Genomic DNA, 72089 nt, shown 5'->3' with positions numbered 1-72089 from the left:
GTGTGAGTGTAAAGGTGTATAGGTCTGTGAGAGGATGCATGTGTGACCATGGGAATGTGTGTATGTCTGTAGGAGTGTGTGTGAGTGTTTGTGTCTGTGTCTATGTGTAGGTGTGTCTGTGTGTGTATAGGAGTGTGCCTGTGTGTGCAAAGGAGTTTGTATGTGTCTGGGGTGTCTGTGAGAGAGAGTGTGTGTGTGAATGTAAAGTGGTCTAAGTCTGTGAGAGGGTGCATGTGTGAGTGTGGGAGTGTCTCCGTGCATGTTTGTATATAGTGCAATGGTGGTCACCTGTAGTGTGCCATGAACCCAAGTTCCCGGTTGAGTCCCTAGGGCTGAGAAGTGGCAGGTGGAGTTTAATTTAGATAAATGCGAGGTGCTGCATTTTGGGAAAGTAAATCTTAGCAGGACTTATACACTTAATGGTAAGGTCCTAGGAAGTGTTGCTGAACAAAGAGACCTTGGAGTGCAGGTTCATAGTTCCTTGAAAATGGAGTTGCAGGTAGATAGGATAGTGAAGAAGGCACTTGGTATGCTTTCCTGTATTAATCAGAGTATTGAGTACAGGAATTGGGGGATCATGTTGTGGCTGTACAGGACATTGGTTAGGCCCGCTGTTGGAATATTGCATGCAATTGTGGTCTCCTTCCTATCAGAAAGATATTGTGAAACTTGAAAGGGTTCAGAATAGATTTACAGGGATGCTGCCAGGGTTGGAGGATTTGAGCTATAGGGAGAGGCTGAACAGGCGGGGCTGTTTTCCCTGGAGCGTTGGAGGCTGACGGGTGACCTTATAGAGGTTTACAAAATCATGAGGGGCATGGATAGGGTAAATAGACAAAGTCTTTTCCCTGGGTTGGGGGAGTCCAGAACTAGAGGGCATAGATTTAGGGTGAGAGGGCAAAGATGTAAAAGAGACCTAAGGGGCAACTTTTTCACACAGAGGGTATATATGTATGGAATGAGCTGTCAGAGGAAGTGGTGAAGGCTGGTACAATTGCAACATTTAAGAGGCATTTGGATGGGTATATGAATAGGAAGAGTTTGGAGGGATATGGGTCAGGTGCTGGCAGGTGGGACTAGATTGGGTTGGGATATCTGGTCAGCATGGATGGGTTGTACTGAAGGGTCTGTTTCTGCACTGTACATCTCTATGAGTCTGCTTGGCCACTTTTCACTGCTGCCTGTCCCGAAGTCCGCCTTAGAGGACGGTTACCCTAAGGTCCGAGGCCCAATGTCCTGGACCACTGAAGTGTTCTCCAACTGGGAGGGAACACTCCTGTCTGCTGATTGTTGTGCGGTGCCCATTCATCCATTGCCCTGGCCTCTACTTGGTCTCACCAATGTAAAATGCCTCAGGGCATCCTTCCCTGCAGCATATGAGATAGACAACATTGGCTGAGTTGCATGAGTACCTGCCCATACATGGTGGAAGGTGTCCCCACACGACATGGTGGGAGGTGTCCCCATGCGACATGGTGGGAGTTGTCCCCACATGTAATGGTGGTATCTGTATCTGTATCGACTCCTATAGACACACACACTCATGCAGACGTTCTCCCATACACACACACATACACTCTCTCACAGATGTATATCCTTTTACACTCACACACACATACACACATAATCTCTCAAAGACACTCCTAACCCATTCCCCCCACCACACACACACACACACACGCATACACATGCACCCGCGCACACATGCACGTATACGTTTGTGGGGTGAATTTGTACTTGCAGAATTGCATTTTACTTTGCTTAAAAACTGCATGAATCCATATAAGATTCTGTAAATCCAGTTTTTAAATTCGAATCAGTCTGACCATTGTGGCACAGACAGCCTCACACAGGGAAGCTCACACCTTCAATATATTATCTGATGCCAATTGTTAACGTTCACTTGAGAATGTAGCTGTTAAAAAAATGTTTTGCGATTTACATATGAAAGAACTGAAACCAACATAGTCATTCTAAAAGATGAGAGACTTAACAAACAATCCAGGTCTTTTTCAATATATAATTTCAGTTACATCACACTGTAAACTTTTGCTATAAATTCTGTGTCTTACAATCTTATTTTCCACAACCACCTGATGAAGGAACTCTGAAAGCTAGTGCTTCCAAATAAACCTGTTGGACTATAACCTGGTGTCATGTGGTTTTTAACTGTGTGCACCTCAGTCCAACACCGGAATCTCCAAATCATGTCTGTACCTAGCTACTCTTGTACGTAAAAAGCTGCTGAGAGGAAACATTACAAAGTTTTCACTGCACTCATTCAAGTGCATGTGACAATGAAGGCGATTCTATCATGATTAGCCATGATCATAATGAATGGTGGAGCAGGCTTGAATGACCAAGTGGCCTACTCCTTGCTCCTATTTTTTATGTTTCGATATCCCAATAACTGCTGAACCTCATCAAACAGCATGTCCTATTGATTATACACAGCAGGCAGCAAGTGTCAGAAAAGTATATCCACCATTAGTAGTGATTTGGCTATTGGTAATTGTTTTTATTAAATAATTCACACTGCGCTGAGTTTTTAGAGACCAACTTCAGGCCATTGCTTGAAATTGCAGTGTGATGTATTTGCATATGCTAGAAACTACATATAGAAATTCTTAGTATGCTAGTTTATGCAGGCAAAAGGAATTTGTACAAACATACACCTTTATCATTAAATAAGGGTCATGGAGATAGCCAAACTCTGCTCCATCCCCATGGTGATACACTGAGCAATCAGAGTTTACCTGCCTTGTCTGGGAATGAAGATTGACAGGTAACGATTTGAACTGCATTTTGATGTCAATAGTTGCTCAACTAATCAACAACCTCTTGTCAGACTGTATTGTCCATTTTCTTAAGTCTATTTCTTGTCTTATACTTTTGATGAGCTTGGGTTGCAAAGCTTTGCATTCTTGTCTCCTTGTAGCAATGCCAAAGAAACCCCTGACCTATACATTCTTGAGTATGGGATCAATGGATTTTGATCAGGAGTGGGAACCCCATCCTTTCCCATAGTGTCGCACAATTATCAATTTGGTGGCAGCCAGAGCACTTCTTGTAATTTTTTTTAACTCCACCTTACAGCCATATTACAGAAGATTCAACAAATCCAATCTTGATTAGATTCTCTATGGTGTGGAAACAGACCCTTTAGCCCAACAATTCCACATCAACCCTCCGAAGAGAAACCCACCCAGACTCATTTCCCTACATTTACTCCTGACTAATGCACCTGACACTATGGGCAATTTAACTTAGCCAATTAACCTAACCTAATTCATCTTGATTCATTCTATTCCTCATCTCAGTACTACTTTTGTCTAAAATCTCTGTAGTCCTTGAGGTATATTGGGGGTTGTTGGAGAAGTGTTGTAGCAATAAGTGAGTTTCCACTTGTATGCTCTATGTCTCAGTGCCTGTTCTGAGGAACCCCTCATAACTTGATCAGCAAAAAGCACAGCGAGCAATGCGATTCCTCAACTTTAGGGGCCAAAGGAGAAGTTGCCAAATGAAAAATGTTTCTGCCAGCTGCAGTGCTACTCTGGGCCAGCTGTCAGCTCTCTCCAGTTGTCTTTCCACCTTCTGGCAAGAATTATCTTTGAGACGCTGTTGGCAAGAAAGACAGCTGAAATTAGGCAGTTAGGTCCTTACATTGGGTAAGCTGCCATTCCAGGTTTCACTCAAATATATTGTTCTAAATGGACCAAAACCAATTTTACTTCTCACATTTTGTTTAACTTGTCCTCTAGATTTTTTGGACATGAGCGTTTCAATGCACAACTGAGTGGCCCTCCCACCTTTTACTTGTTTACACTTGAATTCATGTGAATCTCTGCTGCTCCGTTCTTGACTCTACCATCATGCCTGTGCTCACTTATCTTTTTTGATTCCAGGTCCAGCAACTACTTTGATTTGAATCCTTGTTTTCAACTCACTGCTCCCTATTGCCTTAACATCCTCTAGCCGTACAGCTCCCCATTGTCGCTGAGCTCTTCTGATGCTGGCTTCTTGCCATTGTTTCTCCATTCTTTCAGCTCAATTGGACCAAGGTTCTGGAAGAAACCTCTACAGTCCCACCTCCCACTTCTTCCTCGAAGGTGCTTCATAAAAACCTAATTCTTTGAACATGTTTCTGTCACCTGTCTCTTTTGTGGTAACTGTTCAAATTGTTTTAATTATGCTCTTAAAAAGTGTTTTGGGATATTTTAATGTACAACAATGCTATCAAAATGAAAGTAGCTTTCCACAATTTGTTATTACTTCATGGAGCTCCTCATTACTTTAATAATTCAAATACAATCTTTATTCCTCATGTTAACAATGAAAAACATTTTTGGGGCTTTCCATTGTTTAATATAATTCCTACCACTGTGGCCACACTTTAAAATTAGCCATTGGCCTAAAGAGCTTTGGGATGCCCAGAAGTGGCCCTGAAGGTGCTATGTAAATGCAAGCTGTCTTATCTTTCTAAGACTTGGAGGTGCTAGTGTTGGTCTGGGGTGGACAAAGTTAAAAATCACACAACACCAGGTTATAGACCAACAGGTTTATTTGGAAGCACTAGCTTTCGGAGCGTCGCTCCTTCATCAGGTAGCTAGTGGATTATCAGTGTCTTTGTTTCACTCTGTTAAATCTACTTCATTGTTGCTACTTTGTTTGCAGCTGTCCTGTTTTGTACCTTGTGATGGAGCTTGGTTCCACACTGTTTTAATTCATTAGAAAACCAGTGTTGCCATTCTTTCCTTTTTTTTGTATCTATGCTCAATATTGTAACAATTTGTAATGATTTCTGTCAGGAAGAGATTTCTGTTGTTTCTGTGTGTGTGAGCCTCTGTGAGGTGGGGGGCAGCGGAGGTGAAAGGGTTGAGCAAATACGTCTCCACTAATCTTTGAGCTGTACCTTTGAAATTTTAAATGTTTTATCTTTTGAATGGACAATGGTTTTCCTGGGTCCTTTTAATTATATTTGAGGAAAGGGGAATGACTTTGAACTACGTTGCAGGAATGTTTTCTCACTCTATTGTTCACAACATGATGTCGGACACTGAGTCGGAAGAGTAGGCCAGGTACTTTGATCTGCAAGTCAGCCAGCTGCTTCCAGTTCTAATCCAATTATGCCTCTACAAGACATTAATATGGTATGCAAGCATTGAATGAAGTGTGAACTGGTATCCAATTAAGTTGAATCCTCAGCCAAGATATTCCAGTGAACTTTTGGCATATGGTAGCTGTTGAATCAGCTGCCTTGGCCTTAAACTCTGGAATTCCCTCCTGTGGTGTATCCAGATCTCTACGTCTCTCTCTCTTTGAAGTTGGCACTCCATGAAACATACCTTTTATATGAAACTTTATCCTTTCTTTTATTCATTCATGGGATGTGGGCATCACTGCCTGGGCCAGCACGTATTGTCCATTCCTAGTTGCCCTTGAGGAGGTGGTTCAGCTGCCATCTTGTACAACTTCAGACTCTTTATGTAGCTGGGGATTGAATTACATTAAACGCTTTGGACGTTTTACTATGTATGTTTTAACTCGCTCAACACTCAGTTGGCCATTTCTGAACTGGGACATTATCCAGAGCCGCAGGTCATCCTTTCCTTCTGTTTTTTTTTCTTTTTTTCTCTTTTTTTGCTTTTTTTTCTTTTTATTTCCTGTCCTCGGGCAGCATGGATGATGCCTGGGATGAAAGCCAGTGCAGATTCCTGGCCTCAGTGTGGACTCAAACCTCTGGTCTCAGTGAGGTTTCACTCTCCCGGCCTTAGCATGGACTTGGACTCTTGCCCTCAGTGTGGACCTGAACCCCCAGCCTCAGCATGGACTCAAACTCTTGCCCTCAGGGTGGATGCAAACCTCAGTGAGGTCTTAGATTCCCAGCCTCAGTGTGGACTCGAAATCTCACTCTCAGTGTGGACTTAACTCCCAGCCTCAGTGAGGTCTCAAATTTCTGGCCCCAGGGAGGTCTTGGACCCCAGCCTCAGCGAGGTCTTGGACTCTGGCCTCAGCAAGGTCTCGGACTCCCAACCTCAGCGAGGTCTCAGACCTCAGTTCTCAGCCTGGACTCAAACTCCCGGCAATCCCGGCCTTGAGCTGAAGACCGGTGCAGTCTGGTTTGGAATAACTGTTATTCTAAACTCCAATATCTCTATTTTTCTAACCTATTACTAGATTTTATATTTCTTTATTTTTCTGCATTTTTCCCCCAAAGAATATGTACTTCAGCATCTGTACCTAGGTATCGAAGATTGTGCTGTAAGTGGCAATTTGTAGAATATTCACTGTACTCATGTGAGTTAATGTGACAATAAAGCTAATTCTAATTCTAATTCCTCACTGACCTATTTTGTCTTCTGATCCTGCAACGTATCAATTTGAAGAAAACTATCACTTTTATTTTCAAATGCTTCCGTGGCTTCAACCTTCCTCATAACTGTAAACTGCTTCATTCTTAAAATACATGTGTTCTTTCAATTCTGGCCTTTTGAGCATTCTGGTTTATAGAACTTTTTTAATGTACTTTGGGATATGAGTGTTGTTGGTATCACCAGTGCCCTTATTGCCCATCCCTAATTGCTCTCTGAATGCCAGGCCATTTCAGAGTGCTCTCCCTCCCACTATTCCAAGGACATGCAAATCTTGGGCCTCCTCCAACACCAAATCCAAGCGACCTGATGACTAGAGGAAGAATGCCTCACCTTCTGCCTTGATACTCTTCAACCACATAGCATCAACATTGACATCACTAGTTTCCTAATCTCCCCTCCCCACACCTCATCCTAGATCCAACCCTCCAACTCGGCACTGTTCTCTTCCCACCTGTCTACTCTACCTTCCCCTTTGACTTATTACCATCACCCCCCACCTTCATCTACCTACCACCTTCCCAGTACCTCAGCCCCACCTCCACTCTCCTACTTACCTCACAGCCCCTTTTCCACATGCTCCCCTCTCCCCAGATTCCTGATGAAGGGCTCATACCCAAAACGTTGACTGTCCTGCTCCTCGAATGCTGCCTGACCTGATGTGCTTTTCCAGTGCCAAACATTTCGACTCTAGAGAGCAGTCATTGCTATCGGTTGGAAGTAATGTTGGCCAGACAAGGTAAGAAAAAAGTGAGGACAGCAGATGTTGGAGATCAGTGATTCCTGAAGAAAGGCTTTTGCCCAAAATGTTGATTCTCCTGTTCATTTGATGCTGCCTGACCTGCTGTGCTTTTCCAGACCAGGTAAGAACATTAGATTTCCTTTCCTACAGGAGAAGGTAAACCAGATGGGCTTTGAGAATAATCTGGTGGTTTCAGCATTATCAAGTTCTGGTCACCCAGTTACAGGAAGTATTTTATTAAGCTGGAGAGGGCTCAAGAGATTTACTAGGATGCTGCCAGGTATGGAAGGTTGGAGATTTAAAGAAAGGTTGGGACTTTTTTCACTGGAGGTAGAAGGTTGAGCGGTGACCTTATAGAAGTTAACAAAATAATGAGGGGTATAAATAGAATTAATGGTAATCAACTTTTCCATAGGATGGGGCATTTCAAGACTTAAAGGTGCATTTTTAATGTGAGGGGAGAGATATTTAAAGAGGACGAGTGACAAAATGTTTAGAGGATGGTTTGTGTGTGGTATGAACTTTCTGAGGGTGTGGTACAAATAACAATTGTTGGAAGGATGGTTGAATAATACATAAATAGGAAAGGTTTGGAGGGATATGGGACAGGAGCAGGCAGGAGGAACTAATTTAGTTTGGGATCATGTGCAGCATGGACTGGTTGGACCAAAGATGCCATAAAGGAGGCTAGCATTTTATTTCAGATTTATTAACTAATTCAGTTTACTTGGTGGCTGATGAAGGAATTTGAACACATATTTGCTAACCATTATCTTGGAATAATTAGCCCAGCAACCTTCCCACTACACTACCTACCCTTTCAATCATTAGGGAGAATGTCTCAAACTTATCCCTGAAGATTCACTGCCCAAACATCTCAACCGCTAGATGTTTCCTAGGAGAAAGTGAGGACTGCAGCTGCTGGAGATCAGAGCTGAAAAATGTGTTGCTGGAAAAGCGCAGCAGGTCAGGCAGCATCCAAGAAGCAGAAGAATCGATGTTTCGGGCATAAGCCTTTCTTCAGGAATCAGCTGTTTCCCTCTTTTATATAGGCACTTAGAGTCATACAGCACAAAAACAGACCCTTCAGTCCAACTCGTTCGCACTGACTAGACATCCCAATCTGACTTAGTCCCATTTGCCAGCATTTGACCTATATCCCTCTAAACCTTTTTAAATGTTGGAGTTGTACCAGCCTCCAACACTTCCTCTTGCATGAAAAAGTTAACCCTCACGTCCTTTTTAAATTTTACCCCTCTCTTCCTAAACCTATGCTCTCTAGTTTTGGACATGCTCCCCCAACCCTAGTCAAAAGACCTTGGTTATTCAATCTATCCATACCCTGCCATGGGGTAAAGACTCACATGATCCACCTTGTCTATGCCTCCCATAACACCTCATACCTCAATCAGATCTCTCTTCTCGCCGAAGAAAAACAAACTCAGCCTATCCAGAGTCGATAGATGTGAAACTGGAAAAGCACAGCAAGTCAGACAGCATCTGAAGAGCAGGAAAGTCACGGTTTGGGCCAGTATCTGCAGTCCTTACTGTCTCCAAGTCAGCCTATCCAGTCTCTCTTCTAAAATGGCCTAGCCCTAGCAAACAGTTCAGTTCCAAATAATTGGGAACGGACAATAAGTTTTCACCTTACCACCAATATTCATGTCCCATGAATGAATAAGTAAGAAAGTAGTTCCAAAAAGTATCTACAGGAAGAGCATCAAGCTGAAATGTTAACTCTATCTTGCCCTCTCCACAGATGTTAATGTAACCTGTTGCTGGTCTTTATTTCAGATTTTCAACAACTCCCTGTTATATACTGCAATTGTTGCCTGAGTTAGATTTAGGTTTAGATTTAGATTTTTACTATCACTTGTACTCGGGTACAGGAATACAGGAGAACAGTGTCACAAAGCTAGTCCCTTTTTTTTACTAAATCATGTTCCTTGGCTCAAGAGACTCTGTCCTTGATTTTCTTTCATCGGGGTAATAAACCAGGCCAGGCTCCAATCAGACTGGTTTGACACAGAGATGAAAAGGATCTTGAGAGGCCTTTTGTTGAGATATAAACAGATGAGACTTCACACCAATATTGTCATGTTTTAGAAGTGGCCTGTGTAATGAAAGGGGAGTGGTCAGCTCTCTAGCTGAGCAGTTTAGTTCAGTCCTGAACTGGTTGGGAGTTCAACAGTGAGCTGTGTGGAAACTCTCTCTCTGCTCTTCTAACTTCAAGCTGTCAACATCTGACCCTTTTTTATGCTGTGTTTTAAAGGGGGTTTGCTTACTGGGACTGTTGTGTATAGTCAGAATATCATACTTAAGTCTAGTTTGGATAGACTGAGTTCTGTAGGGGTTCTTTATTTGGTTCTTTGTGTTTCATTGTGTAATTTTGTGAATAATTTTTTTGTCTGTTTTAAACCTGGTAGTCAACCACATGACCTTAATCCAGATAATTTTCCCTGTACACTTACCGAAACAAATTGCAAAGTTATGGCTGCCTGCTTAAGAATGTTTTGAGTGGTCTGGCCCAGTCCATAACAACAGTGAAAGGTGTACAAAATCACCATTCTATGACACCATCTTAGTTTACAAAAAAACAGGAATAAAAACAGAAGCAGAAATAAAAGGAACAGCCAACAGGAAAGGAAATGTTCGGATGACTCTCACACCTCCACCTTGAGTCCTCACTGTCAGAGAAACAAAGGCATAAGTTCCATCCCTTAAGTGCCCACACGCTGTTGCAGCTGTAACACCACCCCTGATGTCAGCACCCGCACCTAGCCATATCCTGGAGCCACACTGCTACATCTGGAACCGTGTGTCATTTTGCTTGCACCAACGTCTTCACCGCGGTGAGTCTGCATTGGGCTAATCTGGCAATGCAGCCATCGTTGAAGCTGCTAGGTCCCAAACTGGGCTCAAACTCCACGGTGAGCCCACCACACCAAAACAGCCAGTGCTTTGTTCTGGCTTATGTCACTGCGCTACTACCTCACGGGGCCGCCATTCCAGCAAAGGGATCCACCGCTGCTGACCCCCTAGGAAGGCCCTGCTCCCACCACTGCTGCCATCTTGGATAGTACAGACTTCAAAACCTAATGTGTCCCATGTAGTTTCATGTCAAAAAATAATCAGCATAATGTACATAAATTCTCTGGTACTCAAGTGTTCATCATTTTGATATTGCTTTTCAGTTTTAAGGATTACCTGACAAGCTGATTGACCCAAATATTACACTATCCATGTCATAGTTTGTCTGAAGTTAAAAATCACACAACACCAGGTTATAACCCAACAGGTTTAATTGGACACACACTAGCTTTTGGAGTGATGCTCTTTCGTCAGGTGGTGGTGGAGGGCTCAATCCTAACACACAGAATTTATAGCAAACGTTTACAGTGTGATATCACTGAAATTATACATTGAAAAATTGATTGTCTGTTAAGCCTTTCATCTGTTAGAATACAGTGATAGTTTCACTTCTTTCATGTGTAAATCACAAAACCTTTTTTAAAAAAAGTTGCATTCTCGGGTTAGCTGTTAACAATGGTGATAGCTAGACAACATGTTGAAGGTGTTGGCCCCCTGTGTTCTCTGTCTATGCCATGATTGATTCTAATCTTAAAAAGTGAGATAATTGAGTTTTACATAAATTCATGCAGTTTTTGAGCTCAGAGTTCGACATGAATGCATGCAGTTTTTGAGCAAAGTACAATGTAACCCTGCAAGTACAAATTCACCCCACAAAATATATGTGTGCATGTGGGTCTTTGTCTGTGTGTGTGTGTCTGTCTGTCTGTCTGCGGTGGGGGTCGTGAGTGTGAGAAAGTGTATGTGTGTGTGTAGTGAGTGCAGAGCATCTTAAGCCTGTGAGAGGTTGCATGTGTGACTGTAGGAGTGTGCGTGTTTGTAAGGGTGTGTGTGGGTGTGTGTGTGCATGTCTGTGTGTATGTGTGTCCGTGTGTATGTGTGTATAGGAGTGCCTGTGTGTGTGAGAGAGTGTGTGTGTATAGTGCAATGGTGGTCACCTGTAATGTGACATGAACCTAAGGCCATGGTTGAGGCCCTCCCTATGGGTACCGAACTTAGCTATCAACCTCTGCTCGGCCACGTTTCTCTGCTGCCTGTCCTGAAGTCCACCTTAGAGGATGGTCACGCGAAGGTCCGAGGCTGAATGTCCTGGACCACTGAAGTGTTCCCCAATTGGACAACGTTGGCTGAATCACATGAGTACCTGCCATTATGATTGGGAGGTGGCCCCACACGTAATGGTGGTATCTATGTCCACACATGTGTGGACACCCCCCCACCTTGTACATGGCAGGTACTCATGTGACTCACCCAACGTTGTCTATCTTATACGTTGCAGGCAAGGATGCCCTGAGGCACGGTACATTGGGGAAACCAAGCAAAGGCTACAACAACAGATGAATGGGCACCACACAACAACCAACAGACAGGAGGGTTCCCTCCCAGTTGGGGAACACTTCAGTGGTCCAGTACATTCAGCCTCGGACCTTCGGGTGACCTTCCTCCAAGGTGGACTTCGGGACAGGCAGCAGAGAAAAGTGGCCGAGCAGAGGCTGATAGCTAAGTTCGGTACCCACAGGGAGGGCCTCAACCTTGGGTTCATGTCACATTACAGGTGACCACCATTGCACTATACACACACACTCTCTCATACACACAGGCACTCCTATACACACATACACATGGACACACATACACACAGACACACATACACACAGACACACATACACACAGACACACATACACACAGCCATGCACACAGACACCCACACACCCTTACAAACACGCACACTCCTACATTCACACATGCACCCCCTCACAGGCTTAAGACACTCCACACTCACTACACACACACATACACTTTCTCACACTCATGACCCCCAGATAGATAGACACACACAGACAGACAAAGATCCACATGCACACATATATTTTGTGGGGTGAATTTGTACTCGCAGGGTTACATTGTACTTGACTCAAAAACTGCATGCATTCATGTCGAACTCTGAGCTCAAAAACTGCATTAATTTATGTAAAACTCTGTTATCTCACTTTTTAGATTAGAATCAATCTAAACATCATAGTATGGACAGAGAACACAGGGGGCCAACACCTTCAACATATTGTCTAGCTATCACCATTGTTAACAGCTAACCCGAGAATGCAATTTTTAAAAAAAGTTTTGTGATTTACACTTGAGGGAAGTGAAACTATCGTTGTATTCTAACAGATGAAAGGCTTAACAGACAATCAATGTTTCAATGTATAATTTTAGTTATATCACACTGCAAACTTTTGCTATAAATTCTGTGTGTTAGGATTGAGCCCTCCATTACCACCTAATGAAGGAGCGTCGCTACGAAAGCTAGTGTGCTTCCAATTAAACCTGTTGGACTATAACCTGATGTTGTGTGATTTTTAACATTGTATACCGCAGTCCAACGCCTGCATCACCAAATCATAGTTTGTCTGGTGTGTATAAGCAGGTTGGATTGGGTCTACCATTGTTTGAAACAGATAGGTTGAAAATGATTAGCAAAGTTGTTCATGTTTTGGCGGCACCCTGTCTGTATACAGGGCATACTCTCCACTACCTAACTCACAAGATGTAACCCTCCTTTGTCACTTCCCACCTGAACACCAGTCATTAGACTCGCACATCCTATTCCAACCCAATCTGGGTCTGGATGTCATCGTAGTCTTCACCTGGGGTCCAGTTGGAGTCCCAGTAGCATCCACTTCTTAGGTCTGATGCCAATGAGACTCCGAGAGCAGCTGGCAAAAGTGTTTAGATAACAGCTTTCAAAGTAGCACTTCTTCGCAATGAAGGATAGAAATCCAGCTCTTGCCTTGTTAAGGCCATTCATGGTATCCCGTGGATGTTTTTAGATTAGATTCCCTACAGTGTGGAAACAGGCCCTTCAGCCCAAAAGGCTCACACCCACCCAGACCCATTTCCTTACACTTAGTTTTGAATAATGCACCCAACACTATGGACAATTTAGCATGGCCAATCTACCTGACCTGCACATCTTTGAACTGTGGGAGGAAACCAGTGCGTCTGGAGGAAATCCACACAGACATGGAAAGAATGTGCAAACTCCACACAGACAGTCACCCAAGGCTGGAATTGAACCCAGGTCCCTGGCGCTGTGAGGTAGCAGTGCTAACCACTGAGCCACTGTGGACAACCTTTCCCCAGCTCCTTAAAAATGGTTATGGAAATCCTAGTTGAGGATCCAAGTGATGTAATTTACATTTTGAGCTTGATGTATCCCAGTTCCAAGAAGATTGGATTGCTATCATTAGTTGACTAATAGCTATAGCAAGTTAGAGACAAATTGAGAATTAGTTCCGTGTGGCATTCATTTTTTTTATAAAGTGTTGAGAAAACAATGTAACACAATGCAATAACAGTTATGAGCTTCTGTAGATTGCTTTGCTGTGACTATGAATGTTTCAAGATGAGGAATAATAATTCACTGCTACTAAAGGTATTCGTAGATTGTGATACAGAATTTAAAGTTTGATAAAATCACAGGCACAATCACAGCGATTGCATTTACATGGCATCAGTTCTGCTGTAAAGTGCCTGAGTATGTACTATAGGAGCATATTCAAACAGAATTAGACTTGGCCATGGGAATAATGGAAGGCATTTGGTCAAATGGATAGGTTTAAAGAGTGAGAGATTGGAGCAGAGACGGCTATATAGAGTAAGTTTCAAAAAGTAAATTCTTAAAAAAAAGATGAAAGACTTCTATTTATGTAGTCCCTTTCATGATCACCAAATGCTTCAAAATATATTCCAGCCAATGAAATACTTTAAGAGTGTAATCACTGTTGTAATGGAGGAATTGTCATAGGCAATGTGTAAATAGCAAATTTCTAAAAACAGCAATGTGATCAGACAAGCTGTTTTTGTGATGTCAATTGAGGTGCAAATGTGGATGACGACACTGGAGATAACTCTGCACCTCCTCCTCAAAATAGTGCAACAGGATCTTCTACATGCAGGGGAGTGAGCAGGAGGTACCTGGGTGCAATTCAGCAGTCCCTCCCTCCTAGATTGGAATGTCAGTCTTCATTTTTGTAATCAAACCCTTGAGCAGGATTTGAACCCAGAAACAATGTTTCAGGCATGAGAATTCTACCCAGTGAGCCAAATTGATGCAAAATCACAGCCTCAATCAGCAACTAAAATATCACCAAATATAGTGGCTGAGCAAAAGGAAAGCGAAGATGCCCAAGAGGTCAGACTTGGAGGAGTGCAGAGACCTTTGGGGGGCTATATGGCTGGGGAGGTTACAGTTGAAGATAGGGAATGTGAAACGTTGGCAGAATTTGAAAATTTTGATATCTGATAAATTTTATAGGCCAATTAGGTTTTGTGCACAACCAAGACCAAATATTAACATAACACAAAATCATTGCATCCTGTACTTACTTTGCCTTTTAACTCATTGTGCTACTCTTTCAATATTCTGCATTGCTGTAAAAATATAGGAATTAGGGGCTAGAGTGGACCATATGGCACATTAAGACTGCCCCACCATTCAGTAAGATCATGTCTGATCTTCAACCTCAACTCTCAACCTGGCCCCATATTCTTGAATTACAAACATCTCTGGTTTGAATTTGCTTAATGATTGAATATGAGGCTCTGTGAGGAACAGAATTTCAAAGATTTGTACACCTCAGAGTGAATAAATCCTGAAAACACAATCACGAGTTCTCGGCTCTCTAACCCAGGGAAACCAGCTTCTCAGCATCTTTCTTGTTTTTCTTAAAATGACTCTCCATGCCTCCATCCAGGTTCGTAAGTAGCTCAATGACATTTGCTCCACTCCCATGGATTTCTCTAAAGTCATGCAGCTTTACGTTTGGCAACTTGCCAACTCAGTGACCTGGAACCATTTGCTGAAGCATTCAGGCATATTCCAAGGTCATTTTCTTGGAGGCGTCATAAGCCTTTTTCAGAATATATATGAGTTACAAGCGAAGTTCCCCGATAGTCAGATTAGAGAGAACAAAACAGGTGACTGTGAACCAGATGTGCTTTTTTCAAGACCCGGATCCATCCCAACCCATCTTAAGCGAAGAACATGGAAAAGGCAAGCTTTTATTGTTGTCATGAAAAATGAGTTTTAAGTCAGAATAGTTCTGACAGGATTTCAAAAGATATCAAGCTTTGAAGGAGAATGATCACTCACGATAGCATATATTTTTTCCTATTATTTTTGTTAACTTTATTCCAATTAAATTTCAAGATAGAACTTATTTTTGTAATGTCTTTTGTAGTGACCTCTGGAGAATCAGTGAAGTACATTTGAAACGTATTCATGTTGTACTCTGGGCATGCAGCAATCCAATTTGCATGCTGTAAATACAATAAACAACAACGTGATAATGACCTTTTTCTTTAGTTAGGTGCCAGTGGAGGGATAAATGTTGACCAGGATGTTGAGGATGCGTGACCTTTTCTGTTCAAAGACAGAGCTAAGAGGACCGAACTTTCCTAGACTTCGAGCAATGCGAGTAACTTTGAGAATTTGGCAGAATATGGCAAAAATAGAAAAGAATCCGACACTTCAGGAAAAAGAAATTCTGGTTTGCCCCTTACGGTTCCAGTGGCTAGATGAGAATCTTAATAGTAATCCATGAGGACCTGTTTTACTATTGCATCTTATTATTCACCGATCTCACCTAATTTCCCTTCAGCAAGTATTTTTCCCATATACTGGTGAGAATCTGTATGGTACCAATTCTTGATTTGAAAGCCAGATGGATGCAGCTCACAAGTTGCTTCTCAACAATTCCATGTTAATCACCATTCACCAACATCTTCCAGCTCCCTGGGCAGTGATCAACCTCCACTCTTTACCACAGAAGTTGGCATTGGCAAAACACCAGCCTGTTATATTAAGCTGGCCACTCTCAGGATAACTTAGAAGACAATTTACCACTCCACTCTGGAACTACTAACTTGCAATGCTCCTACCAAGTAGACATGTGCATTTACCTCATGCATCTGCACTGGATGCACCCCAAAGCTCTTAGCTTGCTTTCTTAGAGCTCACTCACTTTACTTTTATTGATCTCTCACTGCATCTCTGCTTTGCCCTGCCTTTTAGGCTTAGAATGTAGCGATTCACTGCATCTGTGGCTTGCCTTGCCTTGCTATTTAGCAGAAACAGAATACTAGGCTATTTGTAATGCTTCCTAACACCGACCAGTTAAGGGAGCAGATATGTGGCACTATGCTACATCAATCTCTCACCAACAGTGCACGCCAGCAGCTTGTTTGGCAAACACACTGCATACGTTTCAATCAAATACTCATGTCTCAAAGTGTAAACAGGCCAGGCCTTGGTTGAGTGAAGAACCGTGGTCAGTTAGGGGGTGCAGTCACACTCTGTCAAGAGCATTATCCAAATTCAATCCAAACATTCATCACGTATATCCGAGTGCTTGAGGTGAACAGGGTCCAGGGAACCGTGTCCTTCCAATTCTAGGTTTGGGACATGGCAATGGGAGATCAGCACAGCACAGTACAATCAAGTTTAACTGGTTACTTCAAAATGGAGGGCCTGGCCTCCGCACATGAGCTGTCTTGTTCCTATCCAGCCGATTTGAGTGTCTCCTCATAGAGTGAGGACATGAATGTTGGCCGCCCCTCCACCTTGTCTTGGCCCTCTCTGCCTTGTTGTGTGACATTTTCTTCCCGGACTGAGACAAAATGAGGAGTTATATGAAATATAAGGGTTCTTAGTAGTTATGCAGAAGCAAGCAAGGTGGTATAGTAGGAGAAAGTGAGGAGTGCAGATGCTGGAGATCAGAGTCGAAGAGTGCAGTGCTGGAAAGGCACAGCCAGTCAGGCAGCATCCAAGGGGCTGGTGTAATATCCCAAGTAATTGATTGGGAAGTACAGAGGGCAGGAAAAGTTAACAATTTGGGAGGAAGAGGTGAGTCATAACAATTGAGGGAAGATGCTGCCTGAAACAATGCAATAATTGACCAATCATCATTTTGGGAGGTATATCCATTGGCAGATTTCAAATTAGCATGAAGCAGGAAAGATGAAGTGGTGGCACGTGCTAAGTGCAGAGTATCTTGTTTCTAAATTGCTGGTGTTTCTTCTCATCCAGGACATTGCACTGACCTGAGTGGCTACATCCATTTAAATTGGCACTGTCTGGAGTTGTGGTCTCCTTTCGCATTCCTCAGGCTAAAGAACTATCCTCCTATTCACCATCCCGTCCTACCAAGACCTCCACTATGCTTCTAAATATTTTCGAGAAAGTGACAAGAAGGATATTTAAAGGGAACTGATAGATGAAATATATTTGGATTTCAATAAGGCACTGCACTTAACCAATGTTGTGGATAGTATATTGATATACCAAGATGATTGGTAACTAATAGATGATAGAGAGCTGGAATAAAAGATGTGGATGTGCCGGTGTTGGACTGAGGTGGACAAAATTGAAAATCACACAACACCAGGTTATAGTCCAACGGGTTTATTTGGAGAGTGCTGCTCCTTCATCAGGTAGCTGTGGACAGCATCATCAGACATAGAATTTATAGCAAAAGGTCACAGTGTCATGCAACTGAAACAATATATAGAATACCAAGCACTAATTGCCAGATGGAGGTGCTCCCTCCCAGTCGGGGAACACTTCAGCAGTGAGGGACATTTGGCATCAGATTTTTGGGTGACCATCCAAGAAGGCAGACTCTGGGTTACAAAACAACGCAATGTAACCAAGCAGAGGCTGATAGCCAAGTTCAGTACACATGAGGATGCCTTCAACCGGGATCTTGGGTTCATGTCACACTACAGGTGACCCCACTACACTGTCTGTCTGTCTCTCTCTCACACACACACACACACACACACCCTCACACTCACATCCATGCACACACCCTCTCACAGGAATATACTCCATCACACTCACACACACACTCGACCAAACACACACACTCTCACGCACACTCATACTCACATGCATGCTCACACTCTCTCTCTCACTCCCTCACCTGTATGCACAAGCATAGAAAAGTCTATGGGGGTGAATCTGCAAATGCAGAACTGTATTTGCTCAAAAAGTACACAATCAGCAGGCAGTCAATGCAGGCAGTCAAAACATGTAATATTTTATAAATTCCTACTTTGGAAATAGAACCAGTCTGACTCAAGATTGGGATACGGATGGACTCTAACCTCACATCTTTAATACATTGTTTGAGCTGAGATAGAACATGAAACATGACAGCGCCGTACAGGTCCTGTGGCCCTCAATGTTGTGCTGACCTATGGAAACAATCTGAAGCCCATCTAACCTACACTGTTCCATTCTTGCCCATATGCCTATCCAATGACTATTTAAATGCTCTTAAACGTGGCGAATCTACTAATTTGCAGGCAGTGCCTTCCATGCCCCCATTACTCTCTGAGTAAAGAAACTACCTCTGACATCTGTCCTATATCTATCACCCCTCAATTTAAAGCTGTGTCCCCTTGTGCTAGCCATCGCCATCCAAGGAAAAAGGCTCTCACTGTCCAAGTAAAGTAACTCTCTGATTTTCTTTCTGTCTAACTTAAGTCGCCTCTCAACCTTCTTCTCTCTAACGAAAACAGCCTCAAGTCTCTCAGCCTTACCTCGTAAGACCTTCCCTCCATACCAGTCAACATCCTAGCAAATCTCCAAAGCTTCCACATCATTCGTATAATGCAGTGACCAGAACTGTATGCAACACTCTAAATGTGGCTGCACCAGACCTTTGTACAGCTGCAGCATGATCTCATGGTTCTGAAACTCAATCCCTCTACCAATAAAAGCTAACACACTGTATGCCTTCTTAATACCCTAGCAACCTGGGTGGCAACTTTCAAGGATCTATGTACCTAGACACTGAGATCTCTCTGCTCATCTAAACTTCCAAGATTCTTACCATTAGCCCAGTACTCTTCATTCCTATTATTCCTTCCTAAGTGAATCACCTCACACTTTTCCACATTAAATTCCATTTGCCACTTCTCAGCCCAGCTTTGCAGCTTATCTATGTCTCTCTGTAACCTACAACATCCTTCATCACTATTCACAACTCTACATCCACAAATTTACTAATCCTTCCTTCTATGCCCTCATCCAGGTCATTTGTATAAATGACAAACAGCAGTGAACTCAAAACAGATCCTTGCGGTACAGCAGTAGTAACTGAATTCCAGGATGAATATTTCCCATCAACCACCACCGTCTGTCTTCTTTCAGCTAGCTAGTTTCTGATTCAAACCACTAAGTCACCCTCAAGCCCTTGCCTCTGTATTTTGTGCAATAGCCTAAATGGGGAACTTTATCAAACACTTTACTGAAATCCATATACAACACATCAACTGCATGTCACCTTTTTAAATAAAACCTTAAGTTATCTCGAGAATGTGACTTTAAAGAAGTTCTGGGATTTACATATTAATGAACCAAAATCTGCAACCCATTCTAAAAGATGAAAGACTTGACAGCAATGTGGGTCTGTTCAATACCTCATTTCAGTTGCATAACACTGATCTTTTGCTTTAAACTCTGTGTCTTATGATTGTGTCCACAACTACCTGAGGAAGGAGCAGTGCTCCAAATCTAGTATTTCCAAATAAATCTGTCGGACTATAACCTGATGTTGTGTGATTTTTAACTTACAATAAATGAGGCATTTCCAGGATAGTAACTAGTGAAGTGCTGTGGAGATCAATGCTGGCATCACAATTATTTACAACGTGAATTAATGAGTTGGAAGGCAGAAGTGCATATACTTTCCCCAAGTCTGCAGATGGGAAATAAATGGGAAGGTAAGTAGTGAGTCAGTCAGTCCAGAGGATATTCACAAGGCTGATGCTGACGACGGAAGGATTGTCTTAACGTGACAGATTGAGTAGGTGGCGCCTGTATTCATAGGATTTGAGGACAGTAAGAGAAGACCTTATTGAAACAATTCTGAGGGAATTTGACAGGGTAGATGCAGGGGGTTTGTTTCCACTTGTGAGTGAATCTAGGAATAGAGGGCATAACATCAGAGTAATGGGGTCACCCATTTAAAAGAGATGAGGAGGAATTTCTTCTCTGAAGGCATTGAATTTGTGAAATTCTTTATCGCAGAGGATTTTTCAGTTGTGTTGTTAAGTATATTCAAGGCTGAGATAGGCTGATTTTTAAATCAGTGGAACTGAACTCTATTAGATTAGCCGTGATCTTATTAAATGGTCAAGCAGTTTTGCTCGCCAAATGACCTACACTTCTCCTGTGTTTTATGATGCCAAAGTCACTTCATTATAACCTATCCTGCCCCTTTGGCAACACTCTCATTCAAGGTTAGTGCAATTCCACGACTCAACATATACAGAAGAGGTCATAACACCAGGATACCCCAAATTGGGCAAACTTTAAAAGGCCTCCGTGTACCTGGACAAACACTGTCAGTCAGGAGCTGACCTTCACAGTGAATAACTCTTGACCAAAGAAAAGGGGAAAATGGTGTCTTACTTTGTGGATAGGTACCTGGAGATCCTGGTTGTCAGGCTGATGCAGAACAAGGCCACTCCCTTTCCCCCAGGATTGGCAGTGGGGCCATGGCACCAGACCATGCTATGCCTGGACTGATGTTGTCACCCAGGTCAGTGCAGTCTTAGCCAGCTGTGTGAATGTACAGCACAGCAGGAAGAAGGTCAATGACTTTCCTTGCTCTTTCATATTAAGTGCCACCACTTTCTCTCTGATACCTCACACTCACTCTAACTCTGCTGACGCACACACACCACAGGTTTATTCTCAACGACTCTCTCTACTACCAACAGCATTTTCCATTGCTCAGTGTCACCTATACCAACACCACCAACACAACATGCCCAATGCTCTACGTATTCACTCACATGGGACAACGCATCATTTTCTCCTAACCTGCCACAGCCCTAATAGTTGTGCTGCCCACTCTCATCTCACGTCTATCTTCCTTTCTCCCATTCCAGGTGGAAACAATCCACAACAGGGTAAAGAGAGCTAAAACAGATGGCATGATGGGTGAAAGACATGACAAGGCAAGGCAGGGATGCTATGAACATCCAGGTAGGCTGAAGGTGAGTGAGCACTAAGAAAGCAAGTGAATGGTCCTGCAATGCAGCCTGGTGCAGTGTATGAGCTGGGTGCCTGTCCCTGCTTGCAGAGCATCCTTGCAGCTGCATTACAATGCTACTTGCTGACATACTTTGAAGTGCAGCTTTAAAAAGCAGAAGTGTCCTTCAAGTAGATTGGAAAGGTACCATGAGGGTCCTGAGAGGTTCGCAGTGTCAGATGCCAGCATCCGTGGACATGGGGCATGTATGGCTGGTGCCCTGAGATGATGTTGTCAGGAGGAGCAAGTGTTGCATTGAAGTTGCCCCAGGTAACCCACTCTGATTTTCAGGCCAGGAATTGTTGCTGTTTAGTTTAATCACAGCAGGTGGCAGGATAGAAAGCAACTGAAAATGTGTCTTCCTGATGAAGGGCTCATGCCCGAAATGTTGATTCTCCTGTCCCTTGGATGCTGCCTGACCTGCTGCGCTTTTCCAGCAACACATTTTCAGCTCTGATTTCCAGCATCTGCAGTGCTCACTTTCTCCTAGAGGATAGGAAGCAGCCTATTAATGAGGTGAGATTTGCAGTTAATGAGGCTGACAATATACAATAATTCCCATTAATAGGCAACTCGCTGGCAAGAACATTGTTGCATGCCTGGATCTCTGTTGGAAACATCAACAAAATGCTCCCAGCATTGAATAAGGCCTTGCCTGAATTGCTATGTGAATGTGAATCTCCAGGCCCCTCTAAGATTCTCTCCTAGTTGATGCTCAAGTTGAAAACCTGACATTTCTTAACCAAATATTTGGCCAATTGCCAAATGCCTCTGTTAGAATAATCCATTTGCCATGTATGTTAACAAAACACACGTATTAAATTTATGCATCAAAGAAAATACAGTCCAAAGATGTGCGGGTCAGGTGAATTGGCCATGCTAAATTGCCCGTAGTGTTAGGTAAGGGGTATATGTAGGGGTATGGGTGGGTTGCGCTTCGGCGGGTCGGTGTGGGCTTGTTGGGCCGAAGGGCCTGTTTCCACACTGTAAGTAATCTAAAACAAAAGTCAATTTTAAAATAGTCCTGAGTTGAGAGTCTTAAAAAAAACTATTATTTTGACCAGTAAAGTCATCTTTACCTGTGATGTGCAGAATTTGAACAATTGTTTTAGCTATTTATTTCAGTAATTAAAAATGTAACTTCAGATATTATTATTAGAATAATTCATTCTCTCAACTTTATAAGAAACAATTGTGATCACAATCATTAAAATCATTTCCTCAAACCAAGAACATTATCTCCAATAATGAGGTAGCTATACTACCAAGACAGGTTTATTCAGAACATAAAGAGCAACATGATGGTTAGCATTGCATTCCTGCAATTAAAAACATAGCTCAGACTAGCCTTAAGGTTTTTCCTTGTTAAAATGATCCAACAAAAAAAAAGGGAGTTGCAAACAAAATGAGCGTGAGATTACATGTCCCTGAATTATAACACTCAGATAGTGGTCATGAAGTTGAATTAGATGTAAATTATTAATTTTTTTATTCCATGACTTAATACTTGGGACTTTTTTTCAACTAAAACTTGTTTAAATGACCCGGATATTGTGTTTTGGAATGGCTATGGAAGTCATCTGGCGTACAAGCTGGTCAAGCTCCACAGGAGAAATAAAAGGAAAAGTCACCATGGCCCTGTAAGAATACAGGAGAAATTCTCATTAGAAAGAAATGACTGGTGGTGGTTTCATCTGAGGGTCATCATGCCTTGGGTAAGGGGAGGAGTTAGAAGGAGAGTCATTCATGGTAATTTCAGTTGGTGCAGGAATTGAATTTGCACTATTGGAGTCACCCTGCATTGCGAGTTCAGCCAACTAGCTAATTGACCTCATTTTAAAGTTGTCATACTCCCAGAATATAAGGCTCCTTTCTAAATATGCAGAGAGAGGATTGGTGGTGGGTTTAACCTGAAGATCACTACACCTCAGGCAAGGGGCACAGTTGAGAAGGCAAGACATTCCTGGTGTCTTCAGCCAGTGTGGAAATTGGTGTTGTGTGCATCACAAGCCAGCTATCCAGCTAACTGACTCCCAACAGGGAAGTACAGTGTGGATACATAGGCATCATTGTTAAGATACAAACCTGTATTATATCGATTTAACTGAAGTAAACAGCAGACCTTGTGTCAGCAGGAATGGCCAATGACAAAGAAGGTCTACCAACATTATTATGCAAAGAAGGGGCATCTGTTTCAATGGCATCTTGAAAGCTTTGACAATGTATAAACAAAGCCCCCTTGTTAATGTAGGTTGACACAGTTCTGTTCCAACAGACTACTATCATATGATTAAATCTCCACATAGGCAGAACTAATATTATAAACTCGAGGTTGTTACAGAAATGCAGGAACATCAAGAAAGCCTGCACGATGGAATAACTGTTTGGTTAGTCGTTCTCAAGTTTTTTTCAAGTTTGAACCCTATCTCTGTTCTAAGCTGAAATACACCTCAGAGATACGGAATTTAAACTTCAAATTCCATAGCACACACGTTGTAAATGGACTATTGCAGATTAAAAGATATTATTTTCCAGAAGAACAATCAATTTACATTAACCACAACATTATCAGACTTCCAGGCTACTAAATGAATGCCTGAACCTCTGATTGTGTTTTACTAATGGACAATAACGTTTTTAGAAATTCCATCTGCTCCAAACATATAATTTATTTTTTTCCTAGCACACTAATATGCATGGATGTTGTGGGATTCAGGATGGGGGTTATTGTATAATAGTTATACTTCTAATTGAGTGAACATGTTAAATAATAAAACAAACTATTTTACTTGCTATCTCAAGAGAAATGCTTGTTTGTTTCGTACACATAGGAAAAAATTGAATTTGTAAAAGCACATTTTTTAAAAATTCAAACATTGTTATATCAACCTCAGGAATGAAAAGAAGAACAGAGATCTAGATACCCCTCTATACTTCCCAGTTCAGCACTCTTTTGGTCAGCCTGGACTATGTTCTCAATGTTCTGAAAGGAGACTTGAATCAGAATGTGCAGTGAATTGTAATAACATCAGTGAACATACTGTCTGGATCAAGTTATTGAAGTTTACATTCCATGACTTGAATTATCAAATTAAGGTGAAATAATCAAATGGTGAAGAAACTAAGATTATAAATAGTGCATAAAGCCATCCTACTGTCAGTAATATCTTGGGTTATTTTTATCTTCATTGTGTGCATTTCTATGTTGATCTAGTATTAAAGTTATTTTCGATTACCCCGGTGCTAAATCACAGTCAACACTTTGAATTAATAACAGACTGAATCTGTAATAATAACAAACCTTTAATTATGAAGGAACAAAACTGAATAAAATAAAATCATTTCTCCACCACTTAAATAAAATCATTTCTTCCACCACTTCTTCTGATTCCGTAATAGTAACAAACCTTTAATTATGAAGGAACAAACTGAATAAAATAAAATCATTTCTCCACCACTTAAATAAAATCATTTCTTCCACCATTTCTTCTGATTGAGTTTGGGAGCTTGCAGTGCAGAGAATTGAGACTTATGATTAGTATTTTAGGACCAGCAACTCATTCCCCAACAACCTTTGATAGAGAACTCCACCGTCATCAAACATCACAGCCTACTTAGCTGGCCGAGACATTGCAAGAAATTGGAACTGTGTTGAATTGAACTGAACGCAATCGCATTGAAATTGGGATTGAAAATCAAACCTTCAAAGCTGTAGTAACCGTACATGTAGTAAGTTCCTCTAACTGTTTCTCTAGTTATAAATCTGCAGATGAAGGCAACTTGTGATGCGCCCTGAATAAAACCAATTCTTTGAGTGGAATGACCACAAATGTTTATGTGCGACATGGTTTATTGTGGAGTGAAATAGTGCCTTTGCCTTCATTTGCCTTATGTGAATCTTGGGGAATTTTAAAATCTTTTCCACTCTTTATAGGACAATGGAGAAAGGGCAGGAGACTTGGAAATCTCTGTCAATGAGCCGAATGAATTGCCTCCTACAGACTGACGCTTCCATTTCATTCTTCTAAAGCTCACCCGTTTGCCGGATCACTGATGTCCCAGTCAGCCTTTTATTATGTATTGTATTAAAAAGCACTAAATCAAAAAGAAACAAGAGATATTATATTTGAAGAGAGTTTATTGCAAAAACAGTGCATCCCATTTTTTTGGCGAAATTCTGCAGTAATTAATTTTCCAAAGTTGGAATTGAAATCCATTTAACCAGAGCTTTTTCAATTAAAATGTGTCTGAAAATGGGGCTATGTGAAAGTTGACTTACATATCATTAGTTTAATGATTAAATCACTAAACTTGATATAAATAATCATAATCAGCAAGTGTATATTTTATCTTCAGTGGAGACAGGTAAATCGATAGATATAAAAGCAAGCCATTGTTTTTGCTCCATGGCTTCACCTCTCCTTTTCTCTAAAATCAGTCCAGCCCCACCATGTGCCGACATACCTGCATTACTCAAATCTGATCGCTTGTCTACACCGATTTTAATTTCTCCACCATTGGTGGCCTTTCCTTCAGCTGCTTGAGCATTAAGCTCTAGAATTTCTTTCCTGCACCTCTCCAGCTCTTTATCTCACTTTTCTCTTTTCTGCTACTCCTCTAAATGTACCTCTGACAAAGGATTTGGTCATCTCCTTAAGCGGCTCAGTCATGCTTTGCTTTACAACGCTGCCATGAAAGTCATGGAACTTCTCTTTTATTATGTTTAAGATGCTATATGAGTTGTTGTTCTTGATTTTTACTTTCACTAAAATGGCTGTTTTTGTTGGAGTCAATCAAAAGTCGATTCTTGTAAACAATCTGATTTATCGTGTCAATCATACATAACCTTTTCTCTGGATCCAAATTGAACAACCTTATTTAGAATCCTTGCCTAATATATTCCTGAGCCCACAGCTTTAAGGTGCATCTATGCGCAGGTTGTCCTGACGATAGGATTTCCACCTTGATTCTCTGGAGGGAAACAATGCTAGCCTCTGCACTCTGCATCTTCCACGCTTGCTGAAATTTAGCGAAGAGGGAGTGTTTAGCTGTGCCAGTTTTGCAAGTTTAATGAGGATAATTGGTGCTCTGAATGAATGAATGTGTGTAAATTTGATGATTCATGAAGTTGTTGCTTGTTTAATAAATGAGTCTAGTGTTTGTTTTTAATGCCTTCATGTGAATTTTATTATTGACAACATATGGTATTTTCAGTTTGGCTGACGAGAAAATTAACTCAGTTGTGGAAAAATTGTTACTAAGATTTTACTAAGTAGCTTCACAGATTATCTTATTGTTCACCAAAGAAATGATAAAAACAAAAACTGAGCTCTTGATTTCCATTGAGTCTGCTGAACATTGCTAATTCTTACAAGGTGCTCTTCATAGTATTTAGAGATAATTCTTTGTACATTCTCCAATTCTATCACTTCTTGATTAGAAAGCCAAGGATTAGTGTTTGGATTTTTTTATTTGTTAGTGACTCATGAACATCATTAGCTAGGTCAACATTCATTGCCCATCCCTCATTGCCCAGAGGGCAGTTAAGAAGCAATCACATTGCTGTGTCACATATAAGCCAGACAACATAATGATGGTTGATTTATTTTCCTAAAGGGCATCAGTGAACCAAACAGATTTTCATAACAATTGATGGTGGTTACATAGTAACCAGATTTTTATTGAATTAAAATTGCCACCATCTGCAATGGTGAGATTTGAACCTATGCCCCCAGGCCATTAACTTGGGATTGTGGATTACTAGTTTATTGACATTACCACTTCACCACCACCTTCTCTCAAAATTCCTTTGGCAGTTTCTTTTCAACTGTTCCCTCCGCCAGACCTGTAAGACTCTACTTAAATACAGTCATTTTGACCAAGCATTTGATCACCGCGTGGCCAAGGGTCAAATTTTAATTTGATTACATTCCTTTGAAGCTAATGACATTTTAGTACTCAAGGCATTGATGTATACAGATTGTCTTGGTATAAAGCTTTCAGAGTCCAATAGATAGTGTGATGTAGGAGATTGTTTCAGTTGCATAGTTATTAGCCTCTCTATAAAATGGTCCCTTAATCCACTTATATTAATTGAATCTAAATATACAATAAATGATTATTTTTAATCTATTTCCTTGTAGGATATGAGCTTCATTGGCAAGGCCAGCATTTATTAACCACCTCTAATTATCTTTCAAATGTGATGGTGAGTTGGTTTCTTGAACCACTGCAATCAAATGTTGTATGTACGACCCGCAGTGCTGTGAGGAAGGGAGTTCCTGGAATAGTAATAAATTTCCTAAGCAAGATGTTGTAGGACTTGAAAGGAACCTGCAGGTACCTGTTTTCCTTGTGTTTCTAGTTGGTCAAGGTTGACTTTGAAAAGTGATGTTGATGAAGGCTTGGTGGGTTGCTGCAGGGCGTCCTGAAAATGATCCAAACATCAGCTACATCATATTCACTGTGAATGTTTAAAGGTTGTAGAGGAGTTGATTTTTCTTCCCCCACAACTCAGATCATCTGAAAATGTTTCAGCTTACCAAAGCTATGAGTTCACATAATCAGAAATCTGAAATTGCTCTCTTGCTTCATTTGGCATCATAGCAGAATATTCAAAATTCAAATCCATAAATGTGTTTTATCGTACATAATTCCCAACCACATCCACGGAAGGCTGATCAATTAAATACATAGAAATTGTAATATGTAATTTGTATTATTCTTTCTTCATTGCAAATCCTTACAACAATAAGTTCACTTTCACTGTTCTGTGAAGCATTTACAAATACAAGCTCATTAAAGCACATTTACACAGTTCTGCATAAAATCTGTGTGGTATTTAATGGAAATAAATAATGCCCAATCACAAGTCATACTCTGAAGTTTTAACAGGATTTTTCCATTTGTCCTGAAATTCCATCCATGGCACAGTCTGCACTCCAAAAAAAAGGATTAATTTATTGCCTTGCACTTTAGGTTAAAAAAATCAAGCAATTTTCTTAAGAGTAAATGTCAGACTTGATGGGAATGACATTTGGGGTGAGGGACAACCTAATATGAATAATCATGACTGCATTCCTTAAATAGCAGCAACAAGGAAAAGAAGACAAGTAACATTCTGTGATGGTCCAATTTTCAGTTGTTTTTTCCAGTACCTGGAACTTTGGAGCAGGTTTCATGGAAGTAGTGGTGAATGTACCACTGGAATGTTCCAATAGCAGGGTGTGGAAACAAGTTGTCTTTTCAACATATTAAAACTGAAGCACCAATTTGAGATGGCTTGATGCCAATTCTTGTTTGTCAATGCTTCTGTGAAATCTTTGACTATTTTACTACAAAGTTGTTGCTTATATGCAAGCTGTTGCATTGGGTACCACCTGTTTTGCTAGAAACTCATGCAGCACTATTGGTGTTGCATTGAAGTTAGGTGCTTGCATGTTTCAGGTGGGAGCCAGGGCCTTACTAATTTTGGAAATGGAGGGATGCACAAGAGAATGAAATCAGAGGAAAGTAGCACTCTTGGGTCGTGGAGTGGGTCAAAGTTGTGGGGCTGGGTGATAGCTCTTATGTCTGGTATCAAATATTTCATATACCTTTAGGGGACAGGCTCATGATATTATCATCATCATGTCACAGCATGAGACGTAATTGCAAAAGCTCTGTCTCCCTCTTACTGAGCTCTGTTCTCTTGAAACATGGCTTCATGATGGGAGCATACTACAGTAATTCTGATTTGCTTAGATTGAGCCCAGACATAGAAGCGTTTGTGATTGTAATGTTGATGTCAGGTGCTGGAATAAAAGTTTATTGAGCTCTTTAACATGATGTGGCCCATGTCTCATCCTTATGGTACAGGAATTAACATAAGTATTGCATAAATATTGATTATAGCAGATGATTAATATATCATGCCTCATCACATCTTGGTTCATATCATGTTAAAAGTATTAAGGAGTTTAAAAAGATAGGGAGGCCAGATTACAAAGTATTTGAAAGCCCCATAAAAATATTTCTATGACCAGTCCATCACATCCTGGCTGCCCCCTTAAATTAGAAATTCCTTGACAGTCTCTGTTGGGGAGTTATTTGACATTCCCCTCCAATCACTGAAATGTCAGTCAGCATAGATGCATTTCAGTGTAAGTTAGATAAGTTCCAAGAGACAAATAGGAATGCACGGACATGCTGATAGAATTAGATGACATACATATGGAGAATAAATACCAACAGACTAGTACAGCCAAAGGTTTCTGTGCGATATAGTTCTACGTATGTAGTAATCTTACCCATGTCCAAATCACTAAAAGAATTATTACTAGCAGAAAGTTAAGGGTTATTTCTGCCCATCTTCCTAACTAGGATAAAAGAGGACAAATAAAGAAAAAGGGAACAATATAGAAGACCTTCAAGTGAATTATGACTGCATAATCTAAAGCATAAAAATCTCCTGGATGGTCAAGAGTCTTCTGAAATATTAGAGTTAAATCTGATGTTTGACATGCTAACAACACAATATACATCATCACAGGCCGTGATGCAGTTCCGCACAGTATAATCATGATCTTGCTCTTACATTCAGACCTGAAGGCCAAGTGAAACCATTGAAAGATAATTCTTCAAGAACATTTTTAATACATTCCTTACCACAGCGGACTCTGCAAATATTATTTAGCAGCACTAGAAGACCAGTGGACTTCAAAACCACATCTTGCAGAGAACCAATATTCTCTTTAACAATCCCACCTATTCATGTGCTGAATTTTCCTTGATCACTGCAGTTAGCCTCTATGTTGCTGCCATTGATCCTGATGGGATCATAGTCAATTGTTCTGTGTTTGATTACAAGCATTTGTTGGCTGATCCATGTTCACTGTGCTCCATTGGTTGAAGCTGGGAATCGACTTGGGGAAAGTAAACAAACCTTAGAAAGAACTAAAAGCCAGAACAGGTATTCCAAAGCACTTTGAGGTATTCTAAAGCACTTTGAGTCTAATCAGTTATGCATATATTTGCATAGATCAAGGTATAAAACATACAATATATCTTACATGACTAATGATGCTCTGACCCAGAAAAGCAAGTTAGGTTTCATGGTGGAGTAACCAGAAGCCACTTTCTGGCAGGAAGAAGATTGCACATTAACCACAGAGCACATATAGAGAGGAAAGACTTCTATTTATGTAGTTTCTTTCACAACCTCAGGATCTTCCAAACACTCAGCAGGCATTGCAAGCACATTTGAGATATAGGACTGAATTCAATGGCTGTGGGAGTTGGTCTGACCTCTAGCTGAAATGTTATTAAGAAGTGCTGGGCCATTTCTGGGAGCCCCAGTAGGATAAAATTCCAAGAAAAAAAGCATTTACTTGTCCTTTCCCTGGCTGTTCAGGATGAAAACCGTGACTTCAAGACCTGCCGCACAGTCAGATAGCTGATGACCCTTCAAACCCAACAGTGCTACTGGGAGCACAGTTTAAAAGGCTCAGGAGTACAATGTAGGTTTACAGGAATGATACCTCGACTTTTGTTTCAATTCTCTTCTGAAACGTGGGGGTCGCTGGCTGGCTAGCATTTATTGCCCATGCCTAGATGCTCTTGTGCTAGCCTTTTGACCTGCTGCAGTTTATGGTAGACTCATAACATCCTTTGGGAGGCAATGCCAGGATTTTGACCCTATGACAGTGAAAGAACGACAATATATTTCCAAGTCAGGATGTTGAGTGAGAAGAATTTGCAGGTATTGGTGTTCCCATGTATTTGTTGCCTTGTCCTTCTCAATGGAAGTGGTCACAGGCTTGGCAGTCACTGACAATGGATCTTTGGTGAATTTCTGCAGTACACCTTGTAGACAATACACTCTGCTACGACTGAGCATTGGTAATGGTAGATACCAGTGCATGTGGTGCCAAGTGGTTTGCTTTAGTTCTCGAGTGTTGTTAGAGGTGAAACCATCCAGGCAAGGGGAGTATTCCAACTCATCCTGATACACGCCTTGTAGATGATGGGCAGATTTGGAGAGTCAGAAGGTGACTTACCCATTCAGTTTTCCTAGCCTCTGACCTGCTTTTGTAGCCCCTGTGTTTATGTGGTGAGTCTAGTTCAGTTTCTGATCAATGCAACCTTGATGTCTAGAGCAGTCGCTCTGACCTCACCTCTGGAATTCAGCTCTTTTGTTCATGTTTAAATCAAGGCTGTAATGAGGCCAGGAGCTGAATTGCCCTGATGGAATCCAAGCTGGGCATCACTGAACAGGTAATTGCTGAGCAGATGTTGCTTGTTAGCATTATTGATGACACCTTCCATCACTTTACTGATAATTGAGAGTAGACCGATAGATAGGTAATTGGCTGGGATGAATTTGACCTGCTTTTTGTGACATGACATACATGGGCTATGTTCTACATCGTGGAGTGAATGCCAGTGTTTAACTGTGCTGGAACAGCTTGGCTAGGCACGTTTTGGAGCACAGATCTTCAGTACTATAACTGGAATGTTGTCAAGACCTAGAACCTTTGCACTATCCATCAACCGATCTAAATATCACATCAAGGGAATCAAATTGACTGATGACTAGTATCTGTGATGCTGGAGACCTTTGGGGGAGGCCAAGATGAATTATCCACTGGGCCCTTCTAGCTGAAGATTGTTGTGAATGTTTCAATTTTGCCTTTTACACTGATGTGCAGTGCTCTTCTATCATTGAAGATGGACATATTTGTGGAGCCACAGAGTTGTTTAATTGTCCAGCACCATTCATGGTTGGATGTGGCAGGACTGCAGAGCCTAGAACTGATCCTTTGCAGAATCATTTAACGCTGTCTATCACTTGCTACTTATTCTGTTTAGCATGCAAGTCATCCTGTTTCATAGCTTCACCATGGTAATAGCTCATCTTCAAGTATGCTGCTCCTGACATGCCCTCCTGCACCCTCCATTGAACCGGGGTTGATTCCTTGGCTTGTTGATCAGGCTTGAGTGAAGCATATGCCAGGCCATGAGATTACAGATTGTGCTGGAGTACAATTCTGATGCTGCTGATGGTCCACAGTGCCACATGGATGCCCAGTTTTGGAGTTGCTAGATCTGTTTGAAGTTTGTCCCATTTAGCATGGTGATTGTGCCACACAGCATGATGGAGGGTAGCTTAATGCGAAAGCGAGACCTTGACTTCACAAGGACAGTGAGGTGGTCACTCTTACCAATTCTGTCATGGACAGATTAATCTATAGCTGGTAGATTGATATAGATGAGGCCAAGTATGTTTTTCCTCGTTGTTGGTTCTCTCATCACCTGCCGCAGACCCAGTCTCACAGGGACCTGACCTTTCGGACCTGACCAACTCGATCAGTAGTACTGCTGCTGAGCCAGCCTTGGTGGTAGACATTGAAATCCTCCACCTCTAGTACATTTTGCACCCTTGCCACCTTCATATTTTCTACCTGGAAGAGTACTGATTCGTCAGCTGAGGAAGGACTGTATGTGGTAATCAGCAGAAAGTTTCCTTGCCCATGTTTAATCTGATACCACGAGACTACATGGGGTTCAGAGTCAATGTTAAGGACTTCCAGAGCAACTCCCTCTGACTATATACCATTGAACCACCAGGACATACCCAGGGATGATGATAGTGGTGTTTGGGATATTGTCCATAAGGTATGATTCCATGAATATGACCTGTCAGGCTGTTACTTGACTAGTCTGTGAGACAGTTCTCCCCATTTTGGCACAAGTCCCCAGATGCTCAGAAGGAGGAATTTGCAGAGCCGACAGGTTTGATTGTGTGATTGTCTTTTCTGGTGGGTACGTCAATGTCAGGTGGTCCATCAAGTTTCTCTTGTTAGTTGAGACTTTGAAGCAATGTTCAGGGGCTATGTTAGGAAGAGAGATTATACTAATTGTCTAGAATTTAGAAGGTTCAGAGACAATCAGATTGGAGGCTTAAGATATTAACAGGAAATGACAGGGCAGATAAAGATAAACTATTTTCACTTGCTGGAAATTTTAGAACTAGCATAGTCTAAAAATTAGTGTCAGATTATTCAGGAGAGATGTTAGGAAGCACTTCAATATACAAAGGCTGGTAGAGCTTTGGTAGTCTCTTCCACAAAAGGTACTTGACACTAGACCAGTTGTGAATTTTAAATCTGAAATAGATAAATATTTAACAGACGAAAACAGAAATTGTTGGAAAACACTAGCAGATCTGGCAGCATCTGTAGAGAGAAAGCAGAGTTAACGTTTCAGGTTCAGTGACCCTTCTTCAGAATTGATGATCAGAATGGATAGATAAAAGTTTGTTAAGCAAAGCTACTAAGAAATATGGCCCAAAGGCAGGTATATGGAGTGAAGCAGAATGGTCTCATTGAATGGCAGAACTGGCCCAAGAGGCTGAATGGCCTTCTCCTGTTCTTATGTTCTTGAAGCCTCGTAAGTGGAATGGCCTCATGGCATGTAGTCTACTCTCTGTCGCATCTCCAACCAGGCTGAGGTAGTTCCAGAGGAGAGACAGCAGAAGCAAGTGAAATATTGCAGACAAATTTTTGCATCATGTTTCAACCAGAAAGGGGTCTAGGCCGTGAGGTGTTGGTGATGGTGGTAGGAGGAATAATAGTGCAGGGTAATGCAAAGTTGATTAGATTGCATGTGTTAGTTAGAATTTCTTGTCTGGTTCTTTACCTTGGGGAATTGTAGTGACTAAGGAGCATTTCATAGGTGTTGACATTGCACCTGTAATAGTACTGGAGACATGAATCCATTTGCTTGAAATCCAAAGGTGTTCGCCCACTTAGTTTAAAGTAATTCCCCACTGCAATTTCAACCCAATAAGAGTTTTCTATCCCCAAATGCAGATTATATCTTCCTTAAGCTCCAGAAGATAAAGTAATAGAGGATCTCTGGCAGTGTAAGTTGAATATCGGCCTTACCAGAGTAGTGCATATTGTTCAAAGTGCTTCAGCAGGTGTGGTTTTGATGAGCCAAGTAACAATTCTTTCGATTTAATACCCCCATCTTATGAATTTGTCAGTGTGAACTTCAATCCACCAAGTTTTGCATTAATATATTCCCCTGCAATTTGTTTATTTGTTTATTTATTTTGCCATCCCTTCCAGATTTCACTCTCTACTTATTTCAAGTATCCAGTGTTTGCTTTGGAAATGAGAAAGACGACAGAGTTTTTCTGTGTTGGTGGGGTTTAAGAAGAATCTTTGTAGTTAATGGTGTCACCTTCTTAAATTGCTTATGACAACATGCTACAGGCAATTGCTGTAGCACTTGAGGCCCCAGCTGTTTCCATCCGGTCTTCATTTCTCAATGACCGCTCTCCTTTATCAGGGAGCTTTGCTGAAAGCAGCTCAGTCCACTTGAGCTCACCACGAGGTAATTACAAGCTGAAGGCCCTGTATTGCCCAGCTGCAGGAGAGGACAATGTTTACTTGTCTCTTTCCTTCTCCCAGAAGATTGTTTGTCTGGATCCAGGTGTTGCTGACTGCCGTATGCCAAGTTGCTATCACCAAGCCAGGAAATTGGAAATGATTTAGTTTATTTTAATTCCTGCACTGTTTAAGGCAAAAAAGATTTGTGAGAAGGAAACTGGTTGAGTGCAACATTACTTTATTCTTTCAAGAATAAATACAGACTTCTTTATCTATAGTTACGCTCCACAATGTTCTGATAGGGCTGATTCTAACGTCTAACGAGCTAAGACAGAATAAACTGTACAAGTGATGATTTCAGAATCTGTAATTCTACAGGAAACATAATGCTTTTTTTGTCTATTTGGAGTCAAATCTATTTAGTCTTGCAAAGTAATACAGCTGGAACTCTCAAGGACTTTCTTGTAAGCACTCTATTTACAGCTTGCCTGTACACATGTTCTTTTGATTTTTGATTTTGTTTTTCTTTTATTGTTGATTTTGTTGTCATGTGTATTTTATGGTAAGAAAACAATAAGATACAGCAAAAAGCTTTCATTTGTCGCCATGATATGGCGCCATTTTAAATAAAGTTCACCAGTTGATTGGAGCTTCTACTCCTGTCCATTTATCTCTACCTAATTAAGCGACTCTGGCATCATAAGTGTTCATCATCATTGTAATATGGGTAATGTTAATTCCATGTGCAACAGGTGTTGATGTGGTGACATTCATTCTTCTCAGTGGACATGAATCACACAGACCCTGGTTGAACAAAGCTGTTACTCCATATTCCTAAGTTGACACTAAACTTTTTGTGAGGCACCTTATCAAAAACCTTCTGAAAATCCAAAGTCTCCACATCTACTGGCTGTCATTTATAAATGCAGCATGTAGCATTCTCAAAAATACTCCAATATCTTGTCAAACCTGATTTCACTTCCATAAATTCATGTAGACGCAATATAATTTTACGATTGTTTTCATGTTCACCGACCACATTCTTTATGATAGATTTTCTCTACCATTGACGTCAACCTAAGAAATCACAAGCTTTCGGGACTTCACATCACCCTGAGTGACCTACCTATAATCCCTGGATTGGTTGTACTTTACCTGCTGGACTGCCCAGGCATTGAGGACACAGAGTCTTGGACTTTGTTAGGACAACATGCCCGATCAATTATGGTCAACCCTTTGAATTAGAATTGGAAGATGCCTTTGACTGTCTGTTGTGATACATACCAAGTACCTGATTGACTGTATTCTCATTTCTTCCTAATAAGGACTGCTCCCCTTTTGGAAAAACATGTGAAGACTTCAATTCCAAGAATGCGTGTGACTTGCATTAAGTCCAAGAAGGATATCTGTGGCATTAAATGATTAAGTGCTTAGAAACTTAAAGTTTAATGATTTACAGGGAAAACAGACTGGGAGCCACTAGTGGTTAGTATTCAGTTCAGAAAAACATTTTTTTTCACCTTGAAAGAATAGTTTAAATCAGCAATAGTGAATGAATTTTTTTGTGAAATATCCAAGCTGTGAGAATTTATGTAAAAGTTTACAGAACTGAAAAGAGGTTTAGACCATTATAACTGGAAATGTATCCAGGCCATTAACATTAGAAAGGGTGAGTTAAGTATGAAATTAAAGTGTTAAGATAGTAAAGACACATCCCTGAGACTGAGTATCTGTAAAGGATATTGCTGAGGAAAAAGTTGGAACTTTATTTCACAGTTTATATTAAAATTATTTCTAACATATCAAATACATACAACGTTGTTTGAATTTTTTAGTTTCTGTGTAATAAACTTGTACTTAAGTGAAAAGCATTCACAGTCTAATATGAATTAATTTATTGACTAACTGCTAAAGCAAGCAACTGCAAAGATAAACTTCTGATTTATCAATCTACGTTTGACTCGGGGATCGAATTGTCCAGTATTATCATCAGCTGGAATTGAAACATTTTGACTTTCACATATGGCTAGTTACTCGACACACATGCAATGTGTTTGCCACTTAAACTGTTGGTGTATGCTACACGTCTGATGTTGATGTAGCGTGGTACTGCACATCCACCCCCTTGACTGTTCAGTGTACCCCACTATGACAAATTACCAGTCTCATCCTCAATGATAAAAAGCAATGCAAGCCACAGAGGCTGTCACTGAACTGTAAAGTAAATTGTTGAAGGGCTGCAGTGGTGTATAAATTGATCTGAGAGGAAGCACGATCAGGTGGTGAGACTGATGGTTTACTGATGATGACTTGGATGAACAAAGTGTTGAAGAGGATGGTGTCCACGCAACATATAGTGTTGTGAAGAGGCAGTTAGATGATACCTGAGACAAGAATTTAGCTAGTTGCAGCCACAAGGCTGGATTTACATGGCAGGAATTTGTGCCTTCTTGTTTCTTGATAACACTAGTTACTAGAACCCATTGTGAGTTGTGTTTATATTGTTCTTTGCAATCAGTGGGAGATGAGACATAAAATGGTTGCTGCACGTGTAGATTTGTGTTCCAAGTAAGATTTGCCAGTAACAGATTGCTGAGCCATTTGTGAAAATGTGACTCGTTGCTGAAAGCCATCAGCTTGATGACAACACTCTGAAAGGTCCCTGGGGATGGTGAACAGCTTGGTTTGTTAACCATAGCATGAAAAAGCCTCTGCACTACTGAAAGAGGAGATTCTGTGTCTCTATCTCTCTGCAGTAAAAGTAACCAAAACATGAAGAAAGTCAGTTAGTTTCCTGCACCATTTGCTGCTAGCTATTGCCTTTAACTGAGAACCTAAATTAGGGCACCAGTCGCTCCTCACCCTCTGTGAAGAAGTGAAAGAACTTGGAAAAGATGATCAGGGACACTAGATCCTAGGATGTTAAAGGGACATCTCATAGGCTCCTGGGGTTTGGTGCCAATGAACTGAGTTTCCCCAAGTATTATTTCATCTATCCATAACAACAATGATTTATAATTTGTCTGTGTTTGTATGTGTGCATAGGGATTTTGAAATTCATCTAGTGAGGTTTTATTTTGATAATTCATGATTTGCCTGCGGTTAGTATTTATTTAACTGTAACAAATAACAGTTCTTGTTAAGCATAGGAACCTACAGTATTTTTGTAAACATAAGTCCATTGTACAGGTGAAGTGGGTACTTCGAATGAATCATTATCTTTTGTTACAGCTCAGGAATAGTGTGCCCCAGCAGTTAGTGCACTTTGCTAAGTGGGTCATAACACACTGAACACCAGGGAAGGGAGTAGTAATTGTGATGGCCTTGCAGCCATCTTGCACATGGCATTTGTTAAGGAGGTGGCTCCGGATATCAGTAGAAGCCTTGGCAATCAAAGATCACTAGTCACAACTCTAACCAGGTGGCAAAAAGCATTCTCATTCTATCTTTACTTTCACCAAGTAGAAGAATCAAAATAGTTCACTTGCTCAGGCCTCAGTCAAAACCATTGTGTTATTGAATCTAAATGCTGTCAACAGGTTCCATCATGCACATGAAGCAAAATATGAAAGGTTTCAGAAAAGATTTACAAGGATATTGCTGGGCTTGACAGGTTGGAGCAATAGGGAGAGGCAGAATAGACTGGGGTTATTTTCCCTGGCATGTCGGAAGCTATGGGGTGACCTTATAGAGGTTTATAGAATCATGAGGGGAGCAGATAGTGTGAATAGCCAAGGTCTTTTTCCTTGAGTAGGGGAGTCCAAAACTAAAGGACAAAGGTTTAGGGCGACAGGGGAAAGGTTTAAAAGGGACCTAAGGGGCAGCTTTTTCATGCAGAGAGTGGTGCATGTATGAAATAAGTTGGCATAGGAAGTGGTAGAGGCTGGTACAATTATAAGATTTAAAAGGCATCTGAAAGGGTACACAAATAGGAAGGGTTTAGAGGGATATTGGTCAAATGCTGGCAAATGGGAGTAGATTGATTTAGGACATCTGGTAGGCATGGAAAAGTTGGACTGAAGGGTCTGTTTCTGTGCTGTACATCTCCATGACTCTACATAAAGAAGGACCCAACCAGCATGGCTGCATTGCTACCTGCTCAGAAGAGCACATTAAAATAATATCTAGTGTGAAGGAGTAAAATAGTGACAAATTAAATTGATGCGGCTTATATTTTTGGGAACTGATTTGACTGTAATTTGATGAGGCGATTGCTAATTCAGTTTGTAAGTGCGAAAACTGATCTTCCTCGTTGTTTGTTGTTTTAATGCTCAGCCCCACTCCCACTCTGAATATTGTTATACGTAAACAGAAATTACTGGAGAAACTCAGTAGGTCTGGCAGCATCTTAAGAAATAAACTTTCTTCAGAAGGTCATTGGAGGCAATGATGCCAGACCTACTGAATTTCTCCAGCAATTTCTGTTTTCATTTCAAGTTTCCAGAATCTGAGGTTTTTTTGTTGTGTTGCTAAATGCCTTTTTATTCTTTGCTTCTTATTTTGATCCAATATAACTCAATGATCTGAGCAAAACTCACATCATCTTTGCTTAGGCGTTTTGTATACCTCCGGTTTTGTGTTTGGCTTTAACAATTTCAGGACCATCACTCCTTTTATCCTGAACTGCAAATGGCTCTGCTGCAGCCATTGATATCTCCTCCAGACTATTCTTTCTACCTTTGACCTATTACCAACCTCTTTTGCTTTGATCCACTAATCCTCTTGTCATTTAATCATTCCAACCTTCCACCCTGTCATGGACATTTGCTATGATCTCTCTTCCAAGTTACACTCTACCAATCTGCTGATCCCTCTTCCTCATCGTTTCCCCTAGCTCTTTACTTACTGAATGATGATAAATCATTTAACATCTTCCAGCTCTCTCAACATTTGGAGGGAGAGAGAGAGGTGTTTCTTTGAAAGATCATTAAGCCATTTCAGACCCTGCAAATGTTTGGCTGAATGTTTGCAATAATTTCTGTTTCTGTGATACAAACTAACATCATTTCCGGTCTGCCATCCTCAGCGGTAAAAATATTTTTAAAACGATCAATCCGTATGGGGTTCTAGGAGTTGAAAGGACAGTGTTTTAAATATCATTCTTCTCAAATTTCAAATAAAAGATTGTTTAATAATAAAACAATGGAATGCATTGGCAGTAATAAAGAGGAACAAGGGTAAAAGGTCATGACAGAGATAACAAACGGGACAAAAAGGAAACATTCGCCAAAATTCTTGGGTGTGGGTTTTTTTTAGCACTTTAAGAATTATTGGCCATTACTTAATTGAACCAATCCTATCAACCTTGAATTTCAAACACTATTCTTCACAAAGTGGCAATCTACCTAATCTCTGCCAAGCAAGAGTAAATACCTCGAGCCCCTTTGTGACTTCCAATTTATCAGCATCATTTTCTTACCTACTAACAGCTGAATTGGAGACAATTGTTTTGTTTTAACCTCGGGTCTCTTAAAATTGTGAGTACTGGTGAAAAGGAGGAATGTATTGTTTCAATCTATAAAAGAAATTTACTTACAGCGAAATAGCATGAACAATAGCACAGAATTTAAAAATAAATACTGTGCGGAACAATGACTTTATAAGAAGCTGTTGAAAATCTCGACATTGGATGTTATAACTGGTCCCAAGGTGAGGATTAGGATTCATTAAGAGTCTAGATGGGATACCACCAAGTTGTTACGTGTCTGGGTGAGGACAGATAAACTGGCTCCTCTTCTTTCTTCAACACCTTTTATGATTGATCTCAATATTTTTAAAAGGTTCCGTTCCCTCGTAGGAACGGTTTTAAAAGGAGGCAGTGCAAACAGACTTTGTTGAATTTAAGAAAGAGTGAGTATATTAGCTACTGGAACACAGGAAAAGACAATAAAATATGACACACATATACACAGATCAGGAACAAAAGGTGAGTCAGAATATACAAATCAAGCTTTGATTAGTCAGTGATGAATAGATTGTAAAATGCTGTGGCCATTGAGGTGGATAATTCCAGTAATGCTGACTTTCACATTTGGATAATTGTTTGGAAAGACTTGGTTTTGCAGTTAGCTGAATGGAGTTTTGTTCAGTTTCCTGTAATAGTGACTTTGCTGACTTGACTTGTTTTCAGAGAGAGAATTTATTTCTTTTTACCTGCACTTGCAGGAGTGCCGTAGAGTCATAGAGATGTACAGCACTGAAACAGACCCTTCGGTCCAACCCGTCCATGTCGACCAGATATCCCACCCCAATCTAGTCCCACCTGACATCACCTGGCCCATATCCTTCCTAACCCTTCCTATTCATATACCCATTCAAATACCTTTTAAATGTTGCAACTTTACTAGCCTCCATCACTTCCTCTGGCAGCACCACCATCTGCATGAAAAAGTTGCCCGTTAGGTCCCTTTTATATCTTTCCCCTCTCAACCTAAACCTAAACCCTCTAGTTCTCAACTCCCCGACCCCAAGGAAAAGACCTTGTCTATTTATCCTATTCATGCCCCTCATTATTTTATAAACCTCTATAACGTCACCGCTCAGCCTCCGGGGAAAACAGCCCCAGTTTATTCAAACTCTCCATGTAGCTCAAATCGTCCAACTCTGGCAACATCCTTGTGAATCTTTTCTGAACCCTTTCAAATTTCACAACATCCTTTAGATAGAAAGGAAGCCAGAATTGCACACAATATTCCAAAAGTGGTCTAACCAATGTTTTGTACAAACTCAACATGTCTCCCAACTCCTGTACTCAATACTTTGACCAATAAAGGAAACCATACCAAATGCCTTTTTCACTATCATATCCACCTGTGACTCTACTTTCAGGAACTATCAACCTGAACTCCAGCGTCTATTTGTTCAGCAACACTCCCCAGGACATTATCATTCAGTGTATAAGGCCTGCCCTGATTTGCCTTTCCAAAATGCAGCACCTTGCATTTATCTAAATTAAACTCCATCTGCCACACCTCAGCCCATTGGCTCATCTGGTCAAGATCCTGTAGTAATCTGAGGTAACCTTCTTCACTGTCAATAGGCCAGGTGCTGGCAGGTGGGACTAGATTAGGGTGAGATATCTGGTCGACATGGACGGGTTGGACCGAAGAGTCTGTTTCAGTGCTGTACATCTCTATGACTCCAATGTTGGTGTCATCTGCAAACATACAGCTATACCTCTTATGCTCACATCCAAATCATTTATATAAATGCTGAAAAGTAGTGGACCCAGCATCAATTCTTGTGACACTCCACTGGTCACAGGTCTCCAGTCTGAAAAGAAACCAGTAGAACATCTCAATTGTGTCACTTCATAGCATTCATTAGCACAATGGAACTCAAACCCCATGCCAGCATACAAGCGCAGGCAAGCAAGGCAATGCAATTATTTTTCTCATGTATTTCTGGAAGGGTAAATAAAATGTGTTTCAACCAGAATTGCTTTTCTTTCGAACCTTAACATGTTTGCAATCTGAGACACAAGCCACAGGAGATGGTTTTCAGCTGACGGAGGGTTAACCTATCCCTCATTATCTCTGTAGCTACAGGAGATCACAGTTTAGTTTTTTTTTAATGGCATTATTCCCTTTGAAATGTTGCTTTCTGAAATTCTCTTGGCACTCCTCAGGTGCAGCAATCCACATTGCCTCTATGGACATGGTATAATCCACACAGGGATTCTAGAAAGCAACTAAATTTATATTCTTAGTCACATTTTGGCTTGAAATTTTCAAAGTTCAACCACTCCTACAGGTCAGGCTGTCGACTACCTTGAATCCTATCCACCTGGCAACTCACTGACTTTACCCACCTGGCATAATATTCCTTTGCCTGGGCTTTGCTGCTGTATCCATAAACCATGGAACATTGCATATTGACCGCTGAAAAAGGGAGTATTATTTCTGACAGATTTTCTTTGCTGTCGGATTCATGAATTCTTGAACAGTCTCATGACCAGGAATCTCCAGCTTTATAGTCATTGAGTGGTAACTGAGTACTTTTTAAACCTAATTAAGGGTTTCCATTCTTGATTTCAACAGTTATGCCAATTTCTGGGGAATATCAATCATATAACCCTTTTTCTCTAATTTCAGGGGAACCAAATCCTAATTTTCAATATTTTGACATTACATAAAAGAACATTTTATCCCAACTCTCTGCCTTCTGTCAGACAGCCAATCCTCAATCCATGCCAATAGCTCACCTCGAACACCATGGATCCTCACCTTACTCAGCAGCCTCCCGTGAGGGCCCATGGTGTTTGAGGTGAACCACTGGTATGGATTGAGGATTGGCAGGTAATACTGAGGAGGTGTGGAGGCTGCAGAAAGATTTAGACAGTTTAGGAGAGTGGTCCAAGAAATGTCTGATGAAATTCAATGTGAGCAAATGCAAGGTCTTTCACTTTGGAGAAAAGAATACAAGCATGGACTATTTTCTGAACGGTGAGGTAATTCATAAAGCCAAAGTACAAAGGGATCTAGGAGTACTGGTCCAGGATTCTCTCAAGGTTCACTTGCAGGTTGAGTCAGTGGTTAAGAAAGCAAATGTAATGTCATTTATCTCAAGAGGGTTGGAATGCAAAAGCAGCGATGTGCCACTGAGACTTTATAAAGTTCTGGTTGGGCCCCGTTTAGAATACTGTGTCCAGTTTTAGGCCCCACACCTCAGGAAGAACATACTGGCACTGTAGTGAGTCTAGCAGACATTCACACGGATGATCCCTGGAATAGTAGGCCTAACATATGATGAACAGCTGAGGATCCTGGGATTGTATTCATTAGAGTTTAGAAGGTTGAGGGGAGATTTAATAGAAACTTACAAGATAATGTACGGCTTGGAAAGGGTGGAGGCTGGGAATTTGTTTCCGTCGGGGGGGGGGCACTAGGACACGTGGGCACAGCCTTAGAATTACAGGGGGTCAATTTAAAATGGAAATGAGGAGACATTTCTTTAGCCAGAGAGTGGTGGGCCCGTGGAATTTATTGCTATTGAGAGCATTGGAGGCTGGCACACTAAATGTCTTCAAGGCAGAGACTGATAAATTCTTAATCTCACATGGATTTAAGGGAAATGGGGAGAGTGTGGATAAGTGGCATTGAAATGTCCATCAGCCATGATTGAATTGCGAAGTGGACTCGATGGGTGGAATTACCTTATTTCCCTCCTATGTCATATGGTCTTACGAACATTCTGGTGTTAATCTCTGCTGCACTCCAAAAGGCATCTGATAAGGTACTGCACAAAATCCTACTTAATAGGATAAGAGCCCATGTTGTTGGGGATATACATAAGCATGGATAAATATTTGTCTAACTGATAGAAGACAGGAAGTTGGGGTAAAGAGCAACCTGTAACTAGTGTTTATTAACTTCCTTCCAAAATATTCAAACAGGTTCATCGGGCATCTTCTATCCTGTACAAGCTGAAAACTTTCATGCTATTCTGTCATGTTCCACCTTAGGGATATTTTTACTGTGCTAATGGTGTTATGTACAGTAAAGGTAATTTGTTGTTGTTTTTGTTTCTGCATGTATCTGATTTATTTTAGAACAGTGGAAAAAGGTTGTTTACAGAAATTATTCTGTTATCTTTATGATTCCAAAGCACAAAGACATATTTGAAACATTGCCTACATAATACATTGCTGAACTTTCCACTGGAAACATTTAAACATAAATTTGTGCCTCCTCCCTCCCCTGTGACTTAGTCCAACAGGAGCAGACAAAAGAGCACTCTGAACTTGAAACCAGTAGAATAATATTTGGTGGCGCTGTCCCACTAAGATTTATTGCACTTGACACATCAGTGTTCCGGCCTAACAGAATGATGAAAGACCTCTAAGGTGTTACATTCTATTGGCAGCTACCATTTTCTCAACACGTATTAGTTTAATCGATTTGTGTCGCTCTCTATAAAAGCCATGACCCTAAGCAGTTGGGCTATAAAGATAAAAAGTTCCTCCTATGTTATTCAATTATGCAAATGTACTTTTGAAGAGATAATTTATTTACATAAGAGAATGTGGAAATGTACACAATTGAACAAGGAATTGCTATATAGATATTTATTTTGCTCTCCTTGGAGATGTCTTTTTACAAACTTTGCCGCCAAAACCTTTAATATAACTTCCTACATGCCTCCTTTCCACACCCTGGTGGTGCCATAAATCTCTGACCTAATACCATGGGACATCTGTCAAAATATATGTAAACTAGGGACCTTCAGAGACTGTACACTTGCAAAACACCTTGGAGAAGATATAGAGTCACCTCACAACACAACCTCTTCAGTTATTGCATGCATTTTCTGTAGCTAAAAGAAAATTCTGAGGATGCATTGAAAAATATGTTTTTCTTGAATTAGATTTTGTAAAATAGAGAAATCAACAATTAAAACAGTGCCCACACTACTAGTATTTCAGGAAAGCACTTTGGGAAGTCTTATGAAAAGTTCTATTTAAATACAAATCTTTCTTCCTCTTTAGTACTCAGCTTAAAACATTAGTTATTCGTGCAACTACTACCTGCATTAACTATAGCACTTGTGGAGAAATATTAAGGAAAGAAGCAAATCCAGACTACTTTTTGAAAGGATTATAAGTAATATATTAAACAATTTGAAGTTTCCCATGATGTATCTTTCAAAGTAAATTTGATCGTGGGGCATTCTTGTGAGGTGATCTTAATTCTCCGTTTGGACTTGTCCTAGAAAAGTCATGGATGTGGGCTTCCTTGAATCTTGACAGTCATGATGCTGACGACAATGATGTTAAGTAAGAAATTTGAGACTTTGGGCTAAAATCTGGTATCGAGCCAGTTTAGGAGATATTAGGATGAATAGTCAAAAGTGCAAACAGAGAGTTAGGTATGAAGGAAATATCTTAAAGGAAGAGAGGTAAATTGAAAGATTGTGAGATTTGGAGAGGTAATTCCGTAGTTTAGGGTATAGGTATGTAAGGGCTACCAATGGGTTGAACGATTAAAGGCAGGGTTCACAAGATGTCAGAATTGGAAAAGCACAGGGATCTCAAAGGCTGGTGGGATCTACAGGGATGCAAATGGGTAGATGTGGAAAAAAAAATTGAAAACATGGCTGCAAATATTACATTGAAGTGTTTGTAGATTTGGAAAACATGAAGCAAGAACAGGCAATGAAGTCTGCCAATTGTCAAGTGCAAAGTGCACAGTTTATAGTAAAGAGAACCGAGCAGAGGTGTCCATACACCTGCCTGTCTTGTCCCTGAAGGTGAGGTCTCTGATTTTCTTTTTCTACACTGCAACCAAGCCTTCTGTGATGAATTGTAATCATTGATTTTGTTGGCCACTTCCTTTAACACTCTTCAGTCAATGGCTTTGGCTACCTTTAATCATACCTTGCGAAAAGGGCAGATTGCCTCACTTGGAACTCCTTCAACCCCAACCCTACCCTTTTTCCTCCAATTCACTGTTCCATTCTTTATTTTGCATTGTACTTAATGCAGGGCACTGTAAATGTAGGTTTGTGGTGCCTCGTATATATAATATGTACAGGAGATCTAATCAGTCAGGTCATTTAAAGGTGATGTCAGGGAACATTTCTTCAAAAGGTAGGCAGTTGAAATTTGGCATTTTGTCTTTCAAGTGGGTGCCTAACTGAACATCTCAAAATTAAGGTTGATAGACATTTGATAGTCATTTGTTAAGGATTATAGAATCAAGGTAGGAGTTGCATTTCAGATCAGCCAAGGGGCAGTCTTTCCTTGTTCCACGGTTCTATGAATGTCAGGGTGAGGTACTTGGCTTGCTATATACTTGGAAATAAGCCCAAGAATGATATCAAATTTCAGTAATTAAATTTGATGCTACAATCAATCTTATGAGGTAAAATGTGGGACTATTCAGAAATGCTGATAAACCTGGAAGGGCTTGGATTGTCAACTTGGCATTAAGGTCAGAAGGTCATGCTGGGTCAAAGAATGTATTAGGTCAGTGCAGTGAATTTCTAGCAGGATTTGCTCTGCTGAGAGGGAGCCTACTTGTGTAAAGTACTAGTAGTGCTGCAGAGAGGCTGCTGTTAGTAACAGAAACGGTGGATGAGCAAAAATGTCCTGAAGTTCAAACGGAAAGTGCAGGTAAAACTCAGCAAGACTGGCAGTATCGATGGAGAAAGAAACAGAGTTAATACTTCGAGTCAAATTTGTCTTCTCTGGTAACGAATGCCGAGAAGTTTAGATGGTCAATGGAGACCAAACCCTACAAATGATTCAAAACATTGAAGGTTTAGATCCCCTGTTTGCTTCAGGTCACTGGAGGCATGGAAGTGATGGGAAAGAAGTTCTTATGTGCTGGTAAATTTTACTTTTGTGGGCGTAAGGGCACTCAGTCTATCTGGCAGATGAGGCAGCATCTGATGAACAGGAGAGTCAACGTTTCGGGCAAATGCCCTTCATTTCTGACTCACCTGCTCCTCGGATGCTGCCTGACCTGCTGTGTTTTTCCAGCACCACTCTCGACTCTAATCTCCAGCATCTGCAGTCCTCACTTTCTCCTATGTGGCAGTTAGTCCTACAGCAGACCATTGCGAAAGCTTGTAACTGGCACTGTTGTTATGTCCAATGTTAAAAATTACACAACACCAGGTTATAGTTCAACAGTCTTATTTGGAAGTACTAACCTTTGGAGCACTGCTCCTTCATCAGGTCGCTAGTGGCGCAGAATCATAGGACACAGAACTTATAGTAAAAGATCAAAGTGTCACACAACCGATGTGATGTATTGAACAAACTTGGATTGCTGTTAAGTCTTAATCATTTGAATGGATTGCAGGTTTCTGTAAATCCCAGAACTTCTTTCAAGTTACACTCCTGAGATAACTTTAGGTTTTATATAAAAAGGTGACATTTCAACTCGGACAATACATTAAAGGTATGAGGGTAGAGTCTGTTTGAGTCAGACTAGTTCTACTTCCAAAGTGGGAATTTATAAAATGTCACATGGACTGATTGCTAACTGATTGTTGCTTTTTGAACAAAACAGAACATGTCTGCAAATATAAATCTGTAACTGCAAATTCGGTGTGTGTGTGTGTGTGTGTGTGTGTGTGTGTGTGTGTGTGTGTGTGTGTGTGTGTGTGTGTGTGTGTTGTATCCAATATTGCGACATGAAGAGCTAGACCAAACAAAAGCAATTCTTTCACATCTCACAACTCTAGTCAGACAAATCTCAAGGGATTTGCCAACATGCCTTATCACTTCCAAACCGCCCCACCACATTTAAACAGTCTTTCCCCCTATCATTTGTATTGCTATCAGTAATTTACGGAGTTAAAAATCACATAACACCAGGTTATAGTCCAACAGGTTTAATTGGAAGCACTAGCTTTTGGACCACTGCTCCTTCATCAGACAACCACCTGATGAAGGAGCAACACTCTGAAAGCTCGTGCTTCCAATTAAATTTGTTGGATTATAACCTGGTGGTATGTGAGTTTTTAACTTTGTACACCCCAGTCCAACACCGGCATTTCCAAATCAGTAATTTACTGAACTGTTCAATGAGAGAAAAGCATGTTAATTTGCCCAAACTGCCTGCAGCAGCATTCAGAATATTAATTTTGAATTCAGGGACAGCCCTAAAAGTTTCAAGTCTATTTGTGCCCATTAAAGTATGACCAAATGAGGGGTATTTGCTTATTACAAAGGAGACCCAGGGAATCCCAGAGTGATATAGTTAGTGTAACAGGAAAGAGATTAGACTGATGGAAATTTTCGACCTTACCTCTTCAACCCCTCAATTCCCCAAACAGAAGACCCTGAATTGTACTTTGGTTGTTAACTGTATATTCCTAATTGTATTTCAACTGGTTTATGAATTATTTTAGTTCTGGAAGTTCTGCTGTTATGAGTTTGTGACTTTTTGAAGAACAGAGCATCCGTTTTTTTCCCACATAACCTAATGCACTTTTCATTATCAGTAACCTCCATAATTAACATTTCACAATGTCATACTTAAAGATGGCAACAAGTGCATTTTTTTCCAGAAACATGCAATGCTAATAAATCTGTTTTTCTCTTTGTTTCTATTTTTATTGCTGATACTTTTGTATGAATGGTGACTACTGATGCCATTATTAGGGAAGCTGACTGGGAGGAATAATTATCAAGGCAGACAACCCGAACTGTTTATTGTGCCACAATGAGATGTGGATTATTATTCAACTCCCTCACATTACAAATTCCATGGAGACAAATGGAACGAATGCAAAATGGGCTGACGATTCATTATCAACCATTTCACTCGCACGTAAGGCCAAAATTTATCCCACAAATATGTCCACCTTGGTTCCCCCACTTAAAACAAAATTACATTGCAAAACAAAGTAAACAAAATGGCCAGACTAAGCAAATTGCACTTAAAGTTAATCATTGATACCCAAAATTTTAAATGGGGTCCTACAAGCAAGAATTAATTGTTGAAACAAGAAGATTAATAATACTTCATTTTAAGAGCAAACAAACAAGTGTTTACCAACAATATAATTAAAATGCAGTAAAACTATCTATTAATATGCTTGGAACGTGGTATTATAAACAATAACAGCATAACATCTGACAGCTATGAAACATCAGTGTGATAATAATACTGTTAATGTATTTCAAGTCAGCTTGAAAAGGTTTGCAACGTATTAATAGCAGTAATAAAATAACGCCAGGGTGGTTACAGGATGATAAGTGTTTGTTTGGAAGTGATTATACACTTGTTTATGTCAATTGAAATAACTAGATCTTTTGCAAGGTAACTGTAAAAAGTAGGGACACATATTTAACCCTCAGTGAGGCTGTTTAATATGAACATGTCCTAGATAAATTTAGAGGGGCCCTCTCTGCTAAGGAGACAATCACAATTCTGGCATGGAATAAACCGGTATTTGCATCTCTGGTGCCCATTTTATGTCCACTAAAGTTATGAACAAATTTCAAGGCCTTCATCTGTATGGGTACCAACATATAACTTTCTCAGCATTATTTAAAATATACATCTTTGAGGCCGAATATTAATTACAAAATGTAAAATATCAATATTAGAGAAATGAATGCAAATTGAGATGAGATCCAATTATAATTAGAGCAAAGTCTGGATAAAAAGGGGAAATGGTGCAACACCAATATCTTGTACAAAGCAGACCAAAATGAAAGGCTATAAGATAAGAAAATTATTGGAAATTTAACAGGTAAATGAAGATAATCTTCTCTACTTAGAGTGGTTAGAATGTGGAACTTGCCAGCACTTGGAGTAATTGAAGTGAATAATATAGATGTATTTAAGAGGAAGCTAGATAAATAAAAGATTAAGAAAGGACTTGAAAGATATGCCGCAAGGTTGAGATGAAGATGGCTGAGGTGAGGTCAATTAAAGCTGACATCGGCTATTTGTGATAAATGGCCAGTTTCTGCACTGTACTACAATCACTGTGCCCTTAGTTTTTGCCAACGTGGAGAGCATTTATGATGTGGCAAAAACGTCAGAGTTTTTAAGAACTTGTATAGTCAGTTCCGCTACAACGCGTGTTACTTCAATGCAAGTCAGCTATAATACATGGAAGAAGTTAGACCATTAGAGAGTTGAAGAGTCACAGAGATGCACAGCACTGAAACAGACCCTTCGGTCCAACCTGTCCATGCCGACAGATATCCCAACTCAATCTAGTCCCACCTGCCAGCACCTGACCCATATCCTCCAAACCCTTCCCATTCATATACCCATCCAGATGCCTTTTAAATGTTGCAATTGTACCAGCCTCCACCACTTCCTCTGGCAGCTCATTCCATACATATACCACCCTCTGCATGAAAAAGTTGCCCGTTAGGTCTCTTTTACATCTTTCCCCTCTCACCCTAAACCTATCCCCTCTAGTTCTGGACTCCCTAACCTCAGGGAAAAGACCTTGTCAATTTATCCTATCCTTGCCCCTCATAATTTTGTAAACCTCTATAAGGTCATCCCTCAGCCTCCGACATACCAGGGAAAACAGCCCTCGCCTATTCAACCTCTCCCTATAGCTTAATTTTCCAACCCTGGAATCGTCCTTGTAAATATTTTCTGAACCCTTCCAAGTTTCACAACATCTTTCTGATAGGAAGGAGACCAGAATTGCACACATTATTCCAACAGTAGCCTAACTGATGTCTGTACAGCTGCAACATGACCTCCTAACTCCTGTATTCAATACTCTGACCAATAGTGAAGAAATGCCTTCTTCAATATCCTATCTACCTGTGACTCTACTTTCAAGGAACTACGAACCTGCACTCCAAGGTCTCTTTGTTCAGCAACACTCCCAACCACTATGTGTATAAGTCTTGCTAAGATTTGCTTTCTCAAAATGCAGCACCTTGCATTTATCTAAATTAACCTCCATCTGCCACTCCTTAGCCAATTACTTCATCCAATCAAGATCCCGTTGTAATCTGAGGTAACCTTCTTCGCTGTCCACTACGCGTCCACTTTTAGTGTCATCTGCAAAGTTACTAACTCTACCTCTTATGCTCAAATCCAAATCATTTCTATAAATGATGAAAAGAGAGGATCCAGCACCGATCTTTTTGGCACTCCACTGGTCACACGCTTGCAATCTGAAAAACAACCCTCCACCACCACCCTCTGTCTTCTACCTTTGAGCCAGTTCTGCATCCAAATGGCTAGTTGTCCTTATATTCCATGAGATCTAACCTTGCTAACCAGTCTCCCATGGGGAACCTTGTCAAATGCCTTACTGAAGTCCATACAGATCATGTTTATCGCTGTGCCCTCATCCATCCTCTTGTTACTTCTTTGAAAAACTCAATCAAGTTTGTGAGACATGATTTCCCATGCACAAAGCCATGTTGACTATCCCTAGTCAGTCCTTGCCTTTCCAAATATATGTACATCCAGTCCCTCAGGATTCCCTCCAACAACTTGCCCACCACCAAGGTCAGGCTCACCGATCTATAATTCCCTGTCTTGTCTTTGCCACCTTTCTTAAACAGTGGCACCACGTTAGCCAACCTCCAATCATCCCACACCTCACCTGTGACTATCAATGATACATATATCTCAGCAAGAGGCCAGCAATCACTTCACTTTTTATGCAATTTGTATAATGCAAACCTTCTTTACCTGTATTGGTTCCAACATGATTCCAGTCCTACTGGTTTAAATGATGGTGTTATTACGCAATTTTGTATAACGCAGGATTGCATGGAACAGTGCTCTCGCATTATATCAGAACAGATTTTAAGTCCTACCCCCAAGCCTGAATTCTTTTACTTTTCACGGGGACAGGATTGGGGGATGCCTGTGGTTAATGTCTGCCATTAAAGTGAGCTGCTGCCTCCTTAGAGATTGCATGTTGGAGCCCTGGTGTATAGAACCTGGAGATTAGACGATATAAGTGCAGCTCTGTTATCTGTACATTTCTTTAACTAACCAAGGTACCCTGAGGAAGAGCTGAGGCACCCCTGGAACTATGGTCCCAAGATACTTGGTGTTGGAGGATAGAAATTCTTTGAGGGTGGGATGTCAGATGTACTTTGTGGCCGTCACCAGTGGGCGAGGAGATGGATAAACCCCATGAAACAGTTTAATTGTCACACTCTTTAAGAAGTGTTGGAATGTGTGTATTTAAACAAAAAAATCACACAACACTAGGTTATGTCCAATATAACCTGGTGTTGTGTGATTTTTGACTTCATCCACCCCAGCCCAATACTGTCACCTCCATGTAATTGTTTTTAAAGAATGAGAATGCTTTTCCTAAAGGAATGTAGTCTGTAATATAGAATGCTGCTTTATAGAATGATGGGCAAAATCTTGGGGCCTGACTGATGTTGTCCATGGTGAGAAATCAGCAGGAATCACATGAGAAGTGGACAAAGCCTATTCTACTGTCAGAAGCAGCAAGTTACGTTTTCCAACAGAGCTCCAGACATTTAGAAAAAGATTTTCACCAGGTAGTGGTAAGAGATCTAACAATGGGAATATTGCTTGTCTTTGTCCTTACTAACTGTAACATCCATCTCTATGCAACCTCCTATCATACCACGGGACCAACAAAAAAGATGCCGTGAATTTGTGATAAAGTCAGAACAGGTACCCAGTGACTGTGTGCTCCTCCTCATTGCTATCTATGACTAACGTTTCAAGGCATACTCCAGGCATTGGCCACACACACCACATTTTACACAGATGCTGGCATCTGAACCTGTCAACTGCTCCACATCAAAATGTCACATCTACCCTCTATCATCTATAAGGGAGGTCAATGACCCAGTGGTATAATTGCTGAACTGTCAATCTAGAGACCCAGGCAACGTTCTAGGGACCCATGTTCCAATCTCATCATCGTAGATGGTGGAATTTGAATTCAATAAATATCTAGAATTACTAATCTAATGACTACTATAAATCCATTGACAATTGTCATGGTCATCAATCAGTGGGTGTGGACATCTTGCTGTGTGGCACATTACTACCTCAGTCTTACAGCTGCACCATGTACCAGCAATTTATGTGGCAAACAAACTGTATGTGTTGCAAGCAAACAGCCATGTCTCAAAATCAAAGGGAAGTGGTCCGCAGTGAAGGACAGGGAAACGACATTCAGTTTGAGTAAGTTAATAATATTAATGGTATCAGTTCGGGGCTTGGACATAATTGTTTGGCCACTCCGTGTTGTATTAAAGTCAGGGATGCTCTTCTCTTAGAGGATGAGGAATGTCAGGTAGGGTTCATAGTCCCAGGAATTGGATCATGGACAGCAAGTGAGGGAAAGTGTTGCATGCGATTGTGACAATGGTACAGTGTGGACATTGTTGGAAGGTGGTATAGCAGAGATAGAGTGTGAAGTATCAGAGGGAGCATTGATAGCACTTACCTTAGAAGTCATTGTCCTTTTCCCTACAATGCTGGGTAATCATAGAATGATAAAATCATAGAATCCCTCGATAGCAGACAGAGGCCTTTCAGACCATTAAGTCTGCACTGACCCCTTGATGAGCATCCCACCACGACCAACCCCCATTCTATTCCCATAGCCCTGCATTTACTATAGCCAATCCACCTAAGCTGCACATCCTTGAACACACAGGATAACTTACCATGGCTAATCCACCTAAGCTGCACAGCTTTGGACTATGGGAGCACCCGATGGTAAACCACACAGATGTGGGGAAAATGTGCAAACTCCACACAATCACCCAAGGTTGGAATTGAAGCTTGGTCCCTGGCGCTGTGAGGCAGCAGTGTTAGCCACTGTGTCACCCAGATAGTTGTGAGCTCACTGGCTTGAATGACAATGTCAGACGCAGGCTGGCAGTGTCTGCTGCCATGACCTCATCAAATGGTCCTGTGGAAAGAGGACACTCCTCCTACATATTGCCCCATCCACCAAGAGCTCCAGGTCTTGTCCTGTTCCTGTAAAACAGAGCCCAAATTTATCTTTCTCTATCATGTCTAGGGCAATTGTCATAACCTGCAAAGCATCTGTAGACTGGCACTGTTTGTCGGGATACATTACAGCCATTTAAAGATGGTGATAGTTCCTGTGGTACCTGCCAGCTGTGCCAAGTGCGAGAATTGGTTTAGTAATGGACAAAAGGGTGGAGGTAACAGTTTAGTTGGTTATTAATGAGGTAATTAAGAATTTTGGCATGATAGTGTTAAAGAACTCGCTAGGCTTTGCAGAGTGAAACACTCCCTGAAACTTGACGAAAATCACATTGCCAAAATATTGTAAGATTCAGCCCAATATGTTATCCCCTGCATATTTGGGCACATGTGGACACTTGATTGGGTAGCATGGTAGATAATGGAGGGAAAGGGTATAGGTGGAAGTGGCTGAGTGGTATGATGGGTTATGGAGTTAGGCAGAGGGCATAGGGTGATGTAGGGAAATCCCTTGGGACACACCTCAGGAGCTGGCAGCCTCCCTATTTATTCGCAGGCTGGTTGGTCTGATTCCCAGTTCAACCTAATCCCTTGGATTGAAGATGAAAAGTATGGGTGACCATTTTTAAAGTTTACATTCATGGAGCCGGGGATCTCTTATGACCCTGCATACAGCTGGCAGTACATTCTTATGGAGCTGGGACCAGTAAAAGTATCAGGCAGTGCAGGTGTGGCTTTTGTGCTCAGGCACTGGAGGTTTGTGCTTTACTCACAATATTTCCCCATGATATCTTAGCAGCACCAGTACCAGGCTGATCACTGTCCCCACCTTGTTAGCAGGTCTATGAGAGGGTCTCTATTTCCGCATCACCACCTTATTTTAATGTAGTAACATTCAGGAGCAGCTTCTGCCCCAGCTTTAGTGGGAGCACTCTGAACTGGGCTTTGCAGCAGTGGGTCAGCTTGCTGGGTTGCTTACCTCCTTGGGGATTTCTAGACTCCAGGAAAAGGTTTCAGAGAAGCAGACTTGAGGGTCTTCTGCTCACAGTGCGAGCTCAGTCCCACTAGCTGAGTTTGCCTGCCCATGGACAGCATGACAACATGGTCAGCTCCGGTACTTTCCCCTGTAGCTGTTCAGTCTCCCTGACTTCAATGAGCTTCCTGGAGACAACAGGGGATAATATGGCCTTTGATCCTCCAGGTCGCTACTATAGAATAGGCTGGCCCTGACCACCAGCAAACTAAGTACGATTCTCACAGCCACTGGTCCTGACAGCAAGTTGCACTCTAGATTTACCCAATAAAGGGAGATGAACAAGTACCCACCTTCAATCACTTTTGCCAGCACCTTGACACTTCCCCCAGTCTCTAATGGGAAAGTCATACTGTTTCCCAAATATACAGCTTGGCTGGTCCCGGTATTCCTTAGTATCACCGCGCACTTACTTACTAACCCTGGGCCACTGTTCCTTGAAATAGAAATTCCCAGTAACTCAGAGGGATTTGTTTAACCTCAGCTGCAATCTCAGGACTATCTTTACTGGTACTGTCAGAGATATAGCCTGCAGTGCTCTGCTCTTTGACTGACTCCCATTCTCTGCACTGGGTGTACGTGTTCCGATAAATCCCACTGGCTTTTCCCACTGGCAGTTGGCCTGGGCATGTCCTAACTCCCACTAGTTGAAACAGACAGGCTTCATTGCCTCAAACGAAAACAGAGATCACTGGAAAAGCTCAGCACGCATGGAGAGAAATCAGAGTTAATGTTTCGGCTCGAGTGACCTTTCCACAGAATTAGGCTTCTTGGCCTCACCCTTCATCTCAACGGCACCCGTTCTGTCTTGAGGAGAGCTCCCAGCATTTCCCTCTTTTTCCTGGGTGTTTAGATGCCAGCACTCTCCATGCTTCTGTCCTTTCTAGTTGGTAGGGGATGTCCAGGGGAAAGTCTCAAGCAGTGGCTTGTGGATCAGCTCATAATCATCAGCCAGTGTGGAAACCTGTTTCGACCCAGTCACACTCTGTTCCTAGAGGTGGATTAATGGAGTTTATAAACTCCCCAAGAAGAATGATTGCACAGAATTTCTGTTGGGGCTTCCATCTTAAGTGCAGGTATCTCCTGGTCGAAAGCAAGCTGCTTAAGCCTTTCAAATTCTAAATACGTGCTGGCAGGCTGTTTCTGGAGGGAATAGAATTTTTGCTGTAAGTCCTGCTCTATCTGCAATGCACCAAGTTAGTGTCTTTTACTGCCTCATAATCAGTGGCACATTCCTCAGATAAAGAGTAGTACAGTCTTGTGAGCTTTCCCTGAAAGCTTCCTTTGCATTAATAATGACCAACGTTGGACTGGCCACTTTAACTTCCATGTTACTCACTTAGAGTCATACAGTGATTGAGATGCACAGCGAGGAAACAGACATTTTGTTCAATGGTGACCAGATATCCGAAACTGATCTAGCCCCATTTGCCATAATTTGGCCCATATCCCTCCAAACCCTTCCTATTCATATACCCATTCACATGCAATTTAATTGTTATAATTGTACCAGCCTCCACCACTTCCTCTGGCAGCTCATTTATTACACGCACCATCCGCTGCGTGAAAAAAGTTGCCCCTTAGGTCCCTTTTAAATCTTTGCCCTCTCACCCTAAACCTATGCCCTCTTGTTCTGGACTCGCCCACTATCCATGCCCCTCAGGATTTTATAAACCTCTATAAGGCCACCCTCAGCCCCTGACACTCCAGGAAAAACAGGGTCTTCTACCTTCATGCCAGTTCCTTATCTGAGTGGCTGGTTTTCCTTGTCTTCCACGTGATCTAACTTTGCGACCAGAGGAACCTTGTAGAATGCCTTACTGAAGTCATATAGATCATGCCCACCGCTCTGCCCTCATCAATCCTCTGACAAAGGATAAAGAAAGGTCTGGTTTCTGCTTTCTGAAACTTAGGAATTAAATTAACAAGCCAATTAATTCCTTCATCTTTAACTCTGATCTGGTTTTGTCTTCACAGGATACAGCAGGGCAATACAGTTACTGTTGCTCGGTTCAAGCTTTCTTGGTTCAAACTCCTTTACCCAAAGTCTTTTTCCTGTAATTCTCTTTTCTTGCTTTTTAAAAAAAAACTTTCCCATCTCTTTTCTTTCTTTCTAGTTGCTTTTCTCTTTCTTTAAGTTCTAATTTTTGCTGCTTCAGTTTTAATCTCTCGGCATGCACCTTATTTATTTCATTATTTTCAGTTTCTACTTGTAAACCATTGACACTCCTTTAAAAAATTTGGGTTTTCTGAGTTTATGGGTTTTTACTTTTGGGCAAAATTCTAATCGCAGGAGTCTCACTAAATCTTTAAATTGTTTGAAGGACAGAACATTTTAATCATCAAATTTTCCTTATTCTGTTAAGAACACATTAGCATTGAAGGCAGACATTTTCCTACACTAGCAATGCAAACTCAACAAAGACTTTGCAGGTTTTCTTCATTAAATTTATTTTCAAGGTGATAATTTGCCTACACTAATTCCTTTTGTTTTGTTTGCTCATACTGGGGCCATGGTCCCCATCATTTTACAATCAGATCATGGTTGAAGTTCCTCGATTCATGTCAATTCCAGATATCATGCGACAAATGGCTACTGAATGGGAAGGAGATTGTCTGGCTCCCCTTCTTTGTTTACCCACCCCCTCACTTGGTGATTTAAAAAAGATCCCTTCCCTGGTGGATACCATTCTCTCAGGCCCAAACAATCTGAGGGGCATCTTTTTCACACAGATGGTGGTGCGTGTATGGAACTGTATGGAATGAGCTGCCAGAGGAAGTGGTGGAGGCTGGTACAATTGCAACATTTAAAAGGCATTTGGATGGGTATATGAATAGGAAGGGTTTGGATGGATATGGGCCGGGTGGTGGCATGTGGGACTAGATTAGGTTGGGATATCTGGTCGGCATGGATGGGTTGGACCAAAAGGTCTGATTCCATGCTGTACATCGCTATGACTCTATGACTCTAACTAGCTGCCAGGGGAGGTGCTGAATGCAGGTACACTTACAACATTAAAAGGCATCTGATAGGCACATAAAAAGGAAGGGTAGAGGAATATGAGCCAAATGCTGGCAAATAGGACTAGAATAATTTAAGATATCTGGTTGGCATGGACAAGCTGGACAGAAGGTTCTCCTTCCATGCTGTGTGACTCTATAACTTATGTATTAAGATGAACCAATTTCACCAGGTTTTCTTGAATTAACAAAAGTAATTAGTTTATTAATAACTAAACAAGAAAAGAATAGCAACACAATATGCATGCACATAGATTAGATGTAAGAGGTAAATCCAAAATTATAAACAGCAACAAAAAACAGCTATTTGCATCCATCTCTAAATTGCTCACAAAGGGTGGACATTTGAACGTGTTGCCATTGCAATGGAAGTTACAGATAGTGTTGACATTGAGGTTCTTGGTTTTGTAGACTGATTGACGCTCCTCTGTCCCTAGTCCTCTTTTTAATTGCTTCACAGCACTTAGAATGGAAGAGGGCCTTCTCTCTTATCTTGCTGCTAGATATCTGACTCCTCACATTCAGAATGGGAGATTTATTAACCTGAAACATGGGATAACTAGGGGAAAGTTCTTCAACTATGACCTTTATAGCTCGTTAATGCTCAAATGCAGGTTGGTACACATGAGAGAATTCAGTCCATTACCCACTCCAGTAGAGTCAAACCTGGCTTTGCAACCTCTATACTAGTGTTGTACCATTTGAAGAATACTCAAAATGTATCTACAGTTTGGAACATAAACTACAGGGGAATGGTTTGCTGTTAAGGAAGGCATTGTTAGCCCTTCATTATCTTTAAGGTCACAAGTTTATTTGACATGTTGTGTGTTACATCCCATCTAAACAGAATGCTGAATAACAATATAATATGACACGAAAGCTTGGTCAATTAGGATCTGCAGAATTTCAGCAGGATGTCCTGCAGCCAATCACTCACAAAGCATTGGTACTAAATAGTTAAATGCCAAGAGACTGTCTCCAACCTGGATGCAATGCTGCACTAAGTTGAATGACCGCACGTGGTTGGACAAGCTCAATGAATGAATCTTCAAATTCCTTATATTCTGTATGTACTACATCCTCAGGAAAAAGGACCCACTCTGTACTACATCCTCAGGAACCTTAGCTGAGGGCCACACTCACTCAGAATTGCAATGGACCCACTCTGTACCACATCCTCAGGACCACGCTCGCAGCAATGCACCAGCACCTAACCTCTCTACAGTCAGCCCTGCCTCAGCTGAGGGCCACAATCTCTCAGAATTGCAAAGGACCCACTCTGTACTACATCCTCAGGACCTCTGCCCTGAAGCTCTTCAACCATGTCGTGAAACAAACTCGGTACCACAGCCACATTTGCTTCCTCCGTGCCTGCCTCCGTAACCAACTCAACCAACATGGACTCCGGACCACCTTTAAACTAGCCGAGTTCGGACCCGAACAGGACAAACAGTACAGACTACAGATTCAAAAACACCAGCAATGGTTCACCTTCAAGATCCTCCGCTCCACGCTCACAGCAATGCGCCGGCACCTAACCTCTCTACAGTCAGCCCTGCCTCAGCTGAGGGCCACGCGCTCTCAGGATTGCAAAGGACCCACTCTGTACTACATCTTCAGGAGAATTCATACTCTCAACAAACAGTATTTCAATTCCATCTCAAACATCAAAAACTGTAAGCACAACAAACTTTTATCTACCCACCTCCATAACCAGCGCACCTCAAACATTCCAGAATATTCCCCTGGCCTCGGAAACGACTCAGACACCATTAGCCATGCGGCTGATGCAGCTACCACCCCCGCGCTGATTGATGATGTCATTTCCGCCCTCATCATGGCCACTCCCGTAACCACTTCCACTCCTCACAATTCCTCATGCATCACACGTGACATCACATCCGCCCCTCACATCATCGCTGATGCCACACGTTCAATGACTTCCGCCACCCCTACTGCCGTGGTCACCACCACTTCCGCCCCCACCAGTGCCACTCACCTGGATTCTGCTGACACGTCCCCCACAGGCCCCATTGTCACTATCCCCACTCCCCAGAACCCTGAGGGGAACATTACTCCTGCTCATGACTCCACCCCCATTCCCCCTACCATCACACCCGCTCCAGTTACTGGCTCCGGCCCCACTCCCAGCTCCACACCCACACCAGATCCCAGCTCCTAGCCCTGCTGAGTCTTCACCATCCCTCCAGACCTCCCCCTCACTGAGGACGAACGATCAGTCCTCAGCAAAGGACTCACCTTCATTCCCCTCCGTCCACGCATCAATGAATTTAATACATGCCGTGACGTCGAACAATTCTTCCATCGCCTCCGCCTCCGAGCTTACTTTCTCAATCAGGATTCCTGCTCACCTTCCGAGGACCCCTTCGCCCATCTCCAACACACTGCATCCACCAGGACACCCCGCGCTGGCCTATTACCTGCCCTTGACCTCTTCATTTCCAACTGCTGCCGGGACATTAACTGCCTCAACCTGTCTACCCTCATCCCCCACTCCATCCTCTCACCCTCACAATGTGCAGCCCTCCAATCCCTCTGCTCCAATCCCAACCTCACCATCAAGCCAGCAGATAAAGGGGGCGCAGTGGTAGTCTGGCGCACTGACCTCTACACCGCTGAAGCCAGACGCCAACTTGAGGACACCTCTTCCTACTGCCCCCTCGACTATGACCCCACCCCCCATCACCAAACCATCATCTCCCAGACCACACAGAACCTCATCACCTCAGGAGATCTCCCACCCACAGCTTCCAACCTCATAGTCCGGGAACCCCGCATTGCCTGGTTCTACCTCCTTCCCAAGATCCACAAGCCTAACCACTCTGGCCGACCCATTGTCTCAGCATGCTCCTGCCCACTGAACTCATCTCTACCTACCTCGACACTGTCCTATTCCCCCCTAGTCCAGGAACTCCCCACATATGTTCGAGACAACACCCACGCCCTCCACCTCCTCCAAGACTCCCGTTTCTCCGGCCCCCAACGCCTCATCTTCACCATGGATATCCAATCCCTCTACACCTCCATCCGCCATGACCAGAGCCTCCAAGCCCTCAGTTTTTTCCTCTCCAGACATCCCTAACAGTACCCTTCCACCGACACTCTCATTCGTCTGGCCGCACTGGTCCTCACTCTAAACCATTTCTCCTTTGAATCCTCCCACTTCCTCCAGACCAAAGAGGTAGCCATGGGCACACGTATGGGCCCCAGCTATGCCTGTCTCTTCGTTGGCTACGTAGAACAGTTGATCTTCCGTAATTACACCGGCACCACTCCCCACCTCTTCCTCCGCTACATTGATGACTGCATTGGCGCCACCCCGTGCTCCCGCGAGGAGGTTGAACAATTCATCAACTTCACCAACACATTCCACCCTGACCTTAAATTTACCTGGACCATCTCTGACACCTCCCTCCCCTTCCTGGACCTCTCCATCTCCATTAATGACGACCGACTTGATACTGACATTTTTTACAAACCCACTGACTCCCACAGCTACCTGGATTACACCTCTTCCCACCCTACCTCTTGCAAAAATGCCATTCCGTATTCCCAATTCCTCCACCTCTGCCATATCTGCTCCCAGGAGGAACTGTTCCACCATAGAACACACCAGATGGCCTCCTTTTTCAGAGACAGCAATTTCTCAATTTCCCTTCCCACGTGGTTAAAGATGCCCTCCAACGCATCTTGTCCACATCCCGCACCTCCGCCCTCAGACCCCACCCCTCCAACCGTAAAAAGGACAGAACGCCCTGGTGCTCACCTTCCACCCTACAAACCTTCGCATAAACCAAATCATCCACCGACATTTCCGCCACCTCCAAAAAGATCCCATCACCAGGGATATATTTCCCTCCCCACCTCTTTCCGCCTTCCACAAAGACCGTTCCCTCCGTGACTACCTAGTCAGGTCCACGCCCCCCTACAACCCTCCCTCCCATCCTGGCACTTTCCCCTGCCACCGCAGGAACTGTAAAACCTGTGCCTACACCTCCTCCCTCACCTCTATCCAAGGCCCTAAAGGAGCCTTCCACATCCATCAAAGTTTTACCTGCACATCCACTAATATCATTTATTGTACCCGTTGCTCCCAATGCGGTCTCCTCTACATTGGGGAGACTGGGCACCTCCTAGCAGAGCGCTTTAGGGAACATCTCCGGGACACCCGCACCAATCAACCCCACCGCCCCGTGGCCCAATATTTCACCTCCCCCTCCCACTCTGCCGAGGACATGGAGGCCCTGGGCCTCCTTCACCGCTGCTCCCTAACCACCAGACACCTGGAGGAAAAACACCTCATCTTCCACCTCGGAACACTTCAACCCCAGGGTATCAATGTGGACTTCAACAGTTTCCTCACTTCCCCTTCCCCCACCTCACCCCAATTCCAACCTTTCAGTTCAGCGCTGTCCCCATGACTTGTCTGGATTTGTCCTACCTGCCTATCTTCTTTTCCACCTATCCACTCCACCCTCTCCTCCCTGACCTATCACCTTCATCTCCTCCCCCACTCACCCATTGTACTCTATGCTACTTTCTCCCCACCCCCACCCTCCTTTAGCTTATCTCTCCACACTTCAGACTCACTGCCTTTATTCCTGATGAAGGGCTTTTGCCCGAAATGTCGATTTCACTGCACTTTGGATGCTTCCTGAACTGCTGTGCTCTTCCAGCACCACTAATCCAGAATCTGGTTTCCAGCATCTGCAGTCATTGTTTTCACCTAAATTCCTTATACCACCAATTGCCCAAACAGCTTTGCACAGTTTAATACATAACACCCAACCTTTATCAATTGGAACTGACACATCACATTCAAAGTTTCTCCTTATTGTCACACACTGCGTACTGCTGCAAACCTCATCCCACATCTCCCAATTCTAATTCACTGCCAACATGGCAGCCACAGCACCCAAATACGTTGTACCACACTCAGTGAAACGTTTCTCTTTTTTTTCATAGAATCCCTACTTTGTGGAAACTGGCCATTTGGCCCAACAAGTCCACACCGACCCACCGAAGAGTAACCCACCCAGACCCATTCCCCTACTCTATTAATCTGCATTTATCCCTGACTAATGCACCTAGCCTATATATCCCTGAAAACTCTGGGCAATTTAGCATGGTCAATCCACCTGTCCTGTACATCTTTGGATTCTGGGAGGAAATCGGAGCAAACCCATGCAGACACGGGTAGAATGTGCAAACTCCACACAGACAGTTGCCCGAGGCTGGAATCGAACCCCGGTCCCTACACTGTGAGTCAACAGTGCTAACCACTGAGCCATTATACCACCCTAAGTTCTGTAGGATGAAATGGTTTACAACCACAGGAGATAGGTGTGGCTGCATGTCCTCAGCCCCATGCAGAAGATGATTCTCACCATCACTGGACAGGCCACAGCTGATAGAATGGCCAGTGGTGGGACTGAAATAATTGAAAGGTGATGGTGCTGTCAAATCCAAACCTGCTTCCTGTGCGTCAGTTCTCTCTCATCCCACGATATTTTCTGATTTAGAAAATGCAAATGGTGTAAAGCTGTATCTTTCTTTCAACTTTGCTAGCCACAACCCTACCAGTCTGCCTTTCTCTTTTCAAATACCTAAAAACTGCAACTTGGCAAGGCAGAGGTGGAGGAGCAAGAGATAGAAGACAGTGATGAAGAGCAAAGCAATCAACACAGATACTGGCACTTCAGAGGTAAGCATTGAGGCAGGAGCTATAAGTGCCGAATCACTGGGCATGAGGGTCCTAGAGACAAAGCAGAGGGAAGTGTCACTCAGGTAGCAGCTTGCTTGAGGACGGTGTTGCACACAATTCTGCTGCAAATGACTTGGGTAATGACTTTTGTAAGGTGGTGTACTGTAAAAAAAATCTGTGTTTTTCTGTATTTTTATGTGGGCTGATGTGGGAAATGAACTGATTTAAATACTCAAGACTGTGGAAGAGATGACTACACTTTGTAAAGTCAGGTTGCTGGCATAATAGGTACTATATACACGACTGTTTGTTCAAGCAGTAGGGGATGTTCAGTTGCAGATGAACTGCAGCCAGGGAGTGTGTACAAAGTAGTGAGGTGGTCTGTGGAGTGGTGACCAATTGTCACAGAAGCTTATAACTGTGCAGTTTATTTTGATGATATTGTGGCCAATGGTGACAACAGGAACAGAGTTTAGATTGATAATAAATTACTGGCATTCATTGAATTGTTTAAAACTCAGAATGTGAGACTGTTCATACAGAGTTTTTTGTTTCAATTATTAATGTAAAGATTTTTCACAGTGCTGGAAACTTAACATAGCAGCCAATGAATTGTCCTGTGTGTAAAATGTAAGAATAAGTTAGATTAGATTTACAGTGTGGAAACAGGCCCTTCGGCCCAACAAGTCCACACCGACCCGCCGAAGCGCAACCCACCCATACCCCTTACCTAACACTACGGGCTATTTAGCATGGCCAATTCACCTGACCCGCACATCTTTATGACGGTGGGAGGAAACCGGAGCACCCGGAGGAAACCCACGCAGACACGGGGAGAATGTGCAAACTCCACACAGTCAGTCGCCTGAGGTGGGAATTGAACCCAGGTCCCTGGCGCTGTGAAGCAGCAGTGCTAACCACTGTGCCACCGTGCCGCCCATTGAAAGAGCCAATTGAATAAAGCAAAAGACTTGAAAAAGTAACAAAGAGGATTTATGAGGGCAGCATGGTAGATGTGATCTATATGGACTTCAGTAAGGCATTTGACAAGCTTCCCCATGGGAGACTGGTTAGCAAGGTTAGATCTCATGGAATACAGGGAGAACTAGCCATTCAGATGCAGATCTGGCTCAATGGTAGAAGACAGAGGGTGATGGTAGAGGGTTGTTTTTCAGACTGGAAGCCTGTGACCAGTGGAGTGGCACAAGGATGGTGCTGGGTCCACTACTTTTTGTCATTTACACAAATGATATGAATATGAACATAGGAATTTTGTGTGCAATTTTGGTCTCCTTACTATTGGAAGGATGTTGTGAAACGTGAAAGGGTTCAGAAAAGATTTACAAAGATGTTGCCAGGGTTGGAGGATCTGAGCTATAGGGAGAGGCTGAAGAGGTTGGAGCTGTTTTCACTGGAGTGTCAGAGGCTGAGGGGTGACCTTATAGAGGTTCATAAAATCATGAGGGGAATGGATAGGATAAATAGACAAAGTCTTTTCCCTGGAGTGGGGGAGTCCAGACCTTTATTTAGGGTGAGAGGGGAAAGATATAAAAGCAACCTAAGGGGCAACATTTTCACGCAGAGGGTGGCGAGTAAATGGAATGAGCTGCCAGAGGAGTGGTGGAGGCTGGTACAATTGCAACATTTAAAAGGTATTGGATGGGTTTATGAATAGGAAGATTAAATGGGATTAGATTAGTTTAGGACATCTGGTCGGCTTGGATGAGTTAGACCAAAGGGTTTGTTTCCGTGCTGTATATGTCTCTGAGTCCATGACTCAAAAGGTAAGATTGTATAAAGTGACCATAATTCCATACATTTCTGTACAATACTTATGGATAAGTCAAGATTGGATCTCAGATGAAGGTATTAAATCGGGGAAGGCCGATTATAACCAAATTAGGCAAGAATTCGATAATGTGGATTGGGAGCGACTGTTTGAAGGTAAATCCACATCTGATATGTGGGAGGCTTTTAAGGATCAGCTGATTAGTTGTTTCCAATCCTATTCCAGGAATTTGAGTACATAAATTTGATTTGGCACTTGAACAGAATAGTGAGGGAATGCTGCCTTTTGGATGAACTATTAAAACAGGAGGAGAAAGTAAGGACTGCAGATGCTGGAGATCAGAGCTGAAAAATGTGTTGCTGGAAAAGCACAGCAGATCAGGCAGCATCCAAGGAGCAGGAGAATCAACGTTTCGGGCATAAATCCTTCTCCAGGAAATCCTGATTTCCTGAAGAAGGGCTTATGCCCGAAACGTATTAAAACAGGAGGCCCTAAGAGTTCTTTGAAGTTGGCATGAGAAATCCCTGGGTGCTACTTCAAAGAACAAGGGAACTATCATCATGATTCTGACCAAAATTTATCCATCAACCATGACCTACCATAGATTGTCTAGCTATTGTCATAGTATGACTTATTAGAGTTTTTTAAGTGTGCATTTATGACCACATTCCCCATGTTACAATTATGCCACTTCATTGATTGTAAAGATGCTTTAGTGCTGAGGTTGTGAATGGTGTTGGGACAATTATTTCTAGTTTCTGTTTCAAAAGAGTTTGTGTTGGATGTAGAGATAATGAAAACAAGATTGGTTGGGACGGAGCAGGGAAACAGTTAAAATGGAGCAGCTTAATATTTTGGCTCTTTGCTACCAAAGTCCCATTTGGCTCCCATAGGGAGCACTTCAGGAGAATTGCAGAGATGCTTTTAATGAGAAGTTTGACAACACATTAGCAAAAAGGAATGAAATAAATAAATGATGGGGTTAGTTGAAGTAGGGTTGGAGGAGTCTTGTCTGGAGCGTTGTCAGTATCATAGACCAGTGGGCCAAATGGAGAAAGTGAGGTCTGCAGATGCTGGAGATCAGAGCTGAAAATGTGTTGGTGGAAAAGCGCAGCAGGTCAGGCAGCATCCAAGGAACAGGAAATTCGACGTTTTGGGCATAAGCCCTTCATCAGAAATTCCTGATGAAGGGCTTATGCACGAAACATTTAATTTCCTGTTCCTTGGATGCTGCCTGACCTGCTGCGCTTTTCCAGCAACACATTTTCAGCAGTGGGCCAAACGGCCAATTTCCATGCTGTGAATTTCTATCTAATGAAATTCAAAAGGCACTAGTCATAGTATTTCAGTCTTCCCTTGACCTCAAAGAGATGCCAAAAAAAACTGGAGAATGACAGCCTTGTTCAAAAAGGTTTCACAGAAAGCTATTACAGAGCAGTCTGTTCAACTTCAGTGATAGGGTGGCACCACGTGCATAAAGGTGGCTTGCTTAGAAAGCACCAGATTTGATTTAACTAGCCTGCTGCAGTGTTTTTAGAGAGGTCACAGTAGGGGTTGATGAGGTTCTTGTGGTGTACGTGAGCTTCCAGAAGGTGTTCAATACAATGTCACAATGAAACAATATGCAAGATTATGGGGAAAAGGCAGGACAGTGGAACTCAGTTGAAAAGCAGGTACAGGCATAGTTGGATAAGTGGCTTTCTTTTGCACCATGACAGTTCTGTGATTTTGTAATCCTGTATTCATCACCCTGGCCTGTGTTATAAACTGCTTATAGAATAATAACTAATTTTTAAAAATGAAATTCAAACTTCTAGTTAACAGCTAAAATGATGAGTGGGAGCAGATTCTCCCTATCTATTCTGTTCAGAATTCTTTGAAATTTCCCCTGAACTTTCTCCATTCTGAAGCAAACCGTCCCAACTTCTTCAATCTACTTCAACTGAAGTTTCTAATTTCTGGAACCAATCTCATCAACCTCTTCTGCAACCTTTCTAACCTTCCTTAAGTATGGTGCTCAGAACTGAGTACAATACTCCAGGTGAGGTCTAACTAATGTCTTTCATGAGTTCTGCATAACCTCTTTACTCTTGCATTCTATAATCCTATGAATAAAGCTGAGGATACTGCAATGTTTATTAACTATTATCTACACATATTCTGCCACCTTCAAGGATCTGTGTACCTGTACATGCATGTCCCTTTTCTGCTGCAACCCTTTTATATTTATACCCCTTGGTTTTTATTGTCTGTCCATGTTCTTCCTATTAAAGTGTGTCACCTCACACTACTCCACACTGAACTTCATCTGCCACCTATCTGCTCATTTCACCAATTTGTCAAAGTTCCTTTGAAGTATTACACTGTCCTCTGGTTTACAATGCTTCCATGTTTTTTTAATATCCGCAAAGTTTGTATTTGCCCCCTGTGCACTAAGGTTTAGATCATTAATGTATATCAGGAAAAGCAACAATCCCAAAAATACCCACTAGGGATCTCCACACAACTTTTCCTCCAGACCAAAAAAAAATCCATTAACCATTACGCCCTGGTTCCCATTAGCCAGATAGTTTTGTATTCACATTACTACTGATCTTTTATTCCATGAGCTCTAACTTTTCTCACAAGCTTGTGCCACATTGTATTAAGCACCTTTTGGAGGTCCATGCACGTCATATTTATAATATTACTTTCATCAACCTTTGCTACTACTTTTTCAAAGAACTCCAGCAGATTAGATAAAGATGATTGTTTCTTAAGAAATCCATCAAAATTCTCCTTAATTAACCCATATTTATCAGTGTGAATATTCATTCCATTCTAAATTATTATTTCCACACTATGTAGTTTAAACTGATCATTCTGTAGTTGCTGTAGTTGTATCCTCACACCCATTTGTGAAAAAAGAGCAAAATGTTTGCAATTCTTCAATCTTCTGACACCTAGCGAAGGCAGATGAACTTTGACCAATGCCTCCACAATTTCTACTCTCACTTCCTTCAGTATCCTTAGATGCAGCACATCTGGTCCTGGCACCTTGTCAACTCTAAGTACTAAAAGCCTATCCAATTCCTCCACCTTATAAATTTTGAACTAATAGTCAAACCATGTAAGCAAAGACTCTGCTGTCATTTTCCCGATTCCCTTTCACCTTATTGCTAGCTAAATAGCAAGGTTTAATATCCATGTCACCCTGGCCTGCTGTTAGGCAGGCTGCTTCAGAATAATTCACACAACCCTTTTTGTTTCACTATGAAATAAAGACTTGACGAAGACACTAAATCTTTGAAAAACCATAATCCCTCGCCAGTGCAGGAAGAAAGGATCTCAGATTCCTGCTCCTGAATGTTCATCAGATGCTGCTTTGAAAATGAATTTGTGTGGCTGCCAATTATGGAGAAAAATGCTCTTGGTTAAACTAATTGTCCAATTACATAAATGCAAAAAAGAATATCATGTAAGAAACATTACAAAAGTGTATCCAGATCCCAGTCAGAAATTGAGAGTGTGTAAATCTTCTTAAACAAAAATAACAGAAAACACTGATAGTCAAAGAATTGTTTTTATATCGATTCATAAGTGCAAATAATTGCCCCATAATAGGGCAGTCTCCCAGTTTAAAATAATAGAAAAGTAAAATCTACAGTCAATTTTCAGCTTCAAAATCATTACATTTACGATAATGTTTTGTTCTGCTTTAAGAATTTGCTCAAATGGAAGCAATTGGGACCGAAGTTTGGTGAAGACATGTTAACATCAACCATTCTAAAGGTAAATCTATAATTACACTGTGCTTTTTTAATTACAGTATAGCATAAACCTTGCCCGTCAAACAAGTTGAATTACATCACTGCAGCTGGGCCTTGTTATGAAGTTTGCTGTCTAAATAAGATACTGGAAATGATTTTGTTACACAAGATCATCAGGATAATTATAGAGCAATTCCATGATGTCCACGTTGTCACCGATTTACACCTGCATACTCTATAATTAGTTTAAAGAAATGGGCCGATCTCATGGACATTTGTCGGTGCTGCTTGAATGGGGCTAACTGTTGTTTAATATTGTCTGGGTAGCTTCAGATTTCTGCTCTCCATCTGTCGAAATATAGCTTTCTCCCTGAGGTAAAAGTGTGTTGAAACACCCAATTCTAGCTTCCAAAGTACTGGCTCCCAAATTCATCACCATGCCAGTTTAAATTTCTGACCCAGAACAAGAACTGTAGATGCAGGAATGTCTTCCTGTCACCTTGGCCGGCTTCGTAAATGGGACCGACTTTTGCTGCTAATTAAAAAGCACAGTTTAGAGAGGAATTACAACAGTTATTGGCACCTCTTCATGCAGATAATGCCAGAATTTTGGAACTCTCTTCCTCAAACAGCAACCAATGCAAGATTAATTGTTAATTTTAAAACTGTGGTTGATAATTCTTTATTCAAAAAGGGTATTAAGGGATATGAAGCAAAACTGGGTGTATGGAATACGGGTCAAAGATCAACCAGGACCTTCCTGAACTGTAGATTAGCCTTAAGAGGTTAAATGGCATCCTATGTTCTGATACATTTTCATCGCACAATTGGAATGTTTTATTTTGGAAGTATTCCTGTTTTTTTTGAACAAAATGCTCCATCATTTTCAGGAAATTAGCTTATCGAGTTTTACGATCATCCACAAATAAAATTGCAGTTTAAAGAATCATAATTTGGCCATTTAAAATGTATAGGTTGGTTACATAGAAAGATCCCGTAGTAGTAAATGTGAAGAAGACCAGGGAAGATCTTTTTGGTCTTGTGTTCAATTATGATTCTTCAAACAGATTATCTGGTCCTTATCACATTTGAACAACCTTCCTGTGCTGAAACTGACTGCCACGTTTCCTGCATTACAACAGTGACTACAGTACAAAAATAATAGCAATCTAGTTAGTTACTTGCATGACACTGTGATCGTTTGCTTTAAAATCTGTGTCTTATGATCCTGCTCCACTAATGACCTGATGAAGGAGCAGCACGCTGAAGGCTAGTACTTTCAAATAAACCTGTTGGACTATGACCTGGTGTGTGATTCTTAACTTTGTCCACCCCAGTCCAACAGCAGCATCTCCACACCATGACAAAAATATTGTCACGGCCTGTAAAGCGCTTCAGAAAGCTATGGCTATGAAAGAAACCATTTTAAAATAACAGACTTTGCATTGTTTTTGTTCTCAAACTAGCACTGCGGTGCATGTGTATGTGTTGAAAGCCACATATGTTAACACATGGGGTCTGTTCTTTGCAGATAAAAAGGACATGTACATTACCCCACCTGTTTCAACACAAAAATATAGGTGACAGCCATTTGCTAGTCCATTTCTCAGGACAATATCCTGACTAATCAGAATCAATCTTCAAGTTTTGAAATAAAAAAAAGCCTAGCAGTAAACTATCAATCAGCATTAATAGGTGCATTTTCCATGACAATGCCTCTACCAATCAGGATTCATTTGCCAACCAATCAGCACAATCCTCTCGTATAGTACAAATGTCAGTGTTCCCCTTGAACTAGAATTCTTACAAATAGTCTTGGTGAGTCCAAGATAACAATCTTTGAAAAAATGTGTTTTTTTTTCAGCAACACTGATGTTCTGGACTACCAAACAACAATTCTATTCAAATTGCAGTTGGACTCAGTGGGCTGAATCTAATACTTGTGACAGTCACTTCTAGGATCCCCATTGGGATTAGATGTCAATCGGTCAATTAATGGTTATCATCAGGACTTCAAAGTTGAAAAGATCCCCCAAGAGCAGCTGACTAATGAAAGGGCCAGGCAGACTTTGGCCGGGGGGCACAGGTCTTCTGGATAGGAAGGTTGCCAGGGTATAACTATGTGATGTGTGTACCACAACCCCACCCACAACTAACGCTTGAGGGCCTCAATTGGCCTCTGGGTTGGAATGTCATCCTCAGTCTTATCTGAATTAGTTTGGGAGATTTGAAAAGGCATTGAATAGACTCTATCTTATACCTATCCATCCAATTATTTGACCACTCTTTCACTTTCCCATCACTGCTGATAGTGGGCTGATTGGCCCTTAGAAGGAATGCTGCAAGCATTTCATAGAAATGTAGAATCTCTGCAATGTGGTAGCAGGCCATATGGCCCATTGAGTCCACACTAACCTCCAAACAGCATCTCACCCAGACCTGCCATTCCTCCCAACTTTCACATGGCTAATCTACCTAACCTCCACATGTCTGCACACTATGGGGCAATTCAGCATGGCGAATCCATGTACCCTCTTTGGAATGTGGGAGGAAACCAGAGCACCCAGAGAAAATGTATGCAGACATGGGAGAACATGCAAACGCGAAACAGACAGTTGATTAAAGATGAAATCTAACCTGCAAGCTACTGAACCACCGTGCCTCCCCATTTGTAGCATGGA

The sequence above is a fragment of the Hemiscyllium ocellatum genome, chromosome 4 (assembly GCF_020745735.1).
Source record: "Hemiscyllium ocellatum isolate sHemOce1 chromosome 4, sHemOce1.pat.X.cur, whole genome shotgun sequence".
Taxonomy (NCBI): domain Eukaryota; kingdom Metazoa; phylum Chordata; class Chondrichthyes; order Orectolobiformes; family Hemiscylliidae; genus Hemiscyllium; species Hemiscyllium ocellatum.
The sequence above is the reverse complement of the archived record's forward strand: the minus strand, read 5'-3'. Positions refer to the sequence as shown.